Genomic DNA, 52,931 nt, shown 5'->3' on the forward strand with positions numbered 1-52,931 from the left:
GGATGCAGATGTCCTCAGAGTGGCACACTATGCCTACATGATGCTCCACAGTACGAGTCAGCACATGAAATAGTTAGAAAAAAGTAAAAAATATTCAAATACAAAAAGAATGAACTGTTGTTTTGAACATCAATCCATGCTAATTTTTGTTGCAGAAAGTATCATCATATCGCAATTTTTTCCATCACCATCATCTGACTACACTGGCTTCCAGTTTCCTCCTCTGGAGTGAGGGGTCGGGTTCATCGGTGGTACCTGGTCCGCTTGGCAGCATCACGCTCAGCTTTGTCCGTTCACGTTGGCTGCTCATTGGAGGAGGATCATTGGTGGCGATTTCTGGTCGGTTTGGTGTTTTGCAGATCTGAAGAACCTCTTTTGCTGTTACTCATATAGACTGAATAAAATGTTTTTTAACAAATTGTAAAACACTTCTCATTTGAATGAAACAATGTGAAACTTATGTGAAATTGTATTTTTATTAATTTTATCATGCTATATAAAATATACAAATAAAAATCTGTTTTTTTTTTTTTTTGGCTAACTTTCTCACTGTGAATCCTCCTCTTTTCCACTAAGGAAAGTATATTCTGAACCTTGGTCTCTCTTGCTTTGTCTGCTTTTGTTGTCTCCCTGCATTTTCATTCAAATGAAGGGTTGCCATTAAAGTCCTAAAACAGAAGTTAACATTAATAAAAACATTGCTTATATACATTAAAAAATGCTGTTTGAAAGTTAGGGTGTTATTGAGTTAACATAGACAACTTACCTGCAAAGCTGACCCTGATATGAGAAGGAGACTCGATCACGAGTGGCATCAGCAGACTGTTTTCACATGAGCACCTGAAAAAAAACAGGTGCTCATGTGAACACCTGTCAAATGAGCATGAGCTTTTTCTACATGTCATAGCGTGGCAGGGACACTTTAAGTTTTATAAATATTTGTTGTTCAGCTTTTTTACTACGTTATCTGTCTAAAAGTTATCAGACAAAAATTTATTTCAAGATAATTAGTCTGAGAATGGTTTTTAGTTATCTAAAGTGATAATCCGACAATGAAAACATTATCTTCGATAATTATCGGATTATCGGAACTGTCCCCACTGCTGTATGTATGTATGTATATATATATATATATATATATATATATATATATATATATATATATTCTATTTCTACCTCATTTTCTTATTTTATTGTATTGTTACAAGTATTATTATTGCCTAGCCTTGCACACCTACTTTCCATTCCTAAATCCAGTAGAGAGTTTTTCTCTTCCTGGAGGTGGAAGGTATATGATCGGCATCCACATACCCACATCACCCTGCGAGCAGCCATGGATGCAGCATGTGATGACGTCACAGCAGAGGGTGGATTCTACACAGCACTTGAGAAGATAATTTCCTCGCTGCATTGACAGAGCTGATATTCACTGTGATACAGATGAAAATGTGGCCAGACAGACGGGAACGTCTGGATGTACAGGATTAATTTTCTGCACTCTGTATTTTCAGTTTCAAAAGTACTGTAGTACTGTTTACTGACCCAAAGGGAATTTATGTTTGTTATAAATGTTTTATTATTTATTTTTTTCTTTTGCACAATGCTGTGAACACATTACAGTAGAACTGCAAAGGGCATATACTGTAAAGTAAAAATGTGAAAAATGCATATTCAGTGTCTTGTATAATTTTACTTTAGTTTTCCAAATGGTATATAATGCAGCCTTGAGCATTACACCAAAATATGACTTTTTATTTCGCATTAGGAAACACTTCCAGAGTTAAGTGTCACAATGAAACTTGTTCAAGCCATTTGACTTGATTGTTCAAAGATGCTGGTGTCAGGACTTGACATTTTGACGTCACTGACCCGTTCATTAAAATAAACACTTGTTTTTGAAGAATGAATTACCCATTTTGATAAAGTGACTCACTTTTGCAGGTTATCTACTATGTTTTTTTCAGCTTGCACTAATTGTTTTGAGAAACGCTTTAGCAGTGGTGCAAATGTAAATTGTGTGGTGAGAAATGCACCAAAGCAACCGAGAAAAACTGTAAGAGCTCCTGCAGCGCCCCCTGTGGTGCCAGCTGGTACGGCAGCAGGAGCTTCTTGTTCTTTTGGGCAGCGATCCACAAGAAGCTGACAGACATTTTTATGACCCTGTTCTGCAGCCTGCTCAAAGTAACACACACAAGGACACCAATAAATTCAACTGACTTCATCTACGGAATGGTCGTCACACTGGCAGGTTTACTGTGACGCTGCAGTTCCAGCGGACCTACCTTATGTAAAGGGGATGCACCACCATCTGCGATCCAGCAGAAGCCCAACCACCTCCAGGTGGCCACAGTAAGATGATCGATGAAGTGGTGTGGCGCCACCTGGCGTCCGAGGAGATGCACACGCGCCATTCTCAAGAAGAAACTTGCACACAGCAGCATGGCCGCCGCGACTTGCATAGTGCTGATGTAAAAGGCACAAAGATTCGTGACAAGTTTCATGACGAAGGCGCACATCAGAACAGACCAGTCAAATACGATCCCAGTAAACTCACCAGAGCTGTGAATCCAGCCGAGTCTCTCAGGTTCGGATCAGTTTGTGCACCAACAACATAACCCGATCCAAGTCCCCATCCTTTGCTGCAGACCAAATACAAATATGATTAACCACATTGTGTATTTGAGTTAAATTACAGGTGATTTGTTAATAATCCATAAACAAATCTTTAAAACAGTAGGATCATTTTTGTCAGTAATGCATGATTGCAAAATTTCAAAACATTTTATTTTCTGGATTTTATTTTCTATCACTCAAAAACAAAAGTGACTGACACAGATGACAACTCTGAATGAGCTGTAGGCTTCTGTGTCTGTACACTGTAAAAAAAAATCTTGTCAAATTTACGGTGAAAAACTGGCAGCTGTGGTTGCCATTTTTTCACCGTAAAAAAATACAGTGATATTGTATATGGCTTCACGGTAAGGTATATTAACACTTGTAAAAACAACAGTTTGAAAATGTTCCAATAAAGATGAGTTACTGTTAAAATAACGGTGAAATTGTATATAGGCTCATGTATATAGGCTCTACAATTCACAATGTAATCCTGTTGCTTTTTAAGTGAAATACTATCCATTCCACAGCATTTATTGTCCTATTTTAAGGTCAATTTCTGTTAAAACAACAGCACAATTATTTATGCCTCGACGGTATGACTGTTCAATTCACAGTATAAACCCTTTGCTTTTAAGGTAAATTTCTATCCATTCCACATAATTTATTACCCTATTTTATGGTTTATTCCTGCTAAAAACAACAGCACAAAAATATATCGGAAGTTACAGATAATCAATAAATTCCAGTGTTTTTTCTGGTACATTTGCAATCACCAAGAAGCTGAAATTGACTTTTAACACAATCGCTTTTGAAAGCATCAAAATTGATTAAAGACCCAAAGAATGAGATAGTACTTACATGTTTGATCGTACTACCTCCTCTAGAAACTGTACAGACACATCCTGAGAACATCCACAAAATCAGCTTTTTACAAGTCATAATTCTCTGGTTAGGCGGAGGTCTTGAAAAATAAAGTCATACTAACTTATGGTTTTGTGAAAATACTGATAGAATAACTCCATTAATGTCAATTCTGTCATTTGTACAAATTTAAAATATAACATATATCTTTAAATGTTGAATAATGTACTAATTCTGAGGTTTTGTAACAAACACAGGCCGCGAAGCATTCTGGGTAAAAGTGCCTCTGCTAAACACTGATTGGTTCTTAAAAATTAGCACATTACTTTAAAACAAAAACATATATCTGATATTTTCACTTTATAAAACTTCAGACATGACAGTAATTTTAAATAACTTGTCCAAAATGAGTAGGTTAAAATTTGAACCATAAGTTAAAAATGTATGCCTCTGGATGACTTGGGTGATATTCCGTGAATAATACAGTAATGTGCTATTTTTAATATGACTGTCCAATGCTGTCACCATTTCAGCTTTTCACCTTATATTTCACATGTTAAAACAATTAAAAATAACATTTTTGACAGTTTTGAAATTTATGGTAATTCAGTGTTTATTCTACAACAATAAGCTTCTTCTTGCTTTACGGTTTATTCCTGTTTCCATTTCACAGTTTTTCACTGTAATTTTCACGGACATTTTTTACAGTGTAGGCACTTTCCCATTAGAGAGCACGTTGTTGTGGTTCGCCCTTGGTCCTGCCGCCTGGTCTGCTGGTTTCTGTCTTTTCTGTTTCCAAGGGAAGCTGAGGTGGAGCTGCCGCGGTAAGTTTGCTGTTTGTGGGGTGAATCAGCTGCTGGTGTCGTCGGTTTCATCTCCCGGCTGTCAAACTGCACATGGGTGCTGTCTGTGCGGCGTCGTGACGTCAGGGCTCCGCCCCATCTGTCAAGACAACACATGCAAATTCCATGTGGAATTGAGTAAGCGGCGTCTCACAGCTGATCTGCATTCCCGTTGAGTGAGAGTCCACAGCTGTCAGTCGTCTTGTCTCATCACTGTTCCAGATGTAACCCCGGACCTGTCATGGGTTGGAGGCCAGAATCTACTGCTGTGTTCTGGGCTGAAACCGGGTTCCTACAGTGCTCATCCATCCATCCGGTCACCTAATCTTACATTTTTTCCTCAGTGTTCTTTATTTGTCGTCCCGTCGCTACGTTTGGAGCTAATGTCACTTTCTGTTGTTTTCCCCGACGTCAGCCTCCAAGCTCTGTTCCATGTTCTCGAGCTTGTGTAACGTTCATCTTGCTGCAGCTACCAGGCTCGGTGTGGTACATGTCGTGTTTTTTCCTATCGCAATGTTCCAGGTTTCTTATGATGACGTTATCAATCGTGTTTTTTCCTGCAGTGTGAGCTCCTGCTCTTAATATATTACCTCAGTTATGTAAAGTGGATCATACGGGTTTATTTACGGTTCCGCCTTTCTGTCTCTCGCTTTAACCTTGACATTCTGCTGGTTTGTAATCACACGCGGCGCTTCACTCAGCTGTTAATAATCAGAGTCCGTGCAGCTTCGTGATCAGCAGGTATTCAGCTCTGAGCCCGTTCCTCTTCAGAGTTCTGTAAACACCAACTGTTATTCTGTAGATCAAATGTGTGCACTTCTGTGCTAATCAGGAACAGTGTGCACAGTCATCTAGTTATTCCAGTGGCTGAACTGTTGAGATACTTTGTGATCTGATCTGCCGACAATCGTGATCCACACGCAGCTGCTAAGTTCCTGTGGTTCTCGAGTGTAGTTCCCCAGAGAGTTTTAGCTCTGCTAAATTACTGCTTGCATCTATGCCTGGAACTTGGGGCTGTCACCCGCCAGTCTGCCACTTGTTCCCACCTTTAGGGTGTGTCATGTAGATCTGAATGAACAAAGACTTCATCCTGACCTTTGATATGAACTTGACATGGATCGAAACTCTAATCCGAAATTAAGTGAGACAATTTGATTCTGAACTGAACCTGAACAGACTATTGAGTTAGATTTGACTTTTCATTTCCAGATGTGTGCCCAAATGTACCTTCACTACCTCACATGCCCTCTCATTCTCCCCCGCAGTTCATCCAGTCCCAGCAGCTCCGCAGGCTCACTTCCCTGGTTCCAGTCTCTGTCTCATTGCCCTGCCTGTCCCGTCAGTCAAGTCCTCATGGTCCATCCTCCTCTTTGCCTGCCTTACTGTTCCTGCATTTGGGTCAACCATCCCAACCTGGTAGTCCATCCGTAACACACAAAAGTGATATTTTCAGAATGTCGATACAATAAAAGTGCAACATGACTGCGTTTCCATTGAGTGATGTGATGCGACTGCTGGGTTTTATCCTTTTGCACTAACTTTCATACCAGTGATGCTCTCTGACCTCCCAATAGTCACTGTCACCGATGTGGAATTCCTGCTAAATAATGGCATTTCATTATTTCAAATCCAAAATCTTGCTAACATTAAATAAGATTCAAGAATTGTTTATTTGGATCCCCAGTAGCTCCAGCTACTTTCCTGGGGTCCACACAGGTTTACAAACACAATAAATCAAATATATAGTTAATCATTGTCTATATGTTTAAAGGTTTGACTCAGATTACTCATTATTCCGGTAAATGCCATTTCAGATGTTTTTGAAAGAAATTCATTTGCATTAAGTTTGATGTGGTCCGGCGACAAATTCCATTCCTTCATACCCCTAAATATGACGGTGTTCTTGATGGCATTGGTTCTATAGCTGCAGGTAGCGTAAAGTTTCCCACCACAACATGTCTGGTTCTGTAACTATGATTGTCTGAACTAAAATAAAAATTAACAAAATATATGACTTAGTGACACTAATCTTTCTGGCAAAAATGATCAGTGAATATAAACGTCTGTCTTTGACTAACAGCCAGTTAAATTTTTATGCATTGTGATGATATTTGTCCTATAACTGCACTTAAGTGCTATACGAGCAGCCCTATTTTGAATAATCTGTAATTTATCATTTCTCAGCATTTGACCAAACTACTCTTCAATAGTCCAAATATACTAATAGTAATGCGTTAATAAGCATAATTCCTTGTAGTACAACTTAGAAACCTTGCATGTCTTCTCATAATTGATATACCCCTTCCCATTTTTACAAAAAAATTTTTTCCATGATTTTGAATCTACCACTACACCCAGCAGCTTGGTCTCATGCATTTGATTTATCATATTAATTTTAATGTTTAATATGGGGTTTTTCATAACAACACAACTGGAGCCAATAACCATACAGTTAGTCTTTTATATTTAACACTAACTTGTTAGATGTTACCCAGTCAACTACATTGTGCAGTTCCATATTTAAAACAGTTTCAAGATCATTGCATGAGCTGATGTATAAATGGTTGAATCATCAGCATACATCACTATACTAGCTTTATGTAAAATATATGGCAAATCATTTGTGAAAATTGTAAATAATAATGGACCGAGGCAACTCCCTTGTGGCACTCCACATACTACCCTTCTGGTGTTAGAGAAGCTGCCATTAAAAAACACTGTTCTGTTAATTGGGTAACTATAGAACCAAATCAGAGCTGATAGCTCAAAACCATAACAAGCAAGTTTTTTTCAATAACATCATGGTCAATGATATCAAAAGCAGCAGAGAAATCGAGAAACACAGTACCAACTATGTTCTCCTTTTCAACCTCTCTGAACCAATCATCAGACATAGGAGTCAATGCCGTGGCAGTGGAGTGACTCTTTCTATATGCATGTTGGAAATCCTTGATTAAGTTATTAGAAGAAAAATAATTATTAATTTGTTCGTATACAATAAGACTCTATAATTTTTCCTAACATAGGTAAAATACTTATGGGTTGACTATTTAAAGCTGAGAACGGAAGTTTCTTATTTTTCGGTAGTGGGATAATTTTAGCCTGTTTCCACGCTTGAGGACATGTATTACAAGTAAAGCTGAGGTTTATTTTATGGGCTAAAACAGGAGCAATACAATCAGCTGCTAGTTTGAGAAGCCTGCTGTCAAGACCATCAACACCCGGGGGCTTGTCTTACACGATTTCAGTAGTTCCTTTACTTTATTTGTACTTACTTTTTCTAATTTAAACCTGATGTTTTTAAAATCCATAATTTTATTTCTTATCAATAGATAGGATTCAACATTACTTAGATTAGGCATATTTTCTCAATTTGTCTAATTTGCTTATAAAATAATTATGAATATAACTAGCAATATCTACAGGCTTTGTTATGAATTTATTATCTACCTCAAGAAATGACAGATTGATTCTGTTTTTCCTACTAGTCAGCTGATTCAAAACATTCCATATCTTTCTACTGTCAGTTCCTGCTTTCTGAACTCGATCCTCAAAAGTTTTTTTTCTTTCTATTCAATTTAGTGACAGAGTTCCTCATTTTACAATAACAATCCCAGTCAAATTTATTTCCTGTTAAATTGACGTCTTTTTCGTCTGATCTCTCATTTTAATAGTCTTTAATTTCATCATCCAACCAGGGTGTGACGATGTTAGGAGCATGAATTTCAACTAAAGGCAGGAATGGACTATTAAATCTTGAAAGTGCAATTTCAGGATTGGGAATAGACAACACCTCAGACCAGCAAATGGCTTTCACATCATCAACAAATTTCTCATTATTAAACATTTTATATGACCTCTTGAATATTACTGTGGGTCCAGGTCTACCTACCATCGTGGCTAATACAATTATGATCACTACAGCCAACGGGAACAGAAATTGCTTTATTACACCGCTCAGGAGAATTGGTAAAAATGGGATCAGTACATGTTGATATTCTGTCACCATCATTCTTAACATGTATTCTCATAGGTTCATTAATAACCTGATTAAGTCCACATGTAATAGTGACAGTAAACAACTTATTTTTTAAATGACAGTTTATAGAAAACCAGTCGACGTTAAAATCAGCCATAAAGTAAGTATCCCAACCCACAGCAGTATAGGTGTCCAATATTTAACAGATTGTATCTAAATATTCACAATTATCATTTGGTGGTCGATAACAGCAACCCAGCAAAATTGGTTTACAGTGAGGTAAATAAACTTGCAGCCATAACACTTCAATATTAAAGTTCATCATATCATTTCTAATTTGTGTTGGTAAGTGATCTTGAATATAAAAAGCAACTCCACCACCAAATCTATTTCTATCATTTCTGTAAATATTGTAGCCATCAATACATAGCTCATTGTCATCAAAAGAAGAGTCCAGATGAGTTTCTGAAATTGCAAGTATGTGTAGTTTGTATTCATGCAACAGATTAGTGACCTCTCTGATTTTATTCCTCAGACTTTTAATGTTAATATGTGCAATTCTGAGCCCCCTCTTCAGTAATCCATGTTGTGATCTGATTGTTCCATTCATCTGAAAATAAAAATGACAAAAAAGCTTATGACGTCATAACCTTCAAGTCCCGAGATTACTTTGGAGTGCTGGAACGTGAATGGATGATAAGCTTATCATGTCTGAGATAAGCGATGTCACCTCTTTTGTGTGTAGCGCACAGTGTCAGTATAATTTTCATTAATAAATATCTTTGTACCTTTGAGATTCTTTGTTCGCTGTAAAACTGCAGTTTTGTCCTTGAAATGCAGGAATTTGACGACAATAGGTCACTGTCTGTCTCCAGAGACTCCTGTTTTACGTGTGTGATGTGCACACTCCATCTCACTCTGTAACTGCAGTTTTTGCTTAAAAATGTCTCTTACTTTTTCCTCTGAATCCATCCAGGATTCACCAGGCGATTCAGGGATTCCTTCAATGATGTTATTTTGCCTCGATTGACCTTCTAGGTAATCCTGCTTGTCAAGAATGACCTGTTGACTCTCATACATTTTGACCATTTCATTTTCAGTGATCTTGAGATGTTCAGACTGTTTTGCTTGATTGATTTTAAGATCATCTACATCCTTCTGAGTATATTGGATGCTGGCTTTCAGATCTTGAATTTCTTTAGTTAAAGCATCAACTCTGGTGTTGGTTGAGTCCATGATAACTTTAACAAAAATGTGCTGCTGTAACAGAGCAGTAAACATGTCCTTCTATTGATGCAGCAATTCATTTACCTGAGTCAAAGATACATAATCTGTGTTTCTCTGCTTGGGTGGCATTTAGAGCGCCAATTAAAGTAGAGGGGAGCTACGATGAGGATCTGCCGAATGCATTTAACTGTTTCTATTATAGGTTTGAGAACTATGAGGTTGCAGATAAACTCCCCCTTGAGAGCACTTCCTCTGCTACTGACGATGGTATAATCATTAGCGAGGATAGTGTGAAAAGACTTCTGGAGAAGGTTAATGTAAGGAAGTCTTGTGGTCCAGATGGAATTTGTGGACGTACACTGAGGTATTGTGGTGAGCAACTCAGTAGTGTCCTCCTCTATATCTTTCAGAGGTCACTTAGTTGCGGCCGAGTGCCAGATTTATGGAAATCATCACTTATAATTCCTGTCCCGAAAAAGTCATTTCCTAAACAGTTTAATGATTTTAGACCTGTACCACTTACATCACTGTGTATGAAGGTCTTTGAGAAAATTATGAAGAATATGATAATGTCAAATATGAAAGGGAATATTGATCCACTTCAATTTGCATATCAGGCGGGTAAAGGAGTAGAAGATGCTAAGCTTTTTATTCTCAACTGTCTTTACAGACACTTGGAAAAGCCTCGAGCTCATGCTCGGCTTTTATTTGCTGATTTCTCTTCAGCTTTTAACTTGATGCAGCCTTGCCTTTTAATTAAGAGGTTAAGGTGTGATTTTAAATTGCCTCACCAGATGGTGGAATGGTTGGCGGACTTTTTAACGAATAGGAGACAGAGTTTTGGTAAATGGACGCGTTTCAGACTCCTTAGTTTTGTCCACAGGCTCACCACAGGGCTGTGTTCTTTCCCCCTTGCTTTTCATCTTATATACAGATGAATGCAGAAGTGTCAGGCAGCGCAGCTATTTAGTTAAGTTCTCTGATGATACTGCTTTGCTGTCCCTTCTTCAGGGAGAGGAGTCAGGACATGGGGAGGCCCTTGCTGATTTTGTTTCATGGTGCGATACAAATCACTTGGAGTTAAATGTATCTAAAACGAAGGAGCTTATAATTGATTTTAGACGTAACAAAGGGTTTGCTATAGACAGCATTATTCATGGGAAAGCTGTAGAAAAAGTTCCTGCATATAAATATCTGGGCACTTTTTTTGATGAGAAGTTGAGATTCGACGTAAATACGGCAGACATTGTGAAGCGAGGGCAACAGAGAGTGTACCTCCTTCGCAAATTGAAGTCCTTCTCTGTCAGTTCTGTTATTATGGGTCGTTTTTATCAGTCCTTTATTGAAAGTCTTTTATGTTTTTCTTTCATCTGCTGGTTTCCTAGCCTGGCACTGAAAGATAAAAGTAGCTTGCATAGTATCACAAAGACATGTTCAAAGATCATTGGAGTGGAAACCAGAGACCTAGCTAGTTTTTGTGAACAGCAAATGGTGAGGAAGGCAAATTGTATCTTGTCTTCTCCCGGACATGTGCTGGCAGGTGAATTTTCTTTGTTGCCTTCGGGCCGTCGTTATGTTTCACCTGTCTGCAGGACGAATCGGTTGTAAAAATCTTTTATTCCTTCTGCTATCCGTCTTTTAAATTCCTTGTAAGGTGTGGATGTATGGGTATGTGGATGTAGTATGTTGCACATTTTATGTGGATGTAGTATGTTTTTTTTTTTGTTTGTTTTTTTTGTGATGTGCCGGTATGCAGGCTGCTGAAATTAATTGCCCCTGGTGGGATGAATAAAGTTGTCTAAGTCTAAGTCTAATTTTGTCAGTGGCTAGCTCTGTCCGCTAGCCAGCTGCTGCGGGGCTAGTAAGAGCTAGCTGTTGCTATGGGCCTGGTGGTGGCCTCTGACAATGCCACGAGTCTGGTGGTGGCCTCCAATGTAGCCCAAGCCCGCTAGATGGCCTCCGTTGTCGCTGCGAGCAATGAGAAGCTAGTTCTGCTCCAACTTTCTCCTGAAGTGAAAAAATTTTTTTGGTGATTTATCCACAATATCACCCAGAAATTACAGCACCACTTGCTATAGTGGGTTTGTTGGTCAAAAATGACGAGAGATCTGCTGAACACTGTCTTCTCTCGTCTCGTGTGAGCAGCAACAACACAGTGGAGTACAGTGAGTACAGGTGAACCCCCAAAGAATCTTTGTCTCTTCCTCCATTCATGATGATCACACCATGTGTTTTAGAAAGTCATCAGACTTTCTCCAAAGACTTGCAGGTTTGGTGGATTGAAAACTTTAAATTGACCGTAGGTGTGTGGGTGTGAATGTGTTTGTCTGTCTGCATGTGACCCTGTGACAGACTGGCGTCCTGTCCAGGGTGCACCCTGCTTCACGCCCTATGACTGCTGGGACTGCCCCACCCCAACTGTGACCCTTAATTGGATTAAGTGGTTGAAGATGAGTGAGTGAGACTCTTTCTGTAGCAAAAAATATTCTTTCAATGCAGTATATAAAATAGTCTCTTCCAATTGCTTGAAAAGCCACCTGACCCATTTTGCAAGATTCAAGACCTTCTTTGAAACATATGCATCTCCATTCAGCGGATTCTGAATATGAAGGGTAACCAAAACCCTGCCTTGTTAGGGGAGAAACTGTTCATCATGCAACTTCTGCCTACAGTTCCATGGTGGAGTGGAATAGGGAAGGATTCTCTTATGAAGAAAACATGACAGTATTCCTATGAAACTTGGTTCCAAATGATGAAAGAACACCAGACGGAGGAACATTTGGTGTTGTTGAAATGGATTTTCCTCCTAACGGGGCATACAAAACCCCCACGACCCAAACCCTGAGTCACATGTCCAGCTCCCTGCATTTGGGTCCATTGCCTGAAACAGTCCGGTTCCATCTGGACCCCTAACCAAAAGTTGGGTATGAAACCAAAGGCCATCAAAAGCTTTGAGAAGAAATACGTTTAATACTCTGTTGATTGCAAGCAAAAAAGCTAAAGGAGATGGTCGACAACAAAATCCCCTGCACTTGAGGACTGGATGAATGTGATTCAAAATATTTTAATCAGTGGAGAAGCTAACCTTTTTATTGAGACTTGAACAAGAAAAATTGAATAGTTGTTGGAAATCTTGGAGAGGTCACATGCGCGACCTGGTTGGTTCAAAGGTCAAGAGGTGTAGCAACACTCGGTCAGTCAGTGACAGCATCAGTCAGAGAACTGTAAATATGTAGCAAGGTGAATTCCAGATTGAAAAGACATTCCCCTTTGGCTGGCCTGGTACGAATGGTCTTTAGTGCAAGCAGTCCGGGGTTCGATCCTATCGCCATCCCAGCCACAAAGGTCCTACGGTCACAACTGGTGTTGTCTGCAGGATGTTGGTAGTCACAGAACATGCTTAAATGCACCTGTGACTTCAGGATGAAGTCAAAAATGGTGGGGAGATATGTAGTAATGTGAATTCCAGATTGAAAAGACATTCCCGCTAGCTTGGCTAATGGGTAATTCCCCTTAGCCAAGCTCAAGCTCAAGGTCAGCCAAAGGGGAATTCCCCTGACCTGGTAGAGGAATGGTCTTTACTGCGAGCAGTACAGGAATCGATCAAACCGCCGTCCCGGCCACAAAGGTCCTGCGGTCACAAATATCATTTGTCTGAGATATTTCAGTGTTTTCAGTTAACAAAGTAAAGTTTGGATATCGGATTGGGAAATGATTTGCCATCTTTTAGAAGGGCAGCGTAATCTTTTGCTTTGCTCTGATTAAAAATCAGTACATTTTATCCCACCTGTGTTCATTATCCACCTTATTTGTAGAAGTGATTACGGGTACAACTTCCTGTTAGACACCAGAAGTAACAATGAGCCATTGTTTACGAGTGCTTTCATTTCCTGGACCACTTTATTTGAAAGTTTTTCTTTTCTAAGTAATGATCAGCTGCCGTTGCATTTAAAAATGTCCTTGTGCATCTCTAACAACCAGATGATGTTAAATCTGCGGCTACAGCAATGTTTTTAACATGCATCCTGGACTAAGTTGTGTTCTAAGTTTTGTGTTCTGCGCATGTCCTATCCGCAAGGAATCTTGGTGTTTTGCGTACGGCAACTACTTGTATGTGGCGCGCGCAACCCACCGGACACCACAGAAGCAAAGGTAAACAAGTATGGGGAAATCCAGACCCGGCAGCACAGCACCACACTTTTGGAGCGAGGAGGCAACCGAGTACTTCATTAGTATCGCGAAAGACATGAATATAATGTCTTTTATTGACGGTAGAAAGTACAGAGATAGCAATGTTTACAAGAAGGTGGCCGAAAAGTTACGCGAAGCAGGATTTGCATGAACACCAGACTAAATCAAGCACCGGTGGAAGACGTGCGTCGCTGTTTAGATGGGGATAGTCCAAATGATACCAATGACCATGTATACAGGAGTAACTCTGTCTGCCTAAGCATGTAAACAGGTTATTCCTAATGATTCAGAAACCACAATATTGACCTTATCCTGAATATTAACAGCATGTAAACGTAGCCACTGTAGTATTAGACATTAGTAGCAACATGTATTACCCTTTTCTGAACAGTTAAAATGTAATGTGCGTTTGGACTGGGGTCAGTATGAACCTAAAAATGCTTCACCAGCTTCACCATTAATGCCAGCTGTGGCCCAAATTCTAATGACTTTGATGAAACTAATGTAGACAAAACTTTGTAATGGCTGATTTAGCACACTGATTTAAAATATCACAAGGTCATGTCAGCTGCACAGTGGGACTGTGAGTAGATGTTGTGTGAACACATGAAGGATCTCACTGTGTGGTTGCCTCGTGAAACCATCAAAGCAACATTGCTAAAAGCTTTTAAAGAGCGCTTTGCCAACACAACCTGTGTAACTGACTGCACAGAGACAGTTTTACAGAAAGCAAAAAAACTGCTTTCAAGAAGTGAGATAAATGATTATGATTGATTAGTGATTGTTTGTTGACCAGCTTTACCTGGTGTTTCAAATACCTGGGTGTTCACCTTAACAACAAACTGGACTGGACTCACAACACCTACGCCCTGTACAAGAAGGGACAGAGTCGCCTCCATCTCCTGAGGAGACTGAGATCCTTTGGAGTGAGCAGTAGGGTTATGACAAATCTCAAATTTATTTAGAAGATCTTCACTTAGCCTGGAAAAAGAGTCTGTTGCTCTATAAAAAAGCCCTCCGTAAAGCTAGGACATCTTTCTACTCATCACTAATTGAAGAAAATAAGAACAACCCCAGGTTTCTTTTCAGCACTGTAGCCAGGCTGACAAAGAGTCAGAGCTCTATTGAGCTGAGTATTCTATTAACTTTAACTAGTAATGACTTCATGACTTTCTTTGCTAACAAAATTTTAACTATTAGAGAAAAAATTACTCATAACCATCCCAAAGACGTATCGTTATCTTTGGCTGCTTTCAGTGATGCCGGTATTTGGTTAGACTCTTTCTCTCCGATTGTTCTGTCTGAGTTATTTTCATTAGTTACTTCATCCAAACCATCAACATGTTTATTAGACCCCATTCCTACCAGGCTGCTCAAGGAAGCCCTACCATTATTTAATGCTTCGATCTTAAATATGATCAATCTATCTTTGTTAGTTGGCTATGTACCACAGGCTTTTAAGGTGGCAGTAATTAAACCATTACTTAAAAAGCCATCACTTGACCCAGCTATCTTAGCTAATTATAGGCCAATCTCCAACCTTCCTTTTCTCTCAAAAATTCTTGAAAGGGTAGTTGTAAAACAGCTAACTGATCATCTGCAGAGGAATGGTCTATTTGAAGAGTTTCAGTCAGGTTTTAGAATTCATCATAGTACAGAAACAGCATTAGTGAAGGTTACAAATGATCTTCTTATGGCCTCGGACAGTGAACTCATCTCTGTGCTTGTTCTGTTAGACCTCAGTGCTGCTTTTGATACTGTTGACCATAAAATTTTATTACAGAGATTAGAGCATGCCATAGGTATTAAAGGCACTGCGCTGCGGTGGTTTGAATCATATTTGTCTAATAGATTACAATTTGTTCATGTAAATGGGGAATCTTCTTCACAGACTAAAGTTAATTATGGAGTTCCACAAGGTTCTGTGCTAGGACCAATTTTATTCACTTTATATATGCTTCCCTTAGGCAGTATTATTAGACGGTATTGCTTAAATTTTCATTGTTACGCAGATGATACCCAGCTTTATCTATCCATGAAGCCAGAGGACACACACCAATTAGCTAAACTGCAGGATTGTCTTACAGACATAAAGACATGGATGACCTCTAATTTCCTGCTTTTAAACTCAGATAAAACTGAAGTTATTGTACTTGGCCCCACAAATCTTAGAAACATGGTGTCTAACCAGATCCTTACTCTGGATGGCATTACCCTGACCTCTAGTAATACTGTGAGAAATCTTGGAGTCATTTTTGATCAGGATATGTCATTCAAAGCGCATATTAAACAAATGTGTAGGACTGCTTTTTTGCATTTACACAATATCTCTAAAATTAGAAAGGTCTTGTCTCAGAGTGATGCTGAAAAACTAATTCATGCATTTATTTCCTCTAGGCTGGACTATTGTAATTCATTATTACCAGGTTGTCCTAAAAGTTCCCTAAAAAGCCTTCAGTTAATTCAAAATGCTGCAGCTAGAGTACTGACGGGGACTGGAAGGAGAGAGCATATCTCACCCATATTGGCCTCTCTTCATTGGCTTCCTGTTAATTCTAGAATAGAATTTAAAATTCTTCTTCTTACTTATAAGGTTTTGAATAATCAGGTCCCATCTTATCTTAGGGACCTCGTAGTACCATATCACCCCAATAGAGCGCTTCGCTCTCAGACTGCAGGCTTACTTGTAGTTCCTAGGGTTTGTAAGAGTAGAATGGGAGGCAGAGCCTTCAGCTTTCAGGCTCCTCTCCTGTGGAACCAGCTCCCAATTCAGATCAGGGAGACAGACACCCTCTCTACTTTTAAGATTAGGCTTAAAACTTTCCTTTTTGCTAAAGCTTATAGTTAGGGCTGGATCAGGTGACCCTGAACCATCCCTTAGTTATGCTGCTATAGACGTAGACTGCTGGGGGGTTCCCATGATGCACTGTTTCTTTCTCTTTTTGCTCTGTATGCACCACTCTGCATTTAATCATTAGTGATCGATCTCTGCTCCCCTCCACAGCATGTCTTTTTCCTGGTTCTCTCCCTCAGCCCCAACCAGTCCCAGCAGAAGACTGCCCCTCCCTGAGCCTGGTTCTGCTGGAGGTTTCTTCCTGTTAAAAGGGAGTTTTTCCTTCCCACTGTAGCCAAGTGCTTGCTCACAGGGGGTCGTTTTGACCGTTGGGGTTTTACATAATTATTGTATGGCCTTGCCTTACAATATAAAGCGCCTTGGGGCAACTGTTTGTTGTGATTTGGCGCTATATAAAAAAATTGATTGATTGATTGATTGATAAATGATGAACTTTTACCTAAAACTCACAAAAATGACTTTGGTTTTGCCAGACCTTGAAAAAAACCTCCTGCACCTAAGACAGTTTCATATTTCACATTAAAACACCTAGCGGCTCAAACACTCTTTATTATAACATGTCAGTTTTACATACAATACAGAAGAGGAATACATGAAAATGAGTACATATAGCATTTGTCGTGTTTTTAATAGTGTTTCAGAATTGTGTATTAGTGTTAATAAATTTGCTGCTAAGATATTTGTCTGTTTTGCAAGTAGAACAAACCTCCTCCATCAACCTTACAGCTCTCTCAGCTACTATGAGTAGAGAAGCATTTCACAGCTTTGGGACACTTAAGTTTGGATATTGATGACAGCAGGACTTCATAATCTGCCTCTGAATAGTGTTGGTTAGAAAACCAGGCCCGCGACCATGTAATTGCAATGAAATCGCAAGTTACCCTCAGCTGTTCTCGCCACTTTGCAAGAAGGAAAAATGCTAAAGTGCTAAAATTCCTTGTGAGTTTCACCTGGCCCTGTGAAGTGATGGCAGCTTGTGCCATTTGATGCAAGTCCGTTTTTTCTCCATTTTGTAAAACTTGTATGCTTCACAAAGCTCAAAAAGGAATTTAAAATCATGTCTCCAACCAAGGTTCTCATACTCTGGTATCATTTCTGTGCCCAAGTATGCATTTTGCAAATCATCATACTGTTACAAAATCTCATCAATAAACTCATAGTTAATGTTAGGTGACCGTGACCATATAGGAAAAAAGAAGTCCAACACATGTCGCAGAACAAGATCAAGAATGTGGTGTTGGCAGCCGATGTATTGAGGTTCATCGAATCCCTTGTGTCGAAATGTTCTCTGAAGCCTGGCTACAACACAATTTTTGTGACCAGTACTGACTGCTGTTGTGTCTGAGACAAGGGCGTAGGTTTGGTCTCAGCTTTGGTAGGGACAATACCACCCCCCCCGGCCCCCCTGCCCACCACCACCACCCCCTAACCCACTCATACCATTAGACGCACAAGTACAGCATAATACATAACATGATGACATAATGCTGAATAATTTAACACTTTATTTACAATATTAAGCGTGTAGGCAAACAAACAAATAGCTTAAATAACAAAATTGCACCCAAAATCACGAATCTATTCGACAGGCCTACACCTGAGAGAACAAGACAACAAAAAAATACTTGTGGAGCTAACAAAAAAAAAAAAAAGTTTTTGCAACCAAGATGTATAATCTATTCTCTTCATCAATAATGCAGTTGTAGGTATCTGGCAACCTAATTAAAAAAAAAAAAAATAGGGATTTCCAATGATATATATGGTGTAGTACGGTAAACGAAGCCTGTGATGTCTTAACGCAGAGGAAAAACACGGAAGTTTCACACTAATGCGCCGCTGATTCTCATTACCGTAAGTTCTCATGTAAGCCCTCACTCTGAAAAATTTAACACTGACAGCAAGCCAAGAACCCGTGCATTACAACAGCATGCTATATGTTGCATATATTACGGTAAAGTGCGTTCGGTGACTTTTGAAACGAGGCAAAAGTATGAAAAAGAGCGCAAAACTGACAAAAAAAGTACAGAGACAGACAGCAAACATAAATGTAGTAATTTCTGAGGAAAAGGCAGGATGTTAGTGTCATTTGTGAAGGTGTGTGTGGGTGTGCAGTTTATTTTAAGTGTGGCGCACAGCATTGTTCGCAAGCCCCGCCCTTCTTGTTTTTCTGCACCGGAGCAGTGTTGCCAGATATGAAATATGAAAGTATCGTACCAAAACCTCAAAAGTATCGTATTTTGGGAGAAATGATCGTACACAAACAAAACGCATACAACGTAGCTATTTTAGTGGGGTTTTTTTTTTTTTTTTTTTTTATTTCCAAAGAATTTTATGTCACATTTTTAAACAGTAATTATAGTAATGGGGAAACTAGAACGCACTACTAGAAAGATTTTTTTTTTTTTTCTGTGAAGGGACACAAACGTGTTAATTACCAGACTAGAAAGAGTCGAATTCAACCTCGAGGTGGCTGTTGTCATCCGATGCCATGGCAACTTGTGCAGATTTTGTTGAACACAGAAAAAATGTTGACACCTCCATAAGGAACTTGAACTTTTTTTTTTTTTTTTCTTGTATATCTCTTTGCTCTTGTGTTTTGTTCGTTTGTTGTTGCATTTGTTGAAATAAAGTTTCAAACAAAAAAAAAAAGATGTTGGTTGGGGAATCTTCCTGTCACGGCACAGATTGGATGGGAACTCATTACTTTGTATGAGAGGGGGCGGGCTTTCAAATGACGTTGTCCCGGGCGGCCAAAGCCAGCAGCAGCCCTGTGTGTGGTGTGTCTTTGATGCCGCCTGAGTGCAACGCCTGCAAAATGATTCTTGGGTGTCAGAGAGAGATGCGTGTTTGGGCAACCAACTGAAATTATCGTACATTTTGGATTTTTTCCCATTATTGATCGTACAGAGGGCAAAACTATCGTACAAATACGATAATTATCGTACATCTGGCAACACTGCACCGGAGCCACCCATCCTCTGCGCTCCGGGACCTCCCACTTTACAAATGAAGCACTGCCTGCCACGAGATGCGCTTTGTTTACATCCATGTGAGAAGAACGTGAGCCAATGAAATTGCAACATGGGTAACCCTGTCACTCTGGCACGTCGAAAACACAAAACGTGACGACTAAAATTATAGTATCGAGTTCGCAAAAAAATAGTGAATGATTTTGTTATATAAACAAAAATGCTAAATATTGGTAGGGACTATTTTGCCATCCCAAAATAATGGTTGTGACTTGTCCCTATGGTCCATATGCAAACCTACGCCCCTGGTCAGAGATGATCATCTGGATACTGTTTCATGCATTGTACTCATCAAGCAGGTCCTATCTTGGTGTATAGATGTCTGCAGTGGTTCTACTGTCACAAGCCAAAATGCCAAGTTGTAATGTTCTTCTGTCATTTTTCAAGTACACAACTTGGTACTCCTTACTGTCAATTTTCTTACCATCAAAATGCAAACAAAATTTCTCTTCAGAGATCAGTTCCATGAGGCGGTTCTTAACTTGTTCTGCATCTCTGATTGTTCGACGCCAGACAACAGACTGTGATGGTGTTAGGACACTAACTCCATCTTCAGCCAGACTTTGAAGCACCTGTGACGCTTTTCTTGTTGACAAAGAGTGTTTAGACACCAGTTTGGCAGCAGACTTTGTTGAGTGGCATGTTCATGTTTATCTATAAATGGACTGCATTTATATAGCGCTTTTCCATCTGCATCAGACGCTCAAAGCACTTTACAATTATGCCTCACAATGGGCCTCATGTATCAACGTTGCGCACTTGTGGCGTAAATTTACGGTGTAAATTTGAAGTACACCAAAGTTGCCGTGACATGTATCAAGCAGTGCACACCTGCCCATTTCCAGCGTACGCCAGACATGACCTTGATAAATGCGGTGGGTGAAAACAATCGTAATTATAATAAACACACCCAAAAATATTCAGACTCTGCTTCAGACACACCCTCATTTTACGACATGGAAGCCAGGAAGAGGGCAAAGAAAAAGAACTCCACCAATCACGACGCGTGCCAATAGAGCGTCAAAAGCGGCCGTCGTATTAATTGTTTTGTAGTATAATCAAAAAAGTGTTACAGTGGTCCCTCATTTATCGCGGGAGTTACGTTCTAAAAATAGTCCGTAATACGCGAAGCCGCAACGTAGTCAGCGTTATTTTTTACAATTATTATAGATGTTTTAAAGCTGTAAAAACCCTGTAAAACCACTTTATACACTTTCTCAATCAGGCATGAACATTTTCTCACTTTTCTCTCGTGTGTAAACACTCTCAAAGTTCAAACCTTAGTAGAAAAATAAGACCAACCTGTTTTCAGGCCCAAACATTTGTTTGAGAAATAAAAATAGAACGTTTTCCTATAAATAATTATGATGGATTTTAGAACCAATGAATTTAATTTTAACGATCAACGTACGAGGTTGGACACATAAGAAATTATTAATAGTGACTGACCAGTATGTCACAGTTCCTCTGATCGCGCCTCTGCATCCTGATGCCGCGCCTTTTTCCACTCACACCTGGCTGCAGGTGTGTGTTTCCAAGTGACAAACACAGTTATGAGTAGTTGTTGGCGCTCTTTTTTTGTTCTGGGTGAGAAGATTCTTATAAACAGATACGCAGAACACAGAACACTGTAAAAAAACAAAAAAACAAGGCATGCAAAATTAGACTAAATACTCCGTGAGACTCCGAGGCCACGACAGGTGAACCGCGTTATAGCGAGGGACCACTGTATTCTCTTTTCACATGTCAGTAATTCTTGACGTGGATATTTGCTCGCTCAATTAATAAGACACGCCTAATTTTTCAGATTTCTTTATTTTTAAAATGTATTTCTTTATTTATTTTATTGTAACAAACGAATGGAGAAAACAAAACCTGATTTCAGCTCGGGCGAAGGGAATGACAACACTACAGTTGTAATTATCAATTTCATTGTCTAAAACGATCACACCACATAAAGTTAAGCTCAGCGCTGCTCTGGCTCCAGGCTCTGGCGAAAAAGGCGAGCAGCGCTGTCTTTGCGGTCAGCGCTGTGGCCACGGATCGTGCTCGATAGACCAGCAATCCCGCAAAAGTGGGATTTGTATTGATTATTATGTAGTATAATCAGGAAAGTGTTATTTATGTAACATATGCATTGATTTGTATAATGGCACTGTTTATCATGTTGATCATTTTCATTTTTATGTGGATTCCAGTGCTGGTTCATTTTGGTGTGTAATTTACGCCACCTCTCGACCTGGTGTATATTTTCAGCGCAGCGTACGCCAACGACCACATTGATAAATGCCAAGTAGCGCAGCCGTTTTGGCGTACACCCCGTATACGCTCAAATATCACCGTACGCATGTTGATACATGAGGCCCATTCACCCCAATGTCAGGGTGCTGCCATACAAGGCGCTCACTACGCACCGGGAGCAATAGTGGATTAAAGGCCTTGCCCAAGGGTCCTTAGTGATTTTCCAGTCAGGTGGGGATTTGAAACCATGATCTTCTGGACTCAAGCCCAACACCTTAACCACTAGACCATCACCTCCCCCATCATCTATTTTACCTTTATTTTTTATTTCTTTTAATTATTGTTTAATAATATATTTTAGCAATATTCATTTGTATATATTTTCTTGTTATTTCTTGATACTTGTTAATTCTTTTCTTGTTACATTATTTTTAAATAGTATTGTGTAAACTCGTGTATTTTTAAAAGTGATGTGGTGCTAGGTGCGGGAGGTTTTTTCATGATCCAATGAAATAAACTTCAAAAAAGTGACCTATGGGTAAAAGTTCATCAACTGCAACATCAGGAAAATGAAAGTTTTGAAAAAAGTTTTGTCGTCATAACCCTAGTGACGACTCTGTTGTAGCCTCTGCTCTCCTCTATGCTGTCTTCTGTTGGGCCCCGGGCAGCACAGAGCGGGAGAAAAAGAGACTGAATAAGCTGGTCAGGAAGTCCAGCTCTGTCCTGGGCTTTCCTCTGGACTCCCTGGAGGAGGTGGCTGAGACAAGGGTGTTAACCAAGTTCAAATCCATCATGGACAACTCCTCTCACCCTCTGCACCAGACTGTAGTGGAGCTGAGCAGCTCCTTCAGTGACAGACTGAGGCACCCTCAGTGCAAGAAGGAACGATACCGCAGGTTGTTCCTCCCTGCTGCTGTCAGGCTGTACAATAACACTGTGAAATAACCACATGCAATAATATGTCCACAAATCACGTGCAATATTAATATGTCCACAAATCATGTGCAGTAACAACTTGTTTACAAATCCCAGCACTAATGACACCTTATCACATCTAAATTCCACTTCACATATTGTAAATAAGATGCTCCTATTTTCTTTCAATTCCAATCATGTTTATATATGCATATGTAATTATGTATGCATGTAGGTGTGTATGTGTGTGTATTTTCAGACACACAGTGCAAATTTTGGTTTTGGTTTTTGTTTTGATTTGATATGTTGTGTCTGTACTGTGTTGATGCTGAAATAAATTTCATTCATTCATTCATTCATTCATATATATATATATATATATATATATATATATATATATATATATATATATATATATATATATATATATTCTACCTCATTCTCTTATTTTATTGTATTATTACAAGTATTATTATTGCCTATCCTTGCACACATGGTTGATGCACATTTTCCTCCACTCGCACCCATCTTGTGTGTTTTTCTTTTAAGAGCTGAAGTAACATGAATTTCTCCACTGTGAGATCAATAAAGTCTTATCTTTACCCGTGAGAGCCTGCAATCACAATTAAACAAAAGTCTCCAATGTAATAAATGAATAAAACAAATGCAGCATGTCCAGTAGATTTTCCACATCTGGTGTTTATTACCTCCGCCAAGGAGGTTATGTTTTCGGTTGAGTTTGTTTGTTTGTTTGTCTGTCTGTCTGTTTGTCAGCAGGATAATTCAAAAAGTTTTGAACGGATTTTGATGAAATTTTGTGGAGTGGTTGGAAATGACAAGAGGAACAAGTGATTAAATTTTAGTGGTGATCCGGATCCAGGAATTTTTTAAAGGATTCTTCACCATTGTGGGATAGGGGGAATTTTGACATTCTAGTTTCTAACTCCACAAAAACAAGACAGAAAGGCTTGAAAAAAATTAGGGTGTAATATAGTCAAATGTTCTATCAAATAACAAAGTTTGGTGATGATCGGATCCGGATTCCGGATCTGGTGATCCAGAATATGCAAAAATATAGGGAAAATAGAAAATGTGTCAGTGTGAGGTGACAAATGAAGCTAGAGATGCACAACTAACACCAAACTGTAGCTGAATCTGTACTGATTCAGTAAGGTGTCATCAGATTTGATGTAGCTTCAAATGTTATGGAGCTAGATCCAGAAGAAAACCGCCATTACCGAAAAATCATTTTTATACAATAACTTTTGAACTAATAAAGACATAAAATGATTCCAAGTTCTAGTGGTATGTTTTCATGGTCAAGGATGTCAAATATAAAGGAAAGAAAAGTGTATGTATCATAGTTTTGGTTGTAGCACTGAATTGTTGAATAGATCACTGTGCCAAGGAGGGAATCTCTGTAGGGTCAGTGACCCTATGGCCTTGTGTAGCACATGCAACACTTAAAAAATAGTTCTACTTCAGAATTTACTGTTATTTATTTAGAGAAGTGTTTCATAAATGTTAAAAAATTCATATATTTGCAGTTTAGTTGAATAATTAATTGAATTTTGTCTCATTTGTTTTTGTCTATAAGCACATGCAATATCAATATCAGTGCTCAGATGACAGTAGCTTCTGGGAAAGGTGCAAGTTGCAATAAACTGTGATGCCAAGCGCTAAGGATACATGCTATCCAGTCACAGCAGATGAAACTTTTTTTACTAGCAAACATCATTGTTAGACTTTTTTAGGTTCAATGATGTTATGGTGTCAGTGACCCCATGGCCTTGGCGGAGGTTTGCACTCTCTGAGTACTTCTAGTCATTAAAAAGAACCAAATTATCATCTTGTATTGTGTTTTTGATTTCATTGCACAAAGACAGGACTCTGGGGATCAGAGAGTGAGGAGTAAAAAAGAAGCAAGCGGTGCTTCTTCGACACCCCTGACGTCACAGGTTTGCTTCAGTGTCCTTACTGAGCTTCCACAGCTTTGGACAATTTACAGTAGTGTTCAGAATAATAGTACGCAGTGCTATGTGACTAAAAAGATTAATCCAGGTTTTGAGTATATTTCTTATTGTTACATGGGAAACAAGGTACCAGTAGATTCAGTAGATTCTCACAAATCCAACAAGACCAAGCATTCATAATATGCACAGTCTTAAGGCTATGAAATTGGGCTATAAGTAAAAAAAAAAAAAAAAAGTAGAAAAGGGGGTGTTCACAATAATAGTAGTGTGGCATTCAGTCAGTGAGTTGGTCAATTTTGTGGAACAAACAGGTGTGAATCAGTTGTGCCCTATTTAAGGATGAAGCAAGCACCTGTTGAACATGCTTTTCTCTTTGAAAGCCTGAGGAAAATGGGATGTTCAAGACATTGTTCAGAAGAAAGCGTAGTTTGTTTAAATAGTTGATTGGAGAGGGGAAAACTTATACGCAGGTGCAAAAAATTATAGGCTGTTCATCTACAATGATCTCCAATGCTTTAAAATGGACAAAAAAACAGAGACGCGTGGAAGAAAATGGAAAACAACCATTAAAATGGATAGAAGAATAACCAGAATGGCAAGGCTCACCCATTGATCAGCTCCAGGATGATCAAAGACAGTCTGGAGTTACCTGTAAGTGCTGTGACAGAAGATGCCTGTGTGAAGCTAATTCATTTGCAAGAATCCCCCACAAAGTCCCTCTGTTAAATAAAAGACATGTGCAGAAGAGGTTACAATTTGCCAAAGAACACATCAACTGGCCTAAAGAGAAATGAAGGAATATTTTATGGACTGATGAGAGTAAAATTGTTCTTTTTGGGTCCAAGGGCCGCAGTTTGTGAGACAACCCCCAAACTCTGAATTCAAGCCACAGTTCACAGTGAAGACAGTGAAGCATGGTGGTGCAAGCATCATGATATGGGCATGTTTCTCCTACTATGGTGTTGGGCCTATATATCGCATACCAGGTATCATGGATCAGTTTGGATATGTCAAAATACTTGAAGAGGTCATGTTGCCTTATGCTGAAGAGGACATGCCCTAGAAATGGGTGTTTCAACAAGACAATGACCCCAAGCACACTAGTAAATGATCAAAATCTTGGTTCCAAACCAACAAAATTAATGCCTCGCAGATGTGAAGAAATCATTAAAAACTGGTTATACAACTAAATACTAGTTTAGTGATTCACAGGATTGCTAAAAAAGCAGTTTGAACATAATGGTTTTGAGTTTGTAGCGTCAACAGCAGATGCTACTATTATTGTGAACACCCCCTTTTCTACTTTTTTTTACTAATAGCCCAATTTCATAGCCTTAAGAGTGTGCATATCATGAACGCTTGGTCTTGTTGGATTTGTGAGAACCTACTGAATCTACTGGTACCTTGTTTCCCATGTAACAGTAAGAAATATACTCAAAACCTGGATTAATCTTTTTAGTCACATAGCACTACTATTATTCTGAACACTACTGTACGTTGCATCTCCAGACAGCACACAGAAAATGATTCTTCTTCATAGCTCTGTCTGTGTCTATAGACAGTTTTAGATTGGAGAGGTGCTGTCGCCAGAGAGCTGCACCGCTGCAGCGAGTGTCTTTCTCAGCAGTCTGGCTGCTGTGCTGAAGGTAACCACTTAGTTTTCTTAATATTATTGACATTTAATCATTATTAGAGAGGAAGCACAAGGAATTTTTTGTTGTTTCTAAATTGAGACATGAAAAAGTTTGACAGCCACTGGTACCGAATGGATTGATGGATGATTATTTAGTCATCAGAGCTGAATTTGGCTTGTATATTTACATGATTGAAAACTTGGCAAAAAAAAAAAAAAAAGGAAAAAATATTCCTAGCTTCAACAGATATAATCAGCAGACTGTGGCAAGAAGACTTTTCAATATTTTAGCTCTTAAACCCACTTATTCCAATTAAGGGTCACAGGGGGCTGGAGGCTATCCCAGCGGTCATAAGGACAGAGGCCGGGTACACCCTGTACAGACCGCCAGTCTGTCGCTGAAACACCTGGAGGAAACTCACGCAAACACGGGTAGAACATACAAGGGTGATTCTTTATCTACGGGCACTACTGGCTTTGTAAATGTAATTTCCACCACACCATTGCCTTACAATATAAAGCGCCTTGGGGCAACTGTTTGTTGTGATTTGGCGCTATATACATGTGCTCTGATGTCACTGTTTATCTCCATAGAAACTACCCAAACAATCTTTCATACAAACTGTTTAGGGACATTACAGTGTTGTGGTGGAAATTACGGCAATAGTGTGGGACAACTACATTTTGTTTAAAAAAAAATCACAACAGTTGTATGACATTGAATACCCCAATTATGTTTTGATTATTTTACTGATATTTTATTCAGAGATATTTTAAAACATTAGAAAAAAACGTTTCTTTACCATTCATTTTTATCATTGAAGATCAAAAGTCTGGGTGTGGGACAAGCACAAAACGGCAATATTTGCATATAATGATGCTGAAAAAAGGTGAAAAAGTCATCATAGACTACTAGAACAAATTTCTTAACACACTTTCATTGTAAAGATAACTATAAAAGTTTGAAATTTCCCCTTTTTTCTGTTTTTCATACAATATGATCAAAGGACATAATAAGTGCCCGTAGAATCACCCACAAACTGCATACAGAAGGGACCAGGGTAGATGTGAACCCGGGACTTTCTTTCTGTGAGGCAACGGCGCCACAAAGCCACCAACACTTTGGAGTAATATCAGGAGCAGTGTAATTACAGAGCTCTGCTGCTCTTCTTCAGCTCCTTACGTGTCTGTGGTCCTGTACAGTGGCAGTTTCATAACAGATATGTAAAGTCATGTCATATGCAATAGTAAGTGCTTTCAGCTTCTACCTTTTTCACTTGGGGTTGCCACAGCAGAGCTGATATGGATCTCCGTGTTGATTTATGTCAAGGATTTTATATAGTTCATGCTTATATTATCATTTATTTCCTTTTATGACTACGTGTACTTTTCCTCTTTGTGAGAAGAGGAGGTTTTAAAAAGAAACTTGTCTGCATTCTTCATGACTGAGCAAACTATTTTTCATTTTGCATAAGTGCCTTATCCTGTTTTTGACAAGCCACAAGGCTCATGTTGCAGGAATGGAAGGTTCCAGCTGCTACCTTGCCTTGCTATCTCCCTCATGCAGACATGACTCGTGTAACCGCTCTCTGACTGTCCTTGTTTGTTTTTTCTCATGTTGAACTAAATAAAAAGCCGAGCCAGAGGAGGGGATTTTAGGAGAGCTTTGAAGCTGAGCACTTACAAGCTGCTACTGCCCACCCTCCTCCTCTGCGCAGAGCATAAAATATATTTGTCTCTCTCTGACTGGTTTCTTTACAGTGTCTGTGCCTCTCATTTCTTTAAAACAGGGTGCAAACCCAACAATTTAATAGATTTTACGCAGAATGGCCTCACTGACAAAACTCCACATTACACTGAGTGTGACCTGGGGTGGTCTTGATCCAGGAACCAGCCGCTCTGGAAACAAGTGCACTAACTGCATGACCACCATGCTGTAATATGTAAATTTGATCATTCAGAGCTAAAATATGCTAATTACTGTATTTGAACATTGCAAATAGGGAGGAATGAAGGACCTTCCACAGGTATTTGGACATTATGGGGATATACTCAGGTCCGAAAGCACTGAGTCCATATGTACATATTATAATATGTACTGTAGTATAATAGGTATACCTATTACACTACAATACTCGACAGAGCAAAGTACTGATCAGTCAAGATCAAAGTGCAGTAAGAAGGATTAAACTTGCCTTTAGTCTCCACTCAGTTCCATCTTTGATGATATTGATGGCCTTAGTCAAAGACAATTCAAACATATGTTGCTAAGCAACCACACTATAAATGTCTATGAAATCTCACACCCAGACATCACCCAGTCAGGCAGAAATCAGCAAAAGGACAAATAAAAAAGACATGACCTTTGACCCCAATGACATTGACCTTTGCCCAAGCAAACCCCTTTGAGGATAATTCTGGGGTTAACTGCTATCCACTGATCAAGATGGTTGTAAATCAACCAAAGAACCTGGCAGGAGAAGGAGAACAAACTCAAAATGAAAGTCTCAAAATTTATTTGAAACAGACCTGAAAGAAATTTCATCACCCAAAAAAATCATCAAAAATTATATTTATTATCAAATATATATACACACAACAGAAATCCTCCTGTTCTTCAGTTGCTTTGTTTGAGGATCACTGATGAATGATGAGTTGGCATCAGCTGCTCATCATCGCTGGAATCCCTGCAGGAACCAATCGGAAAGAGATTTCAGTAAACGGGTGACCAGAGAGAACTGACATCATCAGAGAGCTGAGTCACATTTAAGCAATGATCCAGGATTTTGTAAAAAGGGCCGTTGTGTGTGTGTGTGTGGGGGGGGGGGGGGTATTTGCGAATGAGTCTGGTGCGACAGAGATATCAGGCTTCCCTAAGGAGCCTGGGGACACGCCCCCAGAAAATTTGGAATTTTTAGGTGCCAATTCCTGAATTTTGGTACATATTTCACCACAAAATACAACCACATAGAAAAGATATTTTCTAACCTGTTTTTCGTTCATTTGAACCTTTATTGTACAATTTTGAACATGATGCGATGATGTTATGATGACAAGTAACAGAACATTTTAAATGTCTGTGGCTAAAAAACTGAACACGCAACACCTTGCTGAATCATGATGTGGTACAAATGTAGCTGAGTCACTTGTTGCTGAATAGATGGTTCAGAAACAACATTCATCAGTTTTTTGGGGGGCCATGAAAAGGGGGGTTGGGGACCCTGGATCTGCCCCTGCGTTTAAGCATCATCCTGAGTCAGTGAAAAGCGAAAAGGCAACGCAAGTCAAAACTAATAATATCCATCCATGCGTCAGCAATATTGACCAATTACTCAGCAATATTTAAATCAGCGTTAGTGACAAGGCTTTCACCTCTGTACCACACTCTCCATAACTTTGGATAAATGTTTTCGAGTATTTAAACTCATCTACATTTGCTACCTCGACGTTTTGCAACCATGCTCCCTCTCATTCACACAATTCACAAATAGCTTTCTCAAAATTCACAATGCAGCTCCTTCTGGCCTTCTCTATAGTAATACATCAGCACTCTTAGAGCAAACATTGCATCTGCAGTGGTCTGTCTGGGCATAAAATCTCTCTCAAGATATTAAACTGTTAAACTTACTTGTGGTGTTATACTGCAAGGGTGTTTTTGAGCAAGGCATTAACAGAATAAACTGGAATAGCATTATGAGAGCACATTCCTACACTAAAACTGGACAGTTCTGTGTTTGGATTAAAAGCATTAATTACATATCTGTAACACTGTTACAACATAACTTCAATATCAGTGCTGTGTAAATGTGTATTTGACTGTGACAGATCCAGATTCTAATCCAGATCTGCAGCAAACTTTACTTGAATGTTTGTCATGATATGTATGAGTGACAGATTTCAACATGATCAGTTTATTTTTCCACAAAAAGGCATATGTCATGACATAAAAAACATAAAATGCAGATTTGTATCCTGATTAAATGTAATGGGCTCCTCCTCTTGATGGTATTGATCATTTCACCAGGTTTGGTTTAGACTGATCATGTGACTGATATTTTGTGGAAACAGGATGGTGGGGATGTGATTCCGTGCACAGAGGGCTCGTTAACTACACACAAACACTCATTTTTCATTTTATCTGTCCTGTTCTGAGGTGTGTGACACTCACAGCTCCACCTCGCTGTTTTTCTGGACAGTCGGAGCCCGCATGCAGACCGCACAGGTGTTGTCCAGACTCTGGAAACATGGCCGACAGTACAGAGCTGAAAAATCAAGACGAAAAAACATGTCAAAGTCGACACTGTGGAAAACAACAGAAAGTGAAGGCAGCAGCGGTGCTTCAAACGTATTTAAAGTGTGTCTACCTGAACACTCTGGGACATCACAGGCGACCATGTCTTTGCCCACCACCTCACCGCAGGACAGACAGGTGGCTGAGGACACACCCAGCAGGTCCAACAGGTGGACGCCTCCAGGTAACCTGACACACAAACACACACTCACAGATTTTACGCTTTTAACCCACTTTATTTTTTCACTTTTATATTTGAATTAAAAAGATTGATGCTGTTCATCTGTTCTGGTTTGTCGTTACCGTCGAAGGAGTGTTTGAAGGCAGCTCCCTCTTCCTCCTCCTCCTCTTCCTCTGTCAGCTCGGGCTCTGGCTGCAGAGGCTTTCAGCGCTTTTCCCTCTCTCCTCCTCTGGTCAAGGAGCTGCCGACGGAGGAACTGGATCCTCTCCTGATGCACCAAAAAACAACTTAATGTTACAATGAGATTATTAAAAAAGTGAATTACATGTAACTCTTAACTGTCTCAGATGTTCAAATTAAACTAACTTAAACAAAGACAACATGAGCACAAACAGAATAGTTTTTAAATAATTCAGCATTTTGGCCAAGTGGCACTTTTCTCTGAGCATGATCCAGCTTGCACGTGCCCCAGTCATGAGGACCCCAGCAATGGAAGAAGACCAAGGACACGCCCACCTGGCTGTGTGAGACAGATGGCTACGTTTGAGAGGTGGGGATGGACCAGTTGTTTTTTTGGGGTGACTGTCATCCAGGATGCAGAGACTTTTTCTTTGTCTTTAATGTTTTGAAGCTGTTATCGTGTGCAAGATTTCAGATAAAGACTGTTTTCATCTGGTGAAATTAATAAAAATTGAGTGAAATGTTTGAGTGTGTACCAGCTCTCTGTTGGGGTGTAAATAAGCACAGATCAGTCGTCGGCAGCGAAGGACGTAACCTCTGGTCAAAGAGAGAAGCAGAGAGAGCCCGTACAGGAACCCTGAAACACACCAACACTTTACTCACATGTCATCACGCCAACTTCAAATAACTTTTTTTTTCCATCAAAGAAAAAAAAAAAACAACAATAAAAGAGAAATATATGAAGGGAAGAAGAAGCACTGATCTTTATGATGTCATAACTGGACTGGTGTCTTACCTAAGATGAAGGAGGTGCTGTAATCTGGCTCTGAGGGCTCTTGGAGACACTTCCTGCTGATAACAGTAATATTTCCTCTCTGCAGGATATTAAAGGCAGAGACCACGTCCTTGAAGATGTCTGCAGCGTATCCTGATCCATTCACGTCCATGGACACCATGACAGGAGCTGATGGCACAGAAGGTCACACAGAAGTTACAGTCTTATCAAAAGTGAGCAGTTTGCAGCTGCTCACTGTGTCTTTTCTCACCTCTGGCAACAACATCCCCCTTTGCCTGGTGGTGAATCTGATCCAGAATCCAGAACAAAAGGAAGTCCAGCACCACCAGCACCCCCGCCATCGCCATGTGTGTTAGAATGGAGGCCACACCCTTACAGGTCGCTCTCCATTCCTCTGGTGTTTGACGAAGAGACACTGGAGGACAAACAGAGACAAACACCACAGATCAGTTCACTTTGGTCCTCACACAGACTGAAGCCAACAACACTTCTGGAAGTGACTAATGAATATGAGCTCAATGGAAGCGATCAGTTTGAATTTCAGCTACACTTGAGTTTGGGTGTTGGCTAAATGCTTATTTTATTGTTTTGGTGACACCACTGACTCGCAGCCAATCAGGTTTGAATGCAGGCTCACTTGGTGTGATGAATTTCTTGGCCTCGCGGGGAGTGACTGGCAGAACAGACACTCCGCCCCCCCTGGAAAGCCGTTGGTCGAGCGCCACAAACTGAGCGGAGATGTACACATTGTCAAATTTGTCCTTCTGGAGATACCGACGCCTGTACCACACTGCCCTGCAAAACAACAACAACAAAAAAAACAGAACAAAACACATTTACACAGCACACAAAACATTAACATGTTAAAATGCTCAGTTATCATGTAAATGGTCAGAGGTGGGACAAAGTCACCATCAAGTCACTCTCAAGTCATGAATCAGCAAGTCCCAAATCAAGTCTCAAGTCATAATGACCACCATTTGTTTGTAAACTGACTTGAGACTTGGAGATTCATGACTTGAAATTGACTTGACAGTGACTTTGTCCCACCTCTGTAAACTGTTGGTTAATTTTTACTATGTGGCATTTAACATGCTATTGTATTAACTTGTTGACATTTAATAATGTTGTGTATGAAGTTACCAAAACATGGAGACACATTGACTTTTTTAAATTGTCATTATTATGACCGTGGCAAAACATATATGCATTCATATCACATCATCATGAGGTGAGTGGCACAAATTACTTTCCTACATTTGATGCAAAGCTACAATTCCAAAACAGACTGAAACAATACATTCAGCATGTTAGTATACTTATTAATTATATCAGCATGTTAGTTAAACAACAAAGGTGATTTCCCTTGTTATGAAAAGGACAAGTGTGGACATCATGGAGTCTGTGGGTCCACAATATTTCTGTCAGGAACTCTGGAATTATTGCACATTCTGCTTTGAAATTTTGGATTCTGACAGATACACAGTGAGTTGACATCTTTTAACAGAATTTGAAGCTGTCGCAGGTATATTAGTTCTGTTATGAAACAACTGTTAGATATATCTGTTTATTTGTTATTATATTTTATTTTTTACTATCAAGTATTTGCTATGCTTAAATGGTTGCATTTTTTTTTGTGAGTTTTAGTTATCTGTTTGAGTATACATGTCAACTGGTCTGAACTGGTTTTATTTGATCAGAAAGGCCAAACAAAGGAATTAGGTTCTACCAGGTCCCAAACAACTGCAGGCTGAAGCCAAGACTACATGAGCCAATAAGGTACCGCCTACATTCTCTTTTATAAAAAACACGTCGGCCATGTTTGGGGTCTCTCACAAGATGGAGCCCCCTGCATCTCTGGGGACCCAGGCCTGTTTTTCAACATGACTGAATAAATTCAGACTGAGGAATACTTTGACTTTGTAAGGGACAGTATTATAATAAGGATTGAGTAGAATTAACAGAACCTTGCAAAATCTGCATTGTCGGCACAAAAGCTGCCAGTGTTAGTGGTAGCTGTCAGTGGTATGTGTCATGACCTTAAATGTAATGTCCACATCAGCAATAAGAAAGCCGACTGTTTCAATGTGACCAAGTAGTGAGTGCACTTTGTTCCAGTGCAGAAGGTTCCAGTTCAAACCTCACCCCTGCCACATTTCTCCATGTAATGTGAAGTTGCGTCAGGAAGGGCGTCCAGCATAAAATTTGTGCCAAATGAACATGCAGATCCACCTCGGGTCTGCTGTGGTGACCCCGAGTGAAAACAAGGGAGCAGCTGAAGGGACTACTACTGTTTTTCTTTGACAGGATGTGATGAGCTAAGCTTTCACAAAAATTCAGAGATAAGTTAGCTTTCTCTGAACACACGTCTCCAAGTCTGAAGGCAGGAAATCTTAAAAAGGAGGATGCCCACTGCACCAACAGAGTGGTCAGAGGTCTGGATTCTGGCTACAGCCTGGTGAAGAGCGCTCAAAACTCTGTATTCAGTACCTGTATTTCTTATCAGTATAACTATTCAATAAATTTTCTTGATTAATAAAGAACATGGCAGTCATCCATGATTAACAAATGTAAAAGTTTTTTTTTATACACATTAGTTGAAAAAGGAATGTTGGTGCATTTGAATATGTTTGGACTTGTTCAGGCAGGAACATGTAAAGTCGGTCTTTTGTTTGCGTGCAGTGACTTATGATTAGTATCATACATAATTTGTTGACGGACAGTATGTGAGGCGGGCAGACTGACTGTAGGAAGGACCAGAACACAGGATGAGGCTGACATATGCCAGAGGCTCACTCAGCTTCTGGAATATGTGAAGGCGGGATGACACAGCCTCCATGATCCCCTGCCCCATCTCCTGCAGCGAGCGACTGCTGTTCACGTCAACGTCAAAATGCACTGAAGCTGAAATGTTGAACTCAAATTCCCGCTTCATGTGTTCGAAGGAGTTGACGATGGCTAGAAGGAGATTCAGGATCAGACTGGGTACATCAGAAATTGTGGAAAATAATAATAGAAAAAGATTTACTTACGTTTTGCCAGTCGTGCTTTGATGAGGCTGCCGATGTAGGATGGGATGATACAGAAGAACTGAGCAGCTGAAAAGATCAAATCACATTTAGAAGACAATATTAAATTGTTTGGCATTTTCTGAGTAGACACCACAACAAATACAAATTACAAAAAAAAAAAAAAAACAAGCACATGGAGCAAAAATAATCAGATCATATGACTTAAATACATTAATATGTTCTGTGCATTTTGTAAAATCAGACAGATCCAAAATTGGACCGGGACAATATTAGAAGTCTGCCGCTGTGCAAGAATTCTGAAATAACACAAAGCCGTTTCATGGATCTGGAAGTTTTGTTTAAAGTTCCCGATGTGACATGAACTGCAGTTATTTCCAAGTTAAACTAAGACTTCACTTTCAACTCTAAACCTTTGAGCCTCAATTCAAAATCCAGAAATGTGCAGCGCCCTTCCAGAGATGGCAGCCAACTTAGGAAGCAGAAAATGTTTCAAATTGATCAAGCTTAGCATATTGCGAGGAACAGCTGGAGTACAATGTCATGTAACTAACCTGAGCAATTTGGCAGAGTGGCATGAAGACGTTCACAATCTGGCACAGAGCTTTGAAGTCTTTCAGCTGATTTTCACAATCCGTCTGAGCCTCGATGAAGACCGCACGGCCACTTTTTGTACGGAGAGCCCATCCTGTTGTTACAGACGTCACCGATGTCCACCAGAAAGTGCAGGACATTCCTCAAGGTCTGAGCTGCAAGGACAGGGGTCAGAGGTCAGCTTCAACTGATGTTTAAATTCAACATTCAAATATAACATCGTCTGCTTTTTGTCTGACATGAAAACTGATCTTCCGTGAGAAAGTCTGTGTCAGGTTGAAACAACAATCAGGAAAAGTTAGAGGGACAAACAATGAACAGGAAAAATCTGAGCCTGAATCAGACATCAATAAAACGTCATCACTCACCAACGTGACGCGTGCTGTCCGTCATCGCCGTCATGAAGTTCTGAACTCTTCCTGCGACAGCGTAGGCGTTGTTGCTGATCTCTTTAATTTTGTCCAACACAGCTGCAGTGAAAAGACACGACACCAAAAAAAACAAAAAAAAAACAACTTCAGAGATAACAGATTATGTTGCATCACAGCTTGATAATTTAATTTAATTATGAGTTACTGATCCCTTTCTCCATGTGAAGACATTTCATCAGTCCCACTAAGGGTGGAGGGATTTGGACATTTATGTCATGTACTTCTCTTCTGTACAGGAAGGATCTGTTATGGGTGTTGTGAAAGTGTCGTGACACGGACCCACAACAGGGGGCGTTAATGAACGGACAATGGATAAGCCAAAAAGTAACAATTTAATGTTGTGAATCGCACAACAACGTACAGACAATAACAATATGGTGGACTGTCAATCATACACCAGGTGACGTGTGGGCAGGCTCGACGATAGAAGATGCCTGGAGAGAGAAGAGCTGGATCCCCACACAGCTTCCAACACCAACGGAGCTGAAGAACACCGGAGCCACCAAGCCCTGCGCCCCCAGGTGGCCGCTGTTTTCAGCAGTCAGACCCGGTACTGCTGGCAGAGAACAGAGACAGTCCAGATGAGTGTGAGGTCGCACACTCAGTAATCCCACAGTCTGTATTAAGTAAAGGAGGGAAAACCTCCACCTCCAATCACACACACTCGTGCAGCTCCTGGTCAACCACTTATCTGAGTTGGGGTGTGAGGCGAAGCCGTCGCTGTCACACCAAACGCCAATCCTCCAGATAAGGAAACACTCCAGGAAAACGGCTGCAAATAGAAGTTCAGGTTAAACACACACAGTGTCAGTCAGCAGAGAAATTACCTGAATGGTAGTTGATTTCTCGGCGAGGAGGTGGAGTTGCAGTCCGGTCTTTGTAGTGGTGGTGATGGGTGACAGCTTGTGTTGATTGATGACAGCTGTCACCTCCAGCAAAGCCGACGCCCTCTCGTGCTTGAAGCCCGCACTTCAAGCAGGGCGCCATCTTGTGGTGGTGGGCCAGCAGTACCTCCTCTTTCAGCGGCCCACACAACAGGACCCCCCCCTCAACGGGCGCCTCCTGGCGCCCCGACCAGGCTTGTCCGGGTGCCGCCGGGTAGAAGTCGGCCAGGAGGGCCGGGTCCAGGATGAAGCTCCTCTTCACCAGGAGCGTTCTTCGGGTCCATACCCCTCCCAGTCCACCAAATACTGGAACCCCCGGCCCTTCCGACGGACGTCCAGGAGCCGGCGCACGGTCCAAGCCGGCTCCCCGTCGATGATCCGGGCAGGAGGCGGTGCCGGTCCGGGGGCACAGAGGGGTGACACGTGGTGAGGTTTGATGTGGGACACATGGAAAAACCGGGTGGACTGAGGACCTTGAGGATAGTGAAAGGTCCGATGTATCTGTCCTTCAATTTTTGGGATTCCACTTGCAGGGGAATGTCCTTTGTGGAAAGCCAAACCTCCTGCCCAGGCTGGTACGCAGGGGTCGGGTCACGCCGGCGGTCTGCATGGTTCTTGGCCCTCGTCCGGGCTTTGAGCAGGGCAGAGCGGGCAGTATGCCACACCCGACGGCACCTTCTCAGATGGGCCTGGACCGAAGGCACCCCGACCTCTCCCTCCACTAGCGGGAACAATGGGGGCTGGTACCCCAACACACTTCAAATGGGGAGAGGCCGGTGGCAGACGAGACTTGACTGTTATGAGTGTACTCGATCCAGGCCAGATGGTCACTCCAGGCCGTCGGGTGCGCGGAGGTCACGCAACGGAGGGCCTGCTCCATGTCCTGGTTTGTCCGCTCTGCCTGCCCGCTCGTCTGGGGGTGGTACCCAGCCACGAGACTGACGGGGGCCCCCAGTTCCCTACAGAAACTCCTCCAGACCTGGGAGGAGAACTGAGGACCACGATCCGAGACAATGTCTGATGGAATCCCATGCAGACGCACGACGTGGTGGACCAGGAGGTCTGCAGTCTCCTGGGCCGTCGGGAGCTTCGGGAGGGCCACGAAGTGGGCCGCCTTGGAAAACCGGTCCACTATCGTTAGGATGGTGGTGTTTTCCCTGGGACGGCGGGAGGCCCGTGACAAAGTCCAGGCCGATATGAGACCAGGGGCGACGAGGCACTGGCAGAGGCTGGAGGAGGCCTTGGGCCTTATGATGGTCAGCTTTGCCCTGGTGCAGGTGGTGCAGGCCTGGGACATACTCCCGGACGTCGGCTTCCATAGACGCCCACCAGAAGCGCTGCCGGACCACTGCCACGGTTCTTCGCACCCCTGGGTGACAGGAGAACTTGGAACCGTGACAGAAGTCAAGGACCGCAGCCCTGGCCTCTGGTGGGACGTACAGTTTGTTCTTCGGACCGGTCCCCCGGGTCCGGGCTCCGTGTCAGGGCCTCCCGGACGGTCTTTCTCCATGTCCCAGGTAAGGGCGGCCACGACAGTGGACTCGGGGATGATTGGTGTCAGGGGGGTCTGACAGCCAGTCTTGACCTCCTCTTCGTGCACCCGGGACAGGGCATCAGATCGTTGGTTCTTTGTCCAGGGGCGGGTAGGTGATCCGGAAGTCAAAACGCCCGAAGAACAGCGACCAGCGGGCTTGCCTGGGGTTCAGACGCTTCGCGGTCCGGATGTACTCCAGGTTCCGATGGTCCGTGAAAACTGTAAATGGTACCGATGCTCCCTCCAACAGGTGTCTCCACTCTTCAAGAGCCTCCTTCACCGCAAGAAGTTCCCGATGCCGACGTCATAGTTCCGTTCAGCGGGGGTCAACCTGCGGGAAAGTAGGCACATGGATGGAGACCCTTGTCGGACTCCCCGCTCTGGGATAGCACGGCTCCTATCCCTGAGTCAGAGGCATCCACTTCAACAACAAACTGGCGCTGGGATCGGGCTGCACCAGAACTGGTGCAGTTGGAGGAACCGGCGTTTCAATCCCTAAACGCGGCTTCGCACGATCCGAACAGGTGAAGGGACTTTTTGTGGAGGTCAGGGGCGTCAGGGGCTAACTACCTGACTGTAGCCCTTGAGCTGAACCTCCGGTTAGAATTTGCAAAACCGTAGGAACTGTTGTAGTTTCTACGGTTCGTTGGTTGGGGCCAATCTCTCACCGCCGCAACCCTTGGACGGATCAGGGGCGACGGTAGAGTTGGAGGAGATTTATGAACCCCAAGAAGGACAAAGAAGTGCGGTGGAACTCACACTTGCTCGCCCTTCACAAACACGCCGGTTCTCCAACAACCGCTGTAGGACCTGACGTACATGCTTAACATGGGTCTCAGGACCGGAGGGAAAAAATGAGTATATCGTCTAGATATACGAAGACAAACCGATGCAGGAAGTCCCGCAAGACGTCATTAACCAATGCTGGAACGTCGCGTGCGCATTGGTGAGGCCGAACGGCCTATGACCAGGTACTCAAAGTGACCTAACGGCGGTGTTAAATGCCGTCTTCCACTCCTCTCCCTCCCGGATCCGAACCAGGTGATAAGCATTCCTAAGATCCAATTTCGTGAAATTTGGGCTCCATTGCTAGGTGCGTGAACACTGAATCCAACAGAGGTAACGGGTATCGGTTTCGAACCGTGATCCTCGTTCAGCCTCTGTAATCAATGCATTGACGGAGTCCGCCGTCCTTCTTGCCCACAAAAAAGAAACCAGCACCATCGGGGAGGTGGAGTTCCGGATCAACCCGGCAGCTACGAGTCCCGGATGTAGGTCTCCATTGATTCGGTTCCGGACGTGAGAGGTTGTACAGCCTGCTGGACAGGTACTCAGTGCCCGGTATCAAATCAATGGCACAATCGTACGGACGGTGCGGGGGGCAGCGTGAGTGCCAGATCCTTGCTGAAGGACGTCAGCAAGGTCGTGGTACTCGGCTGGCACCGCCGCCAGATTGGGGGGAACTAAAACCTCCTCCTTAGCTGTCACACCGGGTGGAACCGAGGATCCTAAACACTCCCAGTGGCAGGTTCGCTTCCACTGAACACAACCCAGACGGCCAATCAATCCGGGGATTGTGTTTTAACACCCATGGAAAACCCAATATCCTCGGGAGGTAGAAGGTGTTACATAAAACAATCTCCGCCCTGTGATTCCCAGACACCACCAATGTCACTGGCTGAGTCTGGTGTGTTGATTAGTGGAAGAAGGTGCCATCTAGTGCCGCACGACAATGGTGACGGTAAGGCCACTAGAGGGAGCCCAACCTCCTTTGCCCATCTGCTATCCAGCAGATTTCCCTCCGACCCCATGTCCACCAGTGCGGGGCGTGAAGGGTTAAATCCTCACTCAGGATCGTGACTGGGATTTGTGCAGATTTACGGGGTCTCCCCGCGGGGTATTGTGACCCACCTTAGCCCAGTCTCTAAGGACGAGTGCTGCTGTTTTGATCGTTTGGGGCATTCTCTCTGTGTGTGCTCAGTAGAGCTGCAGAGAAAACACTCTCCCGGATCAGCCTCCTTTGTCTCTGATCTGATCGTTTTTTTGGCACTGCTCGTTCATAGCAACGTCAGCAGGGGGAGCTGTTGTCACGTGGAGAGCCCTGGCAGTGGAGCGTGGGGGAAGTCGGCTTCCTTTCAGGACCCGGGAGGAAGAGGGACGGCTGTGGCCTGACCACGCCCTTCGTCCGCTCCCGTCGGTGTTCTGTTCATCGGTTGTCTAACGTATAAACCAGGTCGATAAGCCCATCTAAATCCCGCGGTCGTCCTTCGCCCCAGGTGCTCCTTGAGGACCAGAGACAGTCGTTACAAAGGCGGCGCGGAGCGCGAACAGCATTTCCAGCCGGCTCGCGCTGCCGCGATGCGGGAGTCGACTGCATACTTGCTGCGCTCCGACACCCTGTCTTATCGACAGCAGCACCACTTGAAGCGGTCTCGCCTCTATGAGGGTGGTCGAACACCTGTCGGAACTACCTCACAAACTCAGTATAAACCGTTAGGAGCTGTGAATTCTGCTCCCAAAGCGACGTTAGCCCAGGCGCGTGCATCTCTCGAAGCAAGTTTATAACGTAAGCCACCGGCAGGCGTCTGCGCGTTACATGACGGGACGCTGTGAAAAGACGATCGCGAGCACTGCATCAAGAAGTCCGCGCCACGTCTCCACACAGCCTCCGTACGGCTCGGAGGGCTTACTGTATGCTTCAGGGGAAGGTGGGTGGGGGTCGTTGAACGACCAGCGGAAATGTCGGTTTCTGGCACAACGGTCAGCAGGAAGAGGTTGCTGCAGCAGCGCCATGAGCATGCGCTTCCACCTGGGCGTGTGAGAGCCTCTATCCTGCGATGAGAACACTGCTCTGCTCGGTAACTAAGTCCAACCGAGTGGCAAGGCGGTTAAGATGTGCTGCAGCTCACCCAACCCGCCTCCTGCCTGTGCACCTCGCTCTCCATGGCGTTCAAGCGATGGTGACGCCCCTCGGGATCCATGACGCTGGCCGAGAAATCCTGTTGTGAAAGTGTCGTGACACGGACCCACAACAGGGGGTGTTAATGAACGGACAATGGATAAGCCAAAAAGTAACAATTTAATGTTGTGAATCGCACAACAACGTACAGACAATAACAATATGGTGGACTGTCAATCATACACCAGGTGACGTGTGGGCAGGCTCGACGATAGAAGACGCCTGGAGAGAGAAGAGCTGGATCCCCACACAGCTTCCAACACCAACGGAGCTGAAGAACACCGGAGCCGCCAAGCCCTGCGCCCCAGGTGGCCGCTGTCTTCAGCAGTCAGACCCGGTACTGCTGGCAGAGAACAGAGACAGTCCAGATGAGTGTGAGGTCGCACACTCAGTAATCCCACAGTCTGTATTAAGGAGGGAAAACCTCCACCTCCAATCACACACACTCGTGCAGCTCCTGGTCAACCACTTATCTGAGTTGGGGTGTGAGGCGAAGCCGTCGCTGTCACACCAAACGCCAATCCTCCAGATAAGGAAACACTCCAGGAAAACGGCTGCAAATAGAAGTTCAGGTTAAACACACACAGTGTCAGTCAGCAGAGAAATTACCTGAATGGTAGTTGATTTCTCGGCGAGGAGGTGGAGTTGCAGTCCGGTCTTTGTAGTGGTGGTGATGGGTGACAGCTTGTGTTGATTGATGACAGCTGTCACCTCCAGCAAAGCCAACGCCCTCTCGTGCTTGAAGCCCGCACTTCAAGCAGGGCGCCATCTTGTGGTGGTGGGCCAGCAGTACCTCCTCTTCAGCGGCCCACACAACAATGGGCCCTCTTTCTTTTTTTTTTAAATATATAAATAGTACACGCTGCCTCTTTGACAGATTATTAAAAGTTTGAACAAAACCTCTTGTTATGCTTGTATCAACAATTCTTACATCACCAGCCAGTTTGGTCAGTTGGTATGAAGCTAGCTCCAATCAATGTCAATGAACGCATCTGGAAGCAAAAACTGGAATTTAAATGAATGAAATATGTGAAAGTGGGTGGATCTTACGAAACAGAGGTGTGGCTGCTCGCTGCAACAGTTCCTGGGTTTGATTGGCAGCCAGCTCCGCCCCACACATCAGAGTGGTGGCGAGTCCCTCCGAGTTTTCAATTATGTTGGTGAGTGGGCCGGACAGAAGCAGCGAGATGCACACTACCTGCAGCAAGTTCCAGCCATGTTCTGAAACACAGTGAAAGAATGAGATAACTGCACCCAAGAACCACACCCCAAACAAAGCCCCACCTACAACTGTAAGGACATACTCATAATAATTTACAGTTACAATCATTACCCATGAAGCAACCATGTTCAGTCTGATTTTAAGTCAGTGTGAAGAATGTTTCTCACAAATGCAATCTGTCCAAATTATAAGAAATAATCTACAATGAAGCCTGCAGCTGGGACTAGTTTCTGGAATCTAGACACTCTGCCACAATATCTACTGAATGCCATGGATTATCGATGTGCAGGAACTCTGTGCCACTGGATTTTCACAGTGAACCTGATGGATGATGCGACATTAATCACGCTCACCTGAGAACATTGAGGGCACCATGAGCAAGACGGTGCCTCGGATGCTGGTCGACAACCCCAGGCCGAATGCTGCCAGGAAGGCCACACCCACCGTGCTGTACACACAGTACCACATGGCCTGGGGATGCAGGAACAGAGCCATGGCACCATATAGAGATGCCAATAGCAGCCCACAGGAAAATAGAGCAAGGCTCTGCCCAGCCTCCTGCAGGTGACCTTTGACCTTTTTCCAGCCACACATGTGCTTTGTTGATCTGTGGAGGTGAAAAGAACAAGATGTTATAAACACACAGAGACCTGGATCAGACACCAGCATGGAGTCAGCTGAGATTTTAGATTTCACTTTGCTGCAGCAGCATCATTGCCTCTACAGGACATCGTATTAAAATGACATATTGAATGCATCATCTTCAATTATCACTCAGCATCAGCAGCAACTATACAAAAAGGAGACAACAATAAAGCAGCATGAGTTTACAATGATGAAAGAGAAGTGAGAAAGTCATATGAAAATAAAGCGCAATAATCAATACTGTAAATATCCAATCATATAATAATTATTCTGAAATGGGCCATTCCATATGATGACTACTTTTATGGGATTTTATGCAAATAATTTTTTAGTTTCACGAAAATAACATTTTCAAAGCTGGATTTTCTTTGTTGATTGTTTCATCTGCTGCTCCACAGTGGATACTGGAACATTTGTTATTAGTACTTCAAATGATATTCTCACCGGGGTTCTCGAGTTTGGAGTGAGATTACATCTGTTTGAGGCAGAGCCACTCAAAGTTTAGGAGCAGTCTTTTCACTGTCAAACTAGACTCGTCGCATCATATTTTTATTCACCATGTATGATGTAGAAGGGAAAAAGTCATCCCTCCTTGGTGGGCGTGATCTCTTCCTTCTCAATATGATAAATACAAGGTGTGGGATGAGTGTGAGAACATATCTCACAGACAGTGTGTGAGACTTGAGAACCCTGTTCCCATAAAGTCTTGATGCTGAATGCAGCAGATGCAAGCATATCACAGTAAATTGCATCTGCACATGTACAGTAGTGTTCAGAATAATAGTAGTGCTATGTGACTAAAAAGATTAATCCAGGTTTTGAGTATATTTCTTATTGTTACATGGGAAACAAGGTACCAGTACATTCAGTAGATTCTCACAAATCCAACAAGACCAAGCATTCATGATATGCACACTCTTAAGGCTATGAAATTGGGCTATTAGTAAAAAAAAAGTAGAAAAGGGGGTGTTCACAGTAATAGTAGTGTGGCATTCAGTCAGTGAGTTCGTCAATTTTGTGGAACAAACAGGTGTGAATCAGGTGTCCCCTATGTAAAGATGAAGCCAGCACCTGTTGAACATGCTTTTCTCTTTGAAAGCCTGAGGAAAATGGGATGTTCAAGACATTGTTCAGAAGAACAGTGTAGTTTGATTAAAAAGTTGATTGGAGAGGGGAAAACTTATACGCAGGTGCAAAAGATTATAGGCTGTTCAACTACAATGATCTCCAATGCTTTAAAATGGACAAAAAAAAAAAACAAACAACAAAAAAAAAAACGCATGGAAGAAAATGGAAAACAACCATCAAAATAGATAGAAGAATAACCAGAATGGCAAAGGCTCACCCACTGATCAGCTCCAGGATGATCAAAGACAGTCTGGAGTTACCTGTAAGTGGTGTAAGACGCCTGTGTGAAGCTAATTTATTTGCAAGAATCCCCCGCAATGTCCCTCTGTTAAATAAAAGACGTGCAGAAGAGGTTACAATTTGCCAAAGAACACATCAACTGGCCTAAAGAGAAATGGAGGAATATTTTGTGGACTGATGAGAGTAAAACTGTTCTTTTTGGGTCCAAGGACTGCAGACAGTTTGTGAGATGACCCCCAAACTCTGAATTCAAGCCACAGTTCACAGTGAAGACAGTGAAGCATGGTGGTGCAAGCATCATGATATGGGCATGTTTCTCCTACTGTGGTGTTGGGTCTATATATTGCATACCAGGTATACGCAGACAACAGACTGTGATGGTGTTGGACACTAACCCATCTTCAGCCAGACTTTGAAGCACCTGTGACGCTTTTTGTTGACAAAGAGTGTTTAGACACCAGTTTGGCAGCAGACTTTGTTGAGTGGCATGTTCATGTTTATCTATAAATGGACTGCATTTATATAGCGCTTTTCCATCTGCATCAGACGCTCAAAGCACTTTACAATTATGCCTCACAATGGGCCTCATGTATCAACGTTGCGCACTTGTGGCGTAAATTTACGGTGTAAATTTGAAGTACACCAAAGTTGCCGTGACATGTATCAAGCAGTGCACACTGCCCATTTCCAGCGTACGCCAGACATGACCTTGATAAATGCGGTGGGTGAAAACAATCGTAATTATAATAAACACACCCAAAAATATTCAGACTCTGCTTCAGACACACCCTCATTTTACGACATGGAAGCCAGGAAGAGGGCAAAGAAAAAGAACTCCACCAATCACGACGCGTGCCAATAGAGCGTCAAAAGCGGCCGTCGTATTAATTGTTTTGTAGTATAATCAAAAAGTGTTACAGTGGTCCCTCATTTATCGCGGGAGTTACGTTCTAAAAATAGTCCGTAATACGCGAAGCCGCAACGTAGTCAGCGTTATTTTTTACAATTATTATAGATGTTTTAAAGCTGTAAAAACCCTGTAAAACCACTTATACACTTTCTCAATCAGGCATGAACATTTTCTCACTTTTCTCTCGTGTGTAAACACTCTCAAAGTTCAAACCTTAGTAGAAAAATAAGACCAACCTGTTTTCAGGCCCAAACATTTGTTTGAGAAATAAAAATAGAACGTTTTCCTATAAATAATTATGATGGATTTTAGAACCAATGAATTTAATTTTAACGATCAACGTACGAGGTTGGACACATAAGAAATTATTAATAGTGACTGACCAGTATGTCACAGTTCCTCTGATCGCGCCTCTGCATCCTGATGCCGCGCCTTTTTCCACTCACTGGCTGCAGGTGTGTTTCCAAGTGACAAACACAGTTATGAGTAGTTGTTGGCGCTTTTTTTGTTCTGGGTGAGAAGATTCTTATAAACAGATACGCAGAACACAGAACACTGTAAAAAAACAAAAAAAACAAGGCATGCAAAATTAGACTAAATACTCCGTGAGACTCCGAGGCCACGACAGGTGAACCGCGTTATAGCGAGGGACCACTGTATTCTCTTTTCACATGTCAGTAATTCTTGACGTGGATATTTGCTCGCTCAATTAATAAGACACGCCTAATTTTTCAGATTTCTTTATTTTTAAAATGTATTTCTTTATTTATTTTATTGTAACAAACGAATGGAGAAAACAAAACCTGATTTCAGCTCGGGCGAAGGGAATGACAACACTACAGTTGTAATTATCAATTTCATTGTCTAAAACGATCACCACATAAAGTTAAGCTCAGCGCTGCTCTGGCTCCAGGCTCTGGCGAAAAAGGCGAGCAGCGCTGTCTTTGCGGTCAGCGCTGTGGCCACGGATCGTGCTCGATAGACCAGCAATCCCGCAAAAGTGGGATTTGTATTGATTATTATGTAGTATAATCAGGAAAGTGTTATTTATGTAACATATGCATTGATTTGTATAATGGCACTGTTTATCATGTTGATCATTTTCATTTTTATGTGGATTCCAGTGCTGGTTCATTTTGGTGTGTAATTTACGCCACCTCTCGACCTGGTGTATATTTTCAGCGCAGCGTACGCCAACGACCACATTGATAAATGCCAAGTAGCGCAGCCGTTTTGGCGTACACCCCGTATACGCTCAAATATCACCGTACGCATGTTGATACATGAGGCCCATTCACCCCAATGTCAGGGTGCTGCCATACAAGGCGCTCACTACGCACCGGGAGCAATAGTGGATTAAAGGCCTTGCCCAAGGGTCCTTAGTGATTTTCCAGTCAGGTGGGGATTTGAAACCATGATCTTCTGGACTCAAGCCCAACACCTTAACCACTAGACCATCACCTCCCCCATCATCTATTTTACCTTTATTTTTTATTTCTTTTAATTATTGTTTAATAATATATTTAGCAATATCATTGTTATATTTTCTTGTTATTTCTTGATACTGTTATTTTTTCTTGTTACATTATTTTTAAATAGTATTGTGTAAACTCGTGTATTTTTAAAAGTGATGTGGTGCTAGGTGCGGGAGGTTTTTTCATGATCCAATGAAATAAACTTCAAAAAAGTGACCTATGGGTAAAAGTTCATCAACTGCAACATCAGGAAAATGAAAGTTTTGAAAAAAGTTTTGTCGTCATAACCCTAGTGACGACTCTGTTGTAGCCTCTGCTCTCCTCTATGCTGTCTTCTGTTGGGCCCCGGGCAGCACAGAGCGGGAGAAAAAGAGACTGAATAAGCTGGTCAGGAAGTCCAGCTCTGTCCTGGGCTTTCCTCTGGACTCCCTGGAGGAGGTGGCTGAGACAAGGGTGTTAACCAAGTTCAAATCCATCATGGACAACTCCTCTCACCCTCTGCACCAGACTGTAGTGGAGCTGAGCAGCTCCTTCAGTGACAGACTGAGGCACCCTCAGTGCAAGAAGGAACGATACCGCAGGTTGTTCCTCCCTGCTGCTGTCAGGCTGTACAATAACACTGTGAAATAACCACATGCAATAATATGTCCACAAATCACGTGCAATATTAATATGTCCACAAATCATGTGCAGTAACAACTTGTTTACAAATCCCAGCACTAATGACACCTTATCACATCTAAATTCCACTTCACATATTGTAAATAAGATGCTCCTATTTTCTTTCAATTCCAATCATGTTTATATATGCATATGTAATTATGTATGCATGTAGGTGTGTGTGTGTATTTTCAGACACACAGTGCAAATTTTGGTTTTGGTTTTTGTTTTGATTTGATATGTTGTGTCTGTACTGTGTTGATGCTGAAATAAATTTCATTCATTCATTCATTCATTCATATATATATATATATATATATATATATATATATATATAATATATATATATATATATATTCTACTCATTCTCTTATTTTATTGTATTATTACAAGTATTATTATTGCCTATCCTTGCACACATGGTTGATGCACATTTTCCTCCACTCGCACCCATCTTGTGTGTTTTTCTTTTAAGAGCTGAAGTAACATGAATTTCTCCACTGTGAGATCAATAAAGTCTTATCTTTACCCGTGAGAGCCTGCAATCACAATTAAACAAAAGTCTCCAATGTAATAAATGAATAAAACAAATGCAGCATGTCCAGTAGATTTTCCACATCTGGTGTTTATTACCTCCGCCAAGGAGGTTATGTTTCGGTTGAGTTTGTTTGTTTGTTTGTCTGTCTGTCTGTTTGTCAGCAGGATAATTCAAAAAGTTTTGAACGGATTTTGATGAAATTTTGTGGAGTGGTTGGAAATGACAAGAGGAACAAGTGATTAAATTTTAGTGGTGATCCGGATCCAGGAATTTTTAAAGGATTCTTCACCATTGTGGGATAGGGGGAATTTTGACATTCTAGTTTCTAACTCCACAAAAACAAGACAGAAAGGCTTGAAAAAAATTAGGGTGTAATATAGTCAAATGTTCTATCAAATAACAAAGTTTGGTGATGATCGGATCCGGATTCCGGATCTGGTGATCCAGAATATGCAAAAATATAGGGAAAATAGAAAATGTGTCAGTGTGAGGTGACAAATGAAGCTAGAGATGCACAACTAACACCAAACTGTAGCTGAATCTGTACTGATTCAGTAAGGTGTCATCAGATTTGATGTAGCTTCAAATGTTATGGAGCTAGATCCAGAAGAAAACCGCCATTACCGAAAAATCATTTTTATACAATAACTTTTGAACTAATAAAGACATAAAATGATTCCAAGTTCTAGTGGTATGTTTTCATGGTCAAGGATGTCAAATATAAAGGAAAGAAAAGTGTATGTATCATAGTTTTGGTTGTAGCACTGAATTGTTGAATAGATCACTGTGCCAAGGAGGGAATCTCTGTAGGGTCAGTGACCCTATGGCCTTGTGTAGCACATGCAACACTTAAAAAATAGTTCTACTTCAGAATTTACTGTTATTTATTTAGAGAAGTGTTTCATAAATGTTAAAAAATTCATATATTTGCAGTTTAGTTGAATAATTAATTGAATTTTGTCTCATTTGTTTTTGTCTATAAGCACATGCATATCAATATCAGTGCTCAGATGACAGTAGCTTCTGGGAAAGGTGCAAGTTGCAATAAACTGTGATGCCAAGCGCTAAGGATACATGCTATCCAGTCACAGCAGATGAAACTTTTTTTACTAGCAAACATCATTGTTAGACTTTTTTAGGTTCAATGATGTTATGGTGTCAGTGACCCCATGGCCTTGGCGGAGGTTTGCACTCTCTGAGTACTTCTAGTCATTAAAAAGAACCAAATTATCATCTTGTATTGTGTTTTTGATTTCATTGCACAAAGACAGGACTCTGGGGATCAGAGAGTGAGGAGTAAAAAAGAAGCAAGCGGTGCTTCTTCGACACCCCTGACGTCACAGGTTTGCTTCAGTGTCCTTACTGAGCTTCCACAGCTTTGGACAATTTACAGTAGTGTTCAGAATAATAGTACGCAGTGCTATGTGACTAAAAAGATTAATCCAGGTTTTGAGTATATTTCTTATTGTTACATGGGAAACAAGGTACCAGTAGATTCAGTAGATTCTCACAAATCCAACAAGACCAAGCATTCATAATATGCACAGTCTTAAGGCTATGAAATTGGGCTATAAGTAAAAAAAAAAAAAAAAGTAGAAAAGGGGGTGTTCACAATAATAGTAGTGTGGCATTCAGTCAGTGAGTTGGTCAATTTTGTGGAACAAACAGGTGTGAATCAGTTGTGCCCTATTTAAGGATGAAGCAAGCACCTGTTGAACATGCTTTTCTCTTTGAAAGCCTGAGGAAAATGGGATGTTCAAGACATTGTTCAGAAAAAGCGTTAGTTGTTTAAATAGTTGATTGGAGAGGGGAAAACTTATACGCAGGTGCAAAAAATTATAGGCTGTTCATCTACAATGATCTCCAATGCTTTAAAATGGACAAAAAAACAGAGACGCGTGGAGAAAATGGAAAACAACCATTAAAATGGATAGAAGAATAACCAGAATGGCAAGGCTCACCCATTGATCAGCTCCAGGATGATCAAAGACAGTCTGGAGTTACCTGTAAGTGCTGTGACAGAAGATGCCTGTGTGAAGCTAATTCATTTTGCAAGAATCCCCCACAAAGTCCCTCTGTTAAATAAAAGACATGTGCAGAAGAGGTTACAATTTGCCAAAGAACACATCAACTGGCCTAAGAGAAATGAAGGAATATGTTATGGACTGATGAGAGTAAATTGTTCTTTTTGGGTCCAAGGGCCGCAGTTTGTGAGACAACCCCCAAACTCTGAATTCCAGCCACAGTTCACAGTGAAGACAGTGAAGCATGGTGGTGCAAGCATCATGATATGGGCATGGTTTCTCCTACTATGGTGTTGGGCCTATATATCGCATACCAGGTATCATGGATCAGTTTGGATATGTCAAAATACTTAAGAGGTCATGTTGCCTTATGCTGAAGAGGACATGCCCTAGAATGGGTGTTTCAACAAGACATGACCCCAAGCACACTAGTAAATGATCAAAATCTTGGTTCCAAACCAACAAAATTAATGCCTCGCAGATGTGAAGAAATCATTAAAAACTGTGGTTATACAACTAAATACTAGTTTAGTGATTCACAGGATTGCTAAAAAAGCAGTTTGAACATAATGGTTTTGAGTTTGTAGCGTCAACAGCAGATGCTACTATTATTGTGAACACCCCCTTTTCTACTTTTTTTTACTAATAGCCCAATTTCATAGCCTTAAGAGTGTGCATATCATGAACGCTTGGTCTTGTTGGATTTGTGAGAACCTACTGAATCTACTGGTACCTTGTTTCCCATGTAACAGTAAGAATATACTCAAAACCTGGATTAATCTTTTAGTCACATAGCACTACTATTATTCTGAACACTACTGTACGTTGCATCTCCAGACAGCACACAGAAATGATTCTTCTTCATAGCTCTGTCTGTGTCTATAGACAGTTTTAGATTGGAGAGGTGCTGTCGCCAGAGAGCTGCACCGCTGCAGCGAGTGTCTTTCTCAGCAGTCTGGCTGCTGTGCTGAAGGTAACCACTTAGTTTTCTTAATATTATTGACATTTAATCATTATTAGAGAGGAAGCACAAGGAATTTTTTGTTGTTTCTAAATTGAGACATGAAAAAGTTTGACAGCCACTGGTACCGAATGGATTGATGGATGATTATTTAGTCATCAGAGCTGAATTTGGCTTGTATATTTACATGATTGAAAACTTGGCAAAAAAAAAAAAAAAAAGGAAAAAAATATTCCTAGCTTCAACAGATATAATCAGCAGACTGTGGCAAGAAGACTTTTCAATATTTTAGCTCTTAAACCCACTTATTCCAATTAAGGGTCACAGGGGGCTGGAGGCTATCCCAGCGGTCATAAGGACAGAGGCCGGGTACACCCTGTACAGACCGCCAGTCTGTCGCTGAAACACCTGGAGGAAACTCACGCAAACACGGGTAGAACATACAAGGGTGATTCTTTATCTACGGGCACTACTGGCTTTGTAAATGTAATTTCCACCACACCATTGCCTTACAATATAAAGCGCCTTGGGGCAACTGTTTGTTGTGATTTGGCGCTATATACATGTGCTCTGATGTCACTGTTATCTCCATAGAAACTACCCAAACAATCTTTCATACAAACTGTTTAGGGACATTACAGTGTTGTGGTGGAAATTACGGCAATAGTGTGGGACAACTACATTTTGTTTAAAAAAAAATCACAACAGTTGTATGACATTGAATACCCCAATTATGTTTGATTATTTTACTGATATTTTATTCAGAGATATTTTAAAACATTAGAAAAAAACATTTCTTTACCATTCATTTTTATCATTGAAGATCAAAAGTCTGGGTGTGGGACAAGCACAAAAACGGCAATATTTGCATATAATGATGCTGAAAAAAGGTGAAAAAGTCATCATAGACTACTAGAACAATTTCTTAACACACTTTCATTGTAAAGATAACTATAAAAGTTTGAAATTTCCCCTTTTTTCTGTTTTTCATACAATATGATCAAAGGACATAATAAGTGCCCGTAGAATCACCCACAAACTGCATACAGAAGGGACCAGGGTAGATGTGAACCCGGACTTTCTTTCTGTGAGGCAACGGCGCACAAAGCCACCAACACTTTGGAGTAATATCAGGAGCAGTGTAATTACAGAGCTCTGCTGCTCTTCTTCAGCTCCTTACGTGTCTGTGGTCCTGTACAGTGGCAGTTTCATAACAGATATGTAAAGTCATGTCATATGCAATAGTAAGTGCTTTCAGCTTCTACCTTTTTCACTTGGGGTTGCCACAGCAGAGCTGATATGGATCTCCGTGTTGATTTATGTCAAGGATTTTATATAGTTCATGCTTATATTATCATTTATTTCCTTTTATGACTACGTGTACTTTTCCTCTTTGTGAGAAGAGGAGGTTTTAAAAAGAAACTTGTCTGCATTCTTCATGACTGAGCAAACTATTTTCATTTTGCATAAGTGCCTTATCCTGTTTTTGACAAGCCACAAGGCTCATGTTGCAGGAATGGAAGGTTCCAGCTGCTACCTTGCCTTGCTATCTCCCTCATGCAGACATGACTCGTGTAACCGCTCTCTGACTGTCCTTGTTTGTTTTTTCTCATGTTGAACTAAATAAAAAGCCGAGCCAGAGGAGGGGATTTTAGGAGAGCTTTGAAGCTGAGCACTTACAAGCTGCTACTGCCCACCCTCCTCCTCTGCGCAGAGCATAAATATATTTGTCTCTCTCTGACTGGTTTCTTTACAGTGTCTGTGCCTCTCATTTCTTTAAAAACAGGGTGCAAACCCAACAATTTAATAGATTTTACGCAGAATGGCCTCACTGACAAAACTCCACATTACACTGAGTGTGACCTGGGGTGGTCTTGATCCAGGAACC

At 41.5% G+C, this 52,931-nt stretch overlaps 1 protein-coding gene across 1 annotated transcript; it reads right to left on the reverse strand.

Moving 5' to 3' along the window:
- Positions 1-28,959: 28,959 nt before the first annotated feature.
- Positions 28,960-43,208, reverse strand: LOC117510224 (DC-STAMP domain-containing protein 2-like). The gene is given in 15 exon segments (XM_034169850.1): positions 28,960-29,048; positions 30,530-30,623; positions 30,726-30,841; positions 30,956-31,101; positions 31,550-31,650; positions 31,810-31,977; positions 32,060-32,224; positions 32,447-32,604; positions 34,551-34,767; positions 34,842-34,907; positions 35,389-35,500; positions 35,502-35,587; positions 35,801-35,902; positions 42,291-42,461; positions 42,816-43,208. Coding segments are annotated over 15 exon segments (2,088 nt in total). The 5' UTR covers positions 43,132-43,208; the 3' UTR covers positions 28,960-28,978.
- Positions 43,209-52,931: the final 9,723 nt, after the last annotated feature.

Source organism: Thalassophryne amazonica, chromosome 5 (genome assembly GCF_902500255.1).
Source record: "Thalassophryne amazonica chromosome 5, fThaAma1.1, whole genome shotgun sequence".
NCBI classification, from domain to species: domain Eukaryota; kingdom Metazoa; phylum Chordata; class Actinopteri; order Batrachoidiformes; family Batrachoididae; genus Thalassophryne; species Thalassophryne amazonica.